Raw genomic sequence first — 72,089 nt, forward strand, 5'->3', positions numbered from 1 at the left:
ACCACCACTAATGTCACTTTGAGTTGGAGTAGGAATAGGAGTTGACCTTTGAGAAGTGCGTCGAGCTTGATATCTATGGGTGCCACCACCATCATTTCCATCGTTGCCAATGTTGCCGCCACCACTATCGCCGCCGCCGTCACCGTGAGAAGCGTCTCCACCATCACCATCATCACCTCCTCCATCAGATGGTGTTAAGCCACAGCTATTGTCACTTTGAGTTGCAGTAAGAGTTGAGTTTGAGAAGTACGTCGAGCTTGATATCTATAGGTGCCACCAGCATCATTTCCATCACTGCCATCGCCATCACTGTCGCCGCCGCCACCATCATCATCATCTGAGACCAAATCTAGCCATTCAAAATTATCCACACCATCTAGTAAAGGATTTTCCCTTTTCTTCTATCCATGGACTTATTGGATCAACTCCTTCAAATATGTAATCCAAGTTAATAGGATTAAAGCTCCTATCAAATCTTCTCTTGGCTTCTTCTTTAAACATGTCTCAATTTTAATCTCATGTAGGTGATGAAGACTAATTTTTGGATTTTCTTATATTCCATCTATTCCTGGTCTTCGTATGTATGAGACTAAAAATACTCCAATTATGTTCACAGTGAGATGATGTGGTGGTCTGACTTCATACTTTCACAGCTATTTTTTGAAGTTCAAGAGCACAACTACCATAAAGAATCCACCACTCAGTTGTGCAAAATTACATTGCATTATACATAAGTCAGAATAAGATAGAAAATTATTGAAGTATTCATGTATTGTAAATTTGTAATTTTGAAAATAAAACCTGGATGTAATTGTTTCCATGCTTTTTGTGTTAAAAGGAGTTCCAAAAGTTTTCTGTTTATCTCGAAACAGCAACAACTACAATTTGTGACAATCATAACATTTGCAAAAGTAAATTATTACTATTAAAATTTAAATAATTGGTACGTACTTTATTTGTTGCTTTTACTTGAGCATCCACATTAAGCTCCAATCTAGTAATTACTTTTTTAAGTCCATCCGTCACTTCTTCTATTATTTCATTGGATGAGATAGCACCACATTGGAATTAAGGATTTAGAAAATATCCTTCAAAAATAAAATTGTAATTAGTAATTGAAAGTAAATATACATGTTATAATTGAAATCATAACACTTACTAGGCACATGCAAATCTTGGTGTAATTGAAAAGATAATCGATTATCAATAATTTTCCAATACTCAATGTAGTAGCGACAATCTCTTTTAATTGTTGACTTTGTTCTATCCCCATCAACCAACCTCAATACTCTCATTAGTGGCTCATGAACTTTACAAAGCTCTGTTGCTTTCTGCCAAAACTCATTTCCCAAAATAATTTTTCAAACCTTCTAAGGTTGCCCAGTCTTTGCCTTCCCCCATATAGAAATTCTTCCACTCATCATTATTAAACATAACTCTCAATCGTTGTTTATATCTAACAATACTCTCAATGGTAATAAAATTTGTAGCAAATCGAGTGATGGCAAGTTGAATCAATTCTCTTATTTCCGATGAATTTTCTCATTAAATCCAACACCCATCCACTATTATAAATGAAATTGGTGATGATTTTACCATCTTCAATCACCTTTGCTACACTTTTCTTATGGGCTATGTCTTTTAGCATAAGATCGATACAATGTGCCGAACAATCCAATATAAATGTTTCCTTTTTCTCATTAACATTTTACTGGTAGCTTTCAATGTGCAAGTTCATTATTAGTCACCACTGAAAAATATTGATGAGAAAAAGGAACATTTATATTGTACAGCTTGTTCGGCACATTGCATTGATCTTATGCTAAAAGACATAGTCCATAAGAAAAGTGTAGCAAAGGTGATTGAAGATAGTAAAACCATCACCAATTTCATTTATATTAATGGATGGGTGTTGGATTTAATGAGAAAATTCCTAGGAGATAAGAAAAATGATTCAACCTGTCATCACTCGATTTGCTACAAATTTTATTGCCATTGAGAGTATTGTTATAAACAACAATTGAGAGCTATGTTTAATAGTGATGAGTGGAAGAATTCTAAATGGGGGAAAGCAAGGACTAGGCTTAAAAAATTATTTTGGGAAAAGAGTTTTGGCAGAATGCAACAGAGCTTTGTAAAGTTCATGAGCCACTAATGAGAGTATTAAGGTTGGTTAATGGGAATGAGAAGCCAACAATGGGTGTCATATATGAAGCTATAGATATAGCAAAGTTGGCAATTAAAGAGATTGTCGCTACTACACTGAGTATTGAAAAATTATTGATACTCGATGATTTTTTCAATTATACCAAGATTTGCATGCAGCTGGTAAGTGTTACGATTTCAATTATAACATGTATATTTACTTTCAATTACTAATTATAATTTTATTTTTGAAGGATATTTTCTAAATCCTCAATTCCAATATGGTGTTACCCCATCCAATGAAATAATAAGAGAAATGACGGATGGACTTAAAAAAATAATTACCGGATTGGAGCTTAATATAGATGCTCAAGTAAAAGCAACAAATAAAGTACATACCAATTATTTAAATTTTAATAATAATAATTTACTTTTGCAAATGTTACTTCTAGTAGTTGTTACAAATTGTAGTTGTTGCTGTTTCGAGATAAACAATAAACTTTTGAAACTACTTTAGCACAAAAAGCATAGAAACAATCAAATCCAGGTTTTATTTTCAAAATTACAAATTTACAATACATGAATACTTAAATAATTTTCTATCTTATTTGACTTATGTCTAATGTAATGTAATTTTATGCAGCTGAGTGGTGGATTCTTCATGGTAGTTGTACTCCTGAACTTCAAAAAATAGCTTTGAAAGTGTTAAGCCAGACCACCACATCATCTCACTGTAAACCTCTGTTGTTAGAATCGTACGATTCGGTTTGATACACATAGAAATCGATTTGAACAGGTACATGGAATCGCAAATGGTGCAGAATCGCATCTGAATCGATCGATTCACGATACGAATTGAAGAATCACTGAATCGCATGATTCCTTACAATCGCGGGTCGACCCAATTTCCTTGGACCTGAATGAAAAAAATTCAATTTTTGGCCCATTTTTTTAGCTTTTTCTTGGCACAAGATGGATCGCCTAGTCTTCTAAGACCAAACGACAACCAAGGTAACCCATGGTCTCTTTTTACTCCCAACAGACAAAACCCTAGAAAGACTCACCTCTCTGTTCGACGCAGAGCTTCGCGGTCCCTCTTCTCACTGTTTGGTGGTCCCTTGCTGCTAGAATCTGCTTCGTGGCCCTTCGTATAGTCTTCAAAGCTTTATGAAAGTTAGTCATCTCTTGGGTCTTCGATTTTGTTTGAGGTATTACCAGACAAACTTCATATAGGTAATATAAAATACTATATTCACTTTATACTCCTCCTTTTCCATTACTTTATTGTCTATTGTGTTGTGGACTGTAGAAGTATCCATTACTTTATTGTCTATTGTGGACAGTAGAAGCACTGAAGCTGCTGCTGTGTGGGTGGGATATTAAAAAAATATTTTGCTTTTTTTATGAAAAGCAAAAAAAAAAATGGGAAACAAGATCCGACATGGGACCATTGCACCCGTGTCAAAGATGATAATAGAATGCATTTGAGATCTAATTATTGTGGAAAAGATTATTGGGGTGGTGTGATTCGAATGAAAAATCATTTAGCCGAAACTCATAATAATGTTGGTGCTTGTAGTCAAGTTTCTGAAGATGTTATGAATATGTTTTTACAACTCTTATGTGGAAAAAAACAAGACAATATTATAGATGTTGATTGTTTTGAAGAAAAAAATATTAAGGGGAAAAGTAAAGGGGGAACTATGGATGCGTATGTCACAAAGGGGAGGGCAAAGCAACAAAGTTTAAATCAAATGATGAAGCAAAGGGAGCCCGTGATTAGAGATATTTGTAGAGTCATTTATGGGCATGCATTGGCTTTTAATTTAGTAAAAAGCTCCTTGTTTAAAAAGATGTTGAAGTCGGTTGGTGAGTATGGTGTAGGATTGAAACCACCAAGTTATCATGAAGTGAGAGTATCTTTTTTGAAAAAAGAGGTTGATAATGTGAATGCAAGTTTAGAAGTGTATAGAAAAGAATGGAAGAAGACGGGTTGCACTATAATGTCCGACGGATGGACCGATGGAAAGTCTCACTCTCTTACTAATTTCCTTGTTAATAGTCCAAGTGGAACGGTGTTTAGTAAATCAATAGACACCTCCGATGTAATTAAAAATTCTATGAAATTATTTGAGATGCTTGATGACATTGTGAATGAAATTGGTGAAGAAAATGTGGTTCAAGTGGTAACCGATAGTGCATCGGCGTATGTGGGTGCCAGTAGATTATTGGAAGAGAAGAGGACTAAATTGTTTTGGTCCCCATGTGCGGCACATTGCCTTACTTAATGTTGAGTGACATGGGTGAGTTGACGGTTTTCAAAGATATAATAATTAAAGCCAAGGAAATCGCTGTGTAATTTATAGGCATGCTTGAGTGCTTGATTTGTTCAGAAAATTTACAAAGAATAGGGAGTTGACAAGACCCGTGGTTACTAAATTTGCCACCGCCTTCCTTACTTTAAAAAATTTCCAAGATAGAAAGCTCCAATTTAGAGCTATGTTTGCATCGGAAAAGTGGGCTAGAAGTAGCTATTCTACATTTGTTAATGCAAAAAAGGCACAAGGAACAATCTTGGGAGATGCTAGATTTTGGAAAGCAATCAAGTATTGCTTGAAGTGTGTGCTCCCTTTGGTGAAAATTTTGAGGCTTGTGGATGGTGATGCAAAGCCGGCAATGGGGTTTATTTATGAAGCTATGGATAGAGCGAAGGAAGAAATTGCTTCAAACTTGAATCATGTGAGGGGTAGATATAAGCACATTTGGGAAATTATTGATACTAGATGGGATTTACAACTCCATAGGCCTTTGCATGCGGCGGCATATTACCTTAATCCGATGTAAGTTTTTTACTATTTTTGTCTAATTATTTGTGTTGTGTTGTGTTGTGTGACTTATATACAAAATGTGTAATGGAATTTATTTATGAATTTATCTTTCGTTCTAGGTTTCATTATCAAGAAAACTTCACTGCGGATACGGAGGTGAAAATTGATTTATTTAAAACCATTGAGAGGATGTATCCGGATATAGAGGATAGAGTGAAGGTTGATGAGCAATTAGAAAAGTTCAAGAAGGCCGAGGGTATGTTTGATATGAGCATGGCCATCTTGACAAGGGAAAAGAAACAACCCGGTAAAATTTTTGATTATGAAATTGTATATTCACAATTTCACAACAATTATGTTGGCAATGGCATGCATTATTCTCTAACATCTCTTTATCATTTAATTACAGCTCTATGGTGGGAAAGTTACGGAGAAGAGTGCAAAGAGCTTCAAAAGCTAGCTATTAGAGTGCTAAGTCTTACTTGTAGTGCCACCGGGTGTGAGAGAAATTGGAGCACTTTTGATCATGTGCACTCGAAGAAAAGAAACCGGTTGGAGCAACAACGGTTGAATGCTTTGGTTTTTGTGAAGTATAACATTCAACTTGAGTTGAGGCAAATTAAGAGACAAGAAAGGGGTGAGACTTATGATCCTATTTATTTATCGGATATGGAATCCGATGATGAATGGATTACCGAGAAAGAGGATCCATGTCTACCCGAAGATCATTCATGGATGGACATCCAAGAATGCTTCGAAGATGATGAAGGAACAACAACTAGCAAAAAGAGAAAAAGAGGTATAATTCTATATTTTAATTTTTAAATAAGTTAATTTCAAAGATTTAGTTTTTATATTTTCACATTTACTTGCTCATTCATAACCTTATTTAATTTTATTAATGTAGGACCAAGAAATTTAAATGCCACCGATAGAGGAAAAGAAAAGTATTTGAAGATGATGATGAAGTTGAATTGATTGAAGGTGGGGAAGGGGAAGAGGAAGAGGAAGAGGAAGAGAAAGAAGAGTTTGATGAAGTGACTATGGTAGATGATGATGAAGATGATATTGACCTTGGAGATGGTGAAGATTGAAATGAAGAAATGAAGACTTTTTGGAACTTTTAACTTTGTCTAATTTAACTTTTGTTTTGTATGGTCTCTTTTTTACACAAGTTACTTTACAAGTATAGATTAGAGTTTTGAAAAGTTTAGAACTTGTTAAGTTGTGAACGTTATTCATGATCATACATTCATAGAATCATATATTATAATGAATGTGGATTGCCATACATATATGTTGTGATGTGAATTTACATAAATTATATCATAAATACATAAATATAATATAGAATGATAGATCACGGTGGGGCTCGGACCCACATCTCTTGCCATATAAGCGTCTTACCTATTTAGGCCACGTGATCATCATGTAAAGTAACATTTTTATTACTTTAAATCTAAATATTTCATATTTATAATATTTAAGTGTATAAATATTTTTTTTTATGTAATTTAGAAAACGTAAGTGAATCTTTACGATTCACGATTCGATTCGATTCGCGATTCGGTACATGGCATTTCGATTCACGATTCGAATCCCGATTTGACAACTATGCTGTAAACATAATTAGAGTATTTTTAGTCACATCCATACGAAGACGCGGAATAGTTTGAAATATAAGAAAATCCAAAAATTAATCTTCATCACCTACAACATGAGATTAAAATTGAGACACATTAAAAGAAGAAGCCAAGAGGAGATATGATAGGAGCTTTAATCCTATTAACTTGGATTACATATTTGAAGAAGATGATCCAATAAGTCCGTGGATAGAAGAAAGGGAAAATCCTTTACTTGATGGTGTGGATAATTCTAAATGGCTAAATTTGGTCTCAGATGATGATGATGGTGATGGTGGCAGCAACAGCGACGGCGATGACGGAGATGGCGGAGATGGAAACAATGCTGGTGGCACCTATAGATATCAAGCTCGACGCACAAGTGACAATAGTGGTGGTTTAACACTATCTGATGAAGCAGGTGATGATGGTGACGGAGGAGGTGCTTCTCACAGTGAATGTGGCAACGACAATGGTAGTGACGGTGATAGTGACGGTGACGGTGATGGTGCTGGTGCTGGTGATGGTGATGGTGATGGTGATGGTCCTAGTTTTGGTGTAGGAAGTGAAGATTTCATTGGAATATTTGGATTATGCGATGTTAGAGGACATTATAATCTTGGAGAACCTATTGCACCTTTACCCCAACTACCTTGGAGGTTTCGTGGTAGCGATACACGTAGGGATGAAAGAAGAATAAGAAACAAAAAACAACAGTTTGATTCATCTGATATTAGTCAGAGTTACCCTTATCACCCTTACCCATCCTATGGTTTCGTAGTAGTGATACACGTAGGGATGAAAGAAGAATAAGAAGCAGAGAACAACAGTTTAATTCATCTGATATTAGTCTGAGTTACCCTTATCACTCTTACCCATCCTATAGCAGTGATAGCCAGAGCTATCAGAGCTATCCTTACCTACCTCAACAAAATTATCCTTTGCCCCCTCAACAACATGGTCCTCCAAGATACGCTTTGCCAAATTATCTACAAACCCAAGAAAAGTAGGTTGATCTTTTTCAGTCGAGGTATCCATTCTCTCTCCCAGTGCACCAAACATAAACAAATGACATGATGGCAACATTCACTTATATATTTCCTAGTGAATGGGGTGAAGGTAGCCGCAACAATTAAGCTCAACAATATGAATCCTAAAATGCACGACGTCACTAATTTTGGTGGCGACATTATGTAATTTTAGTAGTAACATTATGTAAAATGTAATCTCTATCATTTGTGAATTGTGATATGATATTATATACTTTGTTGGGTTCTTCCATTAAGAATGTATACCTTTTTAAAACTATTTAAGTTAAAATCTACATATGCTTCCACAAGTATAAGAATTAAAAAAAAATTATAAATCTAAGTCCAATAAAAGAAATTTTTGCCACAAGTGTAATATGGATTTATGACATATAAAGTCATTAATTATTGAAATAAAATGTACAAAAAATCATTTTATAGTGATTTAAAAATATGAAATATATTGGATCATACTTAAAAATTAACAAAAATTTATCAAAATTTATTTTAAAATCTAATAAATATGATTCTTAAAAATAAATAAAATAAAATAAATTATGTGTATGTGCGAAAAATAAAAAAATTCACGGTTCCGGTTACTGCAACCATTACGCTATGGCATTTACACCCCGCAACCGCATCACCGCCACCAATACGGTGACCATGACCGTGACCATGACCACTTTTAAGAACCTTGATAGCCAGCAATCAACAGGGGAAAAAAAAAAAAAAGAAATCCAACTACTCCCCCACATGCCTTTATAGTTTAATTTTTTTTAAATGTTTTATCCTATACACAGTCGTATGTGCCTTTGTATCACAGTTACTTGCATATTTAACATGTAGCTTCTTCAAATTGCCATACTGGTTCTTTAATCATTTTCCTTCATTTGCAAATGTTTTAATTTACAAGAAGCAGATAATTTCGAACAAATGCAATAACCGCACGCAACGAAGGGTCAAGGTCCCTCACTTCAATTCAAAACAACCTACTGATGTGATGCATCACCTCCAAGAGAGAGGTTCAATTTTTTTTTTTCTCATACCAATAATGAATGCACAATGACATCTATATTGCATTGTATGAAATAGTTGTATAAATTTAGTTATCTCAGTTCATTAAGAAAAAGAAATAGAGATCAATTGAATCATTTACACATACACAACTGCAATTAGTGTATAATAAGCAAATATAACTTAAGCACGAATATATATCATTGGGCTACACTACACTATCTTGACTGAAATGCATTGACCCATCACCCATTACCTAGTTGTCCTCACCAATCCCAAATTTGTCTAAACTTTTTTTATTTTATTTTTCATTGGCACCGGGGTTTCCGGATCAAAGGCCGACTAATCCCAAGGGTGCACAAGCTCTTGGCTAGGAGTTTCCCAAAGTGCACCATGGTTAATTCAAGAGTTTTCCTCTAGTCCGATGGCTCCAAGGAATTGTTAGCACCTAAGAGGTTTCAACCCCTGAACCTTGAAGGGAGCACAACCCCAAGACCAAAGGCCTTGCCACCAGGCCAAAACCCCTTGGGGTTCCATATTTGTCTAAACTTTAAACTGACAGAGACCCAATCCCAATACCAGTAGACACAGATTCCATGCCCCAAACCCCCACATTTACCCCAAAACTCAAAGGAATTACCAATAGTAATTAATTATGATATAAATCTTATTAATTAAACAAGGAACAAGTTGTTGCCTTGTATGCTTTTCTCATTGCTAGAGAGACTAACTTGACTGACCACATAAATTTAAGAAGAAACCAAAGAAAACTTCAATCAAAGCACTTTATTACCTAAAATATACCCATTGATTGAAATAAAAAGGATTTACCTTCGTTGATTTCGAACTCTTCGAACTCGTCATCGTCTTCGAATAGGTCGATTTTGGACTCTTCAGTTGCTGCCTTCGGTTCAGTTGCCATTCTCAATCAATCTCTTACAAAGCCTTGCCTGCAAGTGATAAACAAATTGATATAGAACCAGAGATAGATTTAGAACTCAAATTTGAAGACTTTTGAACCCTAAATTTTGCAGAATCAAGGATATATGTAACATACATACATATATATATATATATATATGAGAGAATCCACTTACCCTTCGTATATAAGAAAACTCAGGAAAGCTAAGTTCTAGAAAACCCTACTCGGAAGCGATGCCGAAAAGGCACGGGAAAATCAGCATTCAGCAGTTGACGACGTCGTTTCTAGTATAAGCACTTTATTTTCCTTTCATTCTTGTCACTAATTGAATCGGTTCGGCCAGTTTTTTCATAAATTTTGAGCCGAATCTGAGTATGTTTGGGAAGGTTTACGTTTTCAATTTATATTTATAAAAATTTTATAAATTAATTTTTGTTTATTTTTAAAAAAACATAAATTACAAACGCGTTTGGTAATTGACAAAATGTTTAAAAAAATTTAAAAATATAAAAAAAAAGTGAGAAATGGCAAGTGGCGGCGGAAAACGGTGGTGGAAAGTGATGACGGTGGGTGGTGGGTAGCTTGTGGTGGTGGGTGGTGGCGGGTCGGTGGTGGTGGTTGTGGTGAGTGGGTGGGTGACGGTAGCGAGTGGTGGATGGTACCGTGTGGGTGGGTGGTAGTGGTGGTGGTGGTGGCGGTGGCGACGAGTGGTGGGTGGTGGTGGCAGGTGGGTGGCGGGTGGTGGATGGTGGTGGTGGGTGGGCGATGGTGGCAGGTGGTGGTGGTGGTGGCGGGTGGCGGGTGGTGGTGGTAGGTGGTGATGGTGGGTGGGTGGGTGACGGTGGTGGGTGGTGGGTGGTAGTGAGTGGATGGTGGTAGTAGTGGCGGCAGGTGATGGTGACAGGTGGGTGGCGGATGGCAGGTGGTGGTGGTTGCAGGTGGGTGGCAGATGGTAGGTGGTAGTGAGTGGGTGGTGGTAGTAGTGGCGGCGGGTGGTGGTGACAGGTGGGTGGCGGATGGCAGGTGGTGGTGGTTGCAGGTGGGTGGCAGATGGCAGGTGGTGGTGGGGGTAGTGGTGGTGGGTGGGTGGGTGACGGTGGCGGATGGTCGGTGGTAGCGAGTGGGTGGTGGTGGTGGTGGTGGTGGCGGGTGGTGGGTGGTGAATGGCGGGTGGTAGTGGGTGATGGCGACTGGGTAGTGATGATGGATGGGTGGGTGACGGTGGCGGGTGGTAGCGAGTGGGTGGTGGTGGTGGTGGTGGTGGGTGGTAGTGGCGGCAGGTGGGTGGTGGTGGTGGTGGTAGTGGTGGCGGGTGGTAGTGGCGGCAGGTGGGTGGTGGCGGGTGGTGGCGGGTGGTGGTGGTGGTGGGTGGATGAGTGACGGTGGCGGGTGGTAGGTGATAGCGAGTGGGTGGTGTTGGTGGTGGGTGGTGGGTGATGGTTGTGGTGGTAGTGGTGTTGGTGGGTGGTGGTAGTGGGTGGATACCAGGTGGCTGGTGGTAGTGGATGGCTAGTGGTGGTAGGTGGTGGATGGTGGTGGCAGGTGGGTGGTGAGTGATGGTGGCAAGTAGGTGGCGAGTGATGGTGACGGGCAGTGGATAGTGGTGGCGAGTGGATGGCAGGTGTGTGGTGGATGGTGGTGGTGGTGAGAGGTGGGTGGTGGTGGCGAGTGGGTAGCAGGTGGGTGATGGTGGCGGGTGGTGGATGGTGGTGACAGGTGGGTGGTGAGTGGTGGTGGCAGGTGGTGGTGGGTGGTGGTGGTGGTGGTGGTAGAAGACGGTGGTGGAAAATGGTGGCGGGTGGTGGCTAGTGTTGGGTGATAAAAAAAAAAAAACTCAAAACTCAAAACGGAAACACATTTTTTGTGTTTTCATTTTTTGGCCAAATTTATAAACTGAGATCACTAATTTGTAAATCAAAAATTTTACCAAACAAGTTTTTATTTGAGTTTTTTAAATTTTTGTAAATATAAACAGAAAACTGAAAACGTAAGTGTTACCAAACGGCAACTAAGTAATCCATTCTCTTTTTTTTGAAACCGAGTAGACCGCAATACACTTGTAAACCAAATCAAATCATTTTATGTAGTTTTGGTGTAGTATTATAGTTTTGGGCCTAACATTTTAGACCTACTTTTATCTATTATAATAATGAATTTGGGCCTTAGAAACTAAAGTCCAACAACACTAAGCATAATTTTTGCATATGCTTGCTTTATTAAATTAAATTGGGCTTTATTTACAAAAAAAAAAAATAAATAAAATGAATTGGGCTTTGAAATCCTTAAGAGCTAAAAAAATTAAAAAATAAAAATGCATCTAGCAAGTGTCAAACATGTCCAACAAACCAAACATACCAAAATATATCTAGCAATTATTTTTCTATTCAAAACAAATAAAAATCATATATCAAGCAAGTATTTTTTTGTCTGTTCAATACTAAATAAAAATTATATATCCATAACCAAATATTGCAAAATATTAATATTAAAAAAACTGAAAACAAAATATAGATAGAGTATACATTTCCCAACCAACCAAGAAAAAATAAATAAATAAATTTATTATCATCATAATTGAATTTAATATAAAAAAATCTAAATGAATTATGCAATTCCTTATATTTCTAACTATTAATACTCAATCTCAAAGCTCGAAAACCAAAATAATAGAAATTTGACATACTTTCCAACCAACAAAACAAAAGAATTCTTGCCAAAATAATAAAAATATTCTTATAAGAATTGAATTTAACATAAATAAATAAATAGTCAAATATTTAACTTGTTACCATTGCTTTCTAACATCAATCAATGATGGTGACATCCTTGCTGCTTGATCCTTCCATAAACGCTAAAAAAAAAATGAAAAAAAGCAAAACATAAGAAATTCAAGTGTTAAACATATAACTCTCATAAAATATAAAAGAAAGAAAATAAGAAATATTTATTAATCAAGGAATGTACATGATTCAATCTCTTTCAATTCATCCAATTGATCTCTAACGCTGATTTGAAATGGGAAATGTAACCAATTTTGTTTACAAATGAGGGCCTCTACTGTAATGGGTGATAGAGAGCAACAGAATGGATCAAGCACACAGCTTCCCGTACTAAAAGCAAATTCTAAGGCAATCGTAGACACCGGGATAGCTAAAACATCCCGAGCTATGAGAAAGAGGATGCGATACTTAGTGGAATTAGCCTTCCACCAATCCAAGATATTAAAATCATCATTATCTTCTTCACAATCATCCACCAAAAACTTCTCCAACTCAGATTTGTTAACCATGTTACTTTGTTTCTCCAAACGCATCTTACACTTGGATTTCATTTTTACTTGAGCATCCATGTCATATTCTTCATCCAAATCCATTGCCCTTGATGATTCCCCCACAGTTTGTGTTTGCACACTACCACTTTGAACATTCAAAGCATACCAATCATACAATCGTATCAGCTCATTCTTTGGTTTCATCATCAAATCATCAACATGCTTAGCTTCATAAATTTCTTCCAACGGGGATCAATAACAATCGCAACAAACAATAGCAAATTTACCTTGTCAAATTTACCTCAATACTTATCACACTTGAAACTCATGCCACGTGCCATTAAATGCAAGCTTACATATTCATTCTCACACAATTCAATGATTGCATTTTTTATCAACACAATCTCAATAAAAAAAATGCGTTGCAAGTGACACATAAAGAACCTGAAAAACGTAATGTGGCATTGTAAAACAATTTTAGGAACTTGACATACAATCTCGCCTTCTTCCAATCATGTTTTGTAGGTGACCAAGTTGTCTTTCTTCTCTCTTTTCCTTTCCTATTATTACTTAAAGCAACTTCATCCTCTTCACCAATGTCACCAATTTCTCCCTCCTTACCAACCTCATCAATCTCACTAACCTCACCAACCTCATCCTCTCTAAGATTCGAGCGGAAATAGGTGTCGTCATCATCTAACCGCTCGAAAGCCTTTTGAAATTTTTGTAGCCCTTTCTAACATGAAGTATGTAGAGTTCCACCAAGTTGCCACATCCAAACAAGGTTTACCATTAAACTCAATGCCCTCTTTTTCAACACATAATTTGAACTTTCCCATTCTAGATGGAGAGGATCTCACAAATTTTATAGCACACTGAATTCTTGTTATGGAATCATCAATTTCTTTTAATCCCTCACAAACAATTAGATTCAATATGTGAGCACAACACCTCACATGTAAAAAGTATGCTCTAATATGGTATTTTTTTTCTTCTTTTTGTCTTTCGCTTCGAAAAGTTAATGAGACCATTATTTGAGCTTGCATTATTAGCCGTGATTGTGAGAAACTTATCAATTTCCCATGCTGCCAAGCAATCCTCAATCACTTACCAAATGTGTCACCTTTGTGATTTGGAACTATATAAAAGATCAGAATTTTTTTATGAAGTTTCCAATCACAATTAATAAAATGTGTAGTGAGATACATATAATTCAAGTTTTGCACAGATGTCCAACTGTCTGTGGTAAGACATAGCCGTTGACCACTAAGTGCATTCTTCAAAGCCTTCTTCTCACTCACAAATATTGACATACATTTTTTGGCAATAGTAATCCTAGATGGGATTTTTAACTACTTGGGTTGCACGACACGGATAAATTGCCTAAATCCTTCACCCTCCACAAATTTCAATGGTCATTCATCTATTATTATCATTTTTGCTAGGGTCTTTCTACATGCATCAACCCTAAAGCTTACAGCCACAAGATTACCAATTGTTTCCCCATCACCAGTTTCATTTTTTGGTTTAAAACCTATTGTAGTTTGCTTTTCATCTTGCCTTAGGGGATACTTCTTACACTTTGATTCTATATGAGCTCGCGTTGATGTTGTCCCATTAATTTTTGGATCACATGCATAAGTTGTACCACAATAGTTACAAGAGGCTCTAGGTCTTTTGCTAGATCCACACTTCAATTCCGTGGAATGATCCCAAACCAAGGATCTTTCTCTTCCTTGACATTGGTAGACTAATTTTTTGTGCTTTCATTCTTATGTTCTTGTGTTGTAGGTTGTTAACTAGTGATTTCACTGGGCCCTTGTGTAGGGGAAATTAAATCATCCATCTAAACATAATAATAACAAGAAATATTTGATTTATCAAAAAAAAGAAAAAGAAATAGTAACTAATAAAATAAAAAAAATAATAATAACAAATTTTAACTAATAGAACAATGCATTGTCAAAGGATTTTTTTTTTTTATAATAATAATAACAAGAATAAATTTTAACTAACAAAAATTAAATCATCCATCTAAACATAATAATTAGCAGAAAGAATCCTAATCCTCCTATTAACAGAAAAAATATATTACCACCACTAAAAGGAAAAAAAATCATAATGAAATAATAATAATAACAAGAGCAAATTTTAACTAGAAGAAAAAAATATATTTTAACAAACAAAAATTAAATCATCATTTTTTATTTTATTTTTATTTTTTTTGTCATTTGCATGTTAAAGGCAGTGTGTCAAAAATAATGTCAAACATTATTATCTTTTTATAAATCCAAAACACCATCAAAATCAAGTGATTCACAAATATTAAAACCCTTTTGAAAACATCATAAATATTATACATATTTATATTATATATACATATAAAATACAAAAACAAGATCAAAAACAGGGTTTACTTTGACACAAAAGTCAATCTACACTTGGGCCTTTTGAAAAGTGTTAAAAAAAAAAATTAGGCATTTGTGTCAAAAATAGGATGGTTTTAACAACAAAAAATAGGGTTTGTTCAAAAAGTAAAACAATAAAAAATAAAGTTTTCAAAATAAAAATTTAGGAGTGAAATTTACGTGGTACCAAGACTTTTTACTTCAAGATTTCAACTAAGTAATGGATGATAGTGGGGGTGAATCTGAGAATGCCTCAGTAAAAAAAACCCAATTTGATTTCTCACCCTTAGTTAAAAAAAATAAAAAAATAAAAATAAAATAAAAATAAAAATAAAAACCTAATTTGTTTGAACTTGGAAGACAAAGAGTAAGAGAGAGAGAGAGAGAGAGAATTAATGAAAGAGGCAAAAAGGTGTTTCAACTTTTTTCACTGTGGGAACTTAGAAAGCCAAAAGGTTGCATCATTATTTGGGAATGCCAAAAGAGTGGACTGCTAGGATTTAAAACACGTAGATAACTAAGCTGAGAGTCTAATTCGGTGCAGTTTGGTGTAAAATTCACCTAAACCTGACTGAAACCGAAAATCAAAAATTTTGAAAAATCATGTCGGCTGACCGAATTACAAAGAAACAAATATACTGTAAATTGGCGGTTTAATTTGGCTCGATCAGTCGATTCGGTTTCAATGATTATTTTTTCATACTAATCATTTTTTACTTATGGGGCTCCCATTTTTTAATGAGTAAATTGGTGATAAATCTAATTTAAGGAGGATATAAGGTATTAGATTTTGTGGATATTTTTTCATTAATGAGAGACCTATTCTTTGTGAAATAATTTTGTGAGAAGTCCTTTTGTTTGTTTTGAAGAATATTTTGTTTCTAATTTTACCATTTATTTATTTGTTGACTCTTTTTTATCTGTTAACTTTTGTTGATTATCTGTTCAAATTTTTTTCTTATCTATTCAATTTTTTTCCTCTATTTGTTCAAAAAATTTCCTACATGTTCAAATTTATATCTATTTATTCAAAAAAATTTCTATCTGTTTAAATTTTTTGACTATCTATTGAATTTTTTTTGTTCAAATTTTATCTATTCAAATTTTTTTATTTGTTTAAGTTTTTTTTATATATTATTTTAAACCTATCTGTTTAAATTTGTATCTAACTTCATTGGGGTTGTTAACAACTCTGCCAGTCCCAAGCCCGGGTTAAGGAGGAGGGTTGTATGTTAGGTAGCCGACAACCAACATATAAAAAAGTCACTCAGATACCTTATGACAATGAATCATACTTTTAATCGTTTAAATGCTAGTTTGTTCCCCTCAAGTGACGCGCTGCGCCTACCTCCGGGCATTTCAAAAAGTGAGCAAGAGGTGTCACATCGACGTTTCGATGCAGTGAAAAATAAGCAAAGGTTCTTGTATTTTTCTAGGCGAGCGCGGATAAAGAAATTGGTCCAAGACAATAGGTTTAAGGTAGCCACTTGAAACATAGGAACCTTAACTGGTAAGATGATGGAATTGGTAAATGTTATGATTAGAAGGAGAGTTAGTAGAGCTCACGTACAAGAAACTAAATTGACAAGTGAGAAAGCTACGGAAATTGAGAATACCGGTTTTAAACTATATTAAGTGGTAAGGATAGACGCAGGAATGTGGTAGGAATCATAATTGCCAAAGGCCTTGTGGAGAGTGTGGTGGCAGTCACTCGGAAAGGGGATAGGATTATGCTAGTTAAACTAGTTATTGAAGGGAATATAGTGAACGTTATTAGCACATACGCCCCTCAATTAGGATTAGATGATCAGACTAAGAAGAATTTTGGGAGCAAATGGATAAGATCTTACAAGAGATACCCGTAGGAGAGAACCTGGTTATAGGTGGAGATTTTAATGGCCACATAGGCATAGATAAACTAGGCTATAAAATGGTGCATGATGGATACGATTTTGGTGACAGAAATGAAGCTGGAGAGAGTATCTTAGATTTTGCGTTGGCTTCTGACTTGGTGGTGCCCAATACTATGTATAAGAAGAGGGAGGAATATTTGATAACCTTTAAGAGTGGATTAGTTATGAGTCAAATAGATTACTTCTTAGTAAGAAAAGTAGACCGCCTAAAATGTAATGATTATAGGGTGATTCCTAGAGAGAGCTTGGCCTCTCAACATAGGATTTTGGTACTAGATTTATGTTTTAGAGGGCAATACCAAGTTAGAAAGGATGGTGAGCATCGTAGGACGAGATGGTGGGACTTAAAAGGGGATAAACTAGAAATATTTAAGAATCGAATGGATAAGGAAGGTACTTGAGACTTGGCCAATTGTATGAGGAGCATCTCAAGGGAAGTGCTTAGAGAGTCGAAAGGAACGGCACCCAGCTCTAGGAAAACTTGGTGGTGGAAGGAAGAGGTTCAAGCGGTAGTTAAGGCAAAAAAAGAGTGCTTTAAAAAGTGGCAAAAAGATAGAACTAAGAAAAACCTTAAGAGCTATAGATTGACTAATAAAGAGGCTAATAAAGTAGTGAGAGAGGCTAATTTCAAAGGTTATGATGACCTATACACTAGACTAGATAGTAAAGAGGGAGAGAAAAAGGTATACAAACTTGCTAAGATACGGGAGAGGAAAACAAGAGATTTTAATCAAGTTAAGTGCATCAAGAGTGAGGATTCTAAGGTATTGGTGAAAGATGAAAAGATTAAGGAAAGATAGAAGAATTATTTTGAGAAACTATTAAATAAGGAACATGGAGGTACGGCAATAGGGGAAGAAATAACCAGTAATACGATAAACCAAGACTACAGGTTCTATCGTAGGATTAGGAACTTTGAAGTGGAGATTGCATTTAAGAAGATGAAACAAATAAGGCTTTAGGACCCGATGATATTCCTATTGAAGCTTGGAAGTGTTTGGGTAAAAAGGGAGTTGCTTGGTTGACTAGGTTGTTTAGCAAAATTTTGTTGACTAGGAGCATACCAGATGAGTGGAGGAAGAGTATTTTAGTGCCAATCTATAAGAATAAAGGTGATGTCCAGAATTACAACAACTATAGAGGAATCAAGCTAATGTGTCATATAATGAAAGTGTGAGAGAGGGTGATGAAACGCCGATTGCGAGATATATCAATGGTATCAGAGAATCAATTTGGATTTATGCTTGGCAGGTCAACAATAGAAGCGATCTATCTTTTGAGGAGAGTAATAAAAAAGTATAAAGCAAAGAAAAGAGACATTCATAGGGTGTTTATCGACCTTGAGAAAGCATATGATAGAGTGTCTCGGGATATAATATGGTTAGAGAAAAAAGGGGTGACAAAATGTTACATTGATGTGATTATGGACATGTATGAAGGAGTGGTAACCACTATTAGATCGCTAGCTAGAGAGACAAATGAATTTCCCATCACTGTAGGGTTACACCAATGATCTACCTTAAGTCCTTATCTTTTTGCTTTAGTTATGGATGAGTTAACGAGAAATATCCAGGATGACGTGCCATGGTGTATGTTTTTTGCAGATGATATTGTGTTAGTGGATGAGACTAGAGAAGGAGTTAACACAAAGTTAGAGATTTGGAGAAAAGCTCTTGAATCTGAAGGATTCTAGATAAGCAAAACTAAGACAGAGTACATGGAGTGTAAATTTAGTAACAGTAACAATGAAAGCAAATGAGAAGTGAATATTGAGAACCAAGATGTCACAACCCAAACCCGCCCCCATGGGTTTAGTATCGTAACCGGCCAGTAATCCTTGGATTACCAAAGGCCTCTTGACAGACTAACATAAAGTTAGAGGCTGCGGAAGTAAACATACAAAATATATATAGTCCATTGAGCCGTGAAGACATACATGATACGCATCATTTAAAACTTTTATAAACTTATGAGTGATGTTGAGAGATATAACCTTTACATATCATTCACAGTAGTGTATTAACATAAATCTTGTCCAAAAACTTAACAACAAACAAAGTCTAATATAATTACACAAAAACAACCACAAATCTTGACTTCATTCGGAACCACCTCGGAGGCACAAAGGTTGGCTGACAAAAACTGAATCATAGGCCGTCAACTCTGGGCCTGGTCACGTACCTGCTTACCAACATACATAATATAAATAGTGAGCTACAGCCTAGTGAATAATAACAGATTAAATACTTTAATGAATGATGCTCATAACATATTTCAAGTCTCATAGTAAATTAGAATCATAATCAGATAACAGAACAGAATCATAATCTTGTCCATATTCAAATCATGTATGGTACATCTATTAGCACAAACATGTCTCTTTGGTCAAGCCTATCAACTTCCATGAAGGAACCTCCGGTACCAGGTAACATATCCCATACATTGGCCACGGTATTGTTTCCCCCGAGCTAGGACTTGTGCCATGGTATTGTTTCCCCCGGGCGAGGACCTAGGCCACGATATTATCCCTCGAGCGAGGGCCTGGGCCATAGTATTATCTCCTGGGCTAGGGCTTCATGACCATAAGCCACAGTATTATATCCCCTGGGCGAGGGCCTCTGCTAAAGATACCACAATTACGTCTCAAAGAAAGTGGGACAATCATTCATTCATACAAAACGTAGCATTTCAGAAAACTGATCATTTCATATCATCAGAAAATAATTAAAGTTAAACATAACTTTACAGAGTTATTACTCATAGATAATTGGTAGCTCCAATTAGATGAAAAAGTGGGCAATTCACTTATCTTGAGGTGCGTGACCTACATAACATGGCAGATTCATACATTGAAACACACGCTCGATTGTACATAACTTATTTTGTTGTTCTTAGTGTGTTCCTAGCCTTTAACCTCATTATGGAGTCTTAATCACGGCCTAGGAATGCCTAGGATAGAATAAGGATGCAAAAATGTACTTGAAACACTTAGCCAAAATTTTGCTGAAATAGGGGTCTCGCTCGAGCATGGCTTCCTTTGCTCGAGCGGACATGCCAAATGTGAGTGGTCACTCTTGCGTGGACTCCTTCGCTCAAACAGTTTGCAAAATGTGAAAAAATTCTGGTTACATGAAATCTCCGCTCGACGCTCGCTTGAGCGTAAGACACAGTTCCTCGCTTGAGCGCAAGCCTTGTTACTCAAGCGTGCTTCTAAACACGCAACTTTCTGAGAGCATGCAATTTATGCTCGAGCCAGCCTTTTGTCGCTCAAATGGAAGTATGAAAATAAGGATGGTCGCTCGAGCGTAGAATCCATCGCACGAGCGTGGAAGCAAAATTCTGGGTTTTCCATATTTGCTCCCAAGCTTCAAAATATGAATTCAACACCCCAAAACTCATCCTCTTGGGCCAAAATTCTAGAAAATGTTTAGAAACTCACAAAACATCATGGTTTAAAGATCATTTCATGAAATCAAGGTCCAAAAGTATGCCAATTGTGCAAAATTCCAACATAAACTTTATAAATGTTTCAAGAACACAACATGCATGAATTCTCTTGAACTCAACCTCTTCAAAACATGATCAAACTTGGCAACTTGATAGAAAATGTGATGAATTCCCAAAATATAAGTGAGATGAACACATGCATGAAAGAATTCTTGGAAATCATGCTCAATTTGTGAAGAAATGCACATGCATGCATGGTATGGCCCAATTCTTCTCAATTCTAATGCAATTCTCTCATGAATTCACCTAATTCTCTTGAAGTCTTGTAAAGTCTAACTCAATTACACAATTAAGGGTTTGATTCCTTACCTAGAGACTTGAATTCCCAAGAGATGAAGTTAAAACTCTCAAATCTTCTTCAAATGGTAATAATTCCTAGCAATCCCTTGATTTGAGCCTAAATTTTCTTCTTCTTCTTCTCTCTCTCTCGTTTAGGTGCTAGAAGATGGAAGTTAATAATGTCAAAAACATGTATTAAGGTGTAGAAGTGGTCTTGCATAAGCCCACTTAATGGCAATCAAGTAAATAACTTAAGCTAAATTAAGTAGCATTATGTATTCTAATTTAATCGTTCCAAATTGAATTTTGATTAAACTTACCATAAAATTCTATAATTCCTAATTAACATATAAATCAAGTCAATTTCTGAATCGGATGCCGGTAAGGCCTTCAATTCGTAAGTCAAAACTAAAACATGAACAGATCTTTCTATATCAAACAAAGATAAACATAAAATGATGCAATGCATATATAATTGACTCAAGATTCCTTCTTAACTACTTATTTGGCATACTTAAACATGAATTAGCGTTAATCATAGGTCGGGGTTGTTGCACAAGAACTGCCTAAGAGTGAACATTTCGTTATTTAGGGTCGATTATCATAACAGCGAGGAAGATTGATGCAGATGTGGCCCATAGGATTAAGACAGGATGGTGTAAATGGAGAAGTGCATCTGGGGTGTTATGCGATAAAAGAATACCCACTAAACTAAAAGGTAAGTTCTATAGAACGGCTATTAGACCAGTAATGTTGTATGGGACAGAGTGTTAGACAACCAAGAAACAACATGTAGACAAGATAAGTGTAGTTGAGATGAGAATGCTAAGGTGGATGTGTTGTAAGACTAGACAAGACAGAATTAGAAATGAGTGTATTCGGGAATAGGTAAGAGTAGCACCGATAGAAGATAAGTTGAGAGAGAATCGATTAAAATGGTTTGATCATATTCAACGGAGACCAACAGAGGCAGTAGTGAAGAAATGCAATGTTGTAAAGTGTTAGGGGACGGGGTAGGCCTAGATTAACATTGGCTAGCGTTGTAAATAGAGACATGAATCTACTTAATTTGACTAATGAAATAGCCTTTGATAGAGCCGCGTGGAGAAGAAGGATTCATGTAACCGACCCCATTTGATGGAACTTAAGGCTTGGTTTGTTTAAATTTGTATCTATTTGTGAAAATTTCAAGCTTATTTTTTTTGTTTTATCTGTTAGTTAGATTGATTTGTTCAAATTTTTCTATCTGTTCAAAATTTTTGTGCACTTGATGTACTGATCTATTCAATTTTTTTATGGAATCCATAAGGCTACACATTTAAAAACAGAGTAAAAGAGAAGATAGCTTCCTCCATTGTAGCACCAAACACAAGCACTGTCGAAAATAGAGAGAGAGCTGAAGAATATTACCAGCTCCGATTCTCTTTCATCACACACAATGTACAGAGAGAAACCAAAGAGAGTAAGAACCATGGAAGAAATGAATGGTGACCACATGCACAGCATAGCGAAGTGCTAGTTTCACTTCATTAAAGAGAATTAAAACCAACACCAAGAGGTGTAGAATCAAAAATGCCAAATTTAAAACAAACCTGTTCAAATTCTTTGTGCAACAAAGAACCATAAAAAAGCCCTAATTTTACTTCCATAGTGAAATCTTAATAGAAAGTATAAATTTTAAACGAAACCATGTGTATGATACATTAATTCAATTAAAATCCACACCAAACAAGTCATTAATTTCTTAATTCAACAATGAACAATCAAATTCAGAGAGAGAAAGAGAATGAGAGAGTTTTACTAAGTAGATGGTAGCGCTTGAAGGCGGATTGAACATTCTAGACGAAGCCTGAGGTAGAAGATGAAGGGAGAGACGAAAAAGACGACGATGTTGAGGTAAAAGAGTAAGAGAGATTGCAGTCAAGGTTGATTGGATGAACGAGATCAGAGAACACGAAGAGGAGAGATGAGAGAGATAGAAGAGAGAAGCAAAGAGAGAGCCAGATCGGAGACGGGGTGAAGTGGAGGATGGGCGGTGGTGATGGTGCTGAACTCGCCAGGGGTTAAGGTTCCAGTGGCAAAGTTCCAGGCTCCCCACTCCATGGAGGCGATGGCAACAGATCTGTGTAGATCTCGGTCTACGGTGGTCTAGAGAATGATGAAGAGACCGATGACCCTGGCTCTGTTGTGGTGGCAGTGTAGTGGCGGCAACGGTGTACCCATCAGACATCAGAGATGAGGAGGAGTAAGAGAGAGGTAGGTTCAAAACCGTATTTACGGGTATATATATAAAAGGGTAGTTTGGTCATTTCGTGTAAATATGTCCTTATGAACAAAGAAAATGAGGGGAAATTCTATTCCTACACACTAATTTTCCTTATTCTATACATTTAATGAATTTTTTCAGAATCATAATTTTATCCTTTAAAAAAATTACCATCTCACCCACACATCTCATAATTTCTCCATATACATCTCACCCACCACCATCTCACCAGCCACTTCACCATTGGCCACCGCCTCCCATGCTTAAACCTCATCCTCAGAGTTGTGACCATGCATCTAAATATTTAAACTCATCCTCTATACATGTGTTTCTAAATATTTAAATTCTCAATGTTTATGAATTTGTAAATGCACATTTCCATATTTTTCTAGAATGATCATGATCTGTATACCACTGCAATTTATCTAATTCTGCATTCCAGATGGACTATATAAACACTTCACATCCAAAATTTATTGGTGAAAGTAAAGCTATTGAAAAAGCATTGCATCAGATCAACTCCAGTAGGGTAGCTGCACCCATTCCTAGGCCGAAGGTATTTTGTGAATGTTGCACCTGCACTTACACCTGCTGTTTGAATTGCTTCATCTTCTTCCTACTACAAATCTAAATTGGCTGCATTTTGTCTGTTAGGATGTGGATTTGGAAAAGGCACCAACATCTGAATGTACATATGTTCCATTGGCTGAGAGGCTGAGAAGAGGCGGTGGTTGATGTTGTCATTGCTGCCATCACCAGTAGCTAGTGTAGTTAGGGTCAAGGTTTTTGGAGTGAGAAATGATGGAAGGAGAAGATGTACATAGAGAAGGTGAGGGCATATTTGGAATGTGAAGTGTATGGACTGAGATAAAGAAGTAAAAATCAAATTACTAAATGTGTGGATTGAGAAAAGATGTATACAGAGATAATTTGGTGTGTGGAAATAGAATTTCCCAAAGCGTTTGAACCATTGAACAAAAAAAATCCGATTTGGGACTTTTGACTCGTGTCCCTTATATTTATTATCTTTTTGGAAAAATTATGAAGAAAAAAAATTTAAGTTTCACGTTGAAAAAAAATAAAATTTTAATTTTTTAAATTTAAATCTTAATTTTTTTATATGTTTTTAATGTAAATTATTCTATTATTTTCATTAAATAAATTGACAGAAAAAAAAAATATTTTATTTACTAAACTCAATGTAGATATAAATAAAATGTCTAAAATATTATTATTATTTTTTTTAGTTTAATAATTAAAATACTCATTTTTTTCATCAATTTAAGTTAATGAAAATGGACAAATAGTTTAGATTGCTAACAAATCAAAAGTTTAGGATTTAAATTAATAAAATTTAAAAATCAAGTTTATTTTGTTACAAAGGTCAAACATTTAGTTATATATATATATATATATATAATTTCCCCTATCTTTTTATAATATATGATTATTTACCTATTTCTTTATAAACTTCATTTTTTATTTTTTGAGAACCTATTCTATATAAAGTAGTTATTATTATTTGATACTAGCAACAAACCCATGTTATAAACGGAATGAAAATTTTGGATTTTTTTAAATATAAAATATTATAAACTAAAAAATAATTTATCGTATTTATTTGAATTTTATAAAAAAAAATTATTGAAACAAAAATGGTTCAATAAGCTTATTATTTCAAAATGTTAATAGACAGAATGTTAAAAATAAATTATTTCAAAAAATATTATTTGGTTCAAAAGCACAAAATTTTAAAAATTTGATTAAAGAAAACTAAAATAAACCGAAATAATAATTTTATAACATTTACACTTAAAAATATTAATATTAAGATAATCAATAATCTCATGACACATGTATTTGTTAAATTCATGTATGTGATCTATTTCATTGTTTTTATAAGATGTGATTTATAATATTTGAAACTATAACTAAGTTCATTAATAATGTATAATTTAATCCCTATACCGGAAAAAAGTGGTAAGATCATAATCACCCTGTTTAGTTTTCAAACTCAAATATAATTTTTAAGTTTTTTATTTTTCATAAATTTTTTTTAATCTTTGGTAATCTTATTTTTAGATTTCAATAAAAAAAAAAATATATATATATATATATATTCTTAGATACACCTAATCTCCATACAATTAAAAAATAAAATTTGTAAAGAAATATGAAAAAATATCACTAAAATGAAAAAATAAAAAGTAAAAACAAAAAAATTACACATTTTTTATATCTTTTGTCTTTAGCCATTTTTTTTTTTAATTTTAAAATTATAAATATCATGGCATTGTTTGGTTTGTATCTAGAGATACAATTTTTGAGAAAAAATTTCAAAATTTTGTTTGGTTAAAATTTTTTGAATTTTTTTTTCAAAATCACTTTTTTCTCTACTACACATCAATCAATTATTTTTTCTCTCTCCCCTTTCTTTCCGTCACGCCCCACTTTTTATTACTCGAAAAACATTACCAAATTCATTAAATTAAATCAATTTCAGAGATAACATGCGGAGCATCCTCACATCACGAGGAGGAATAAATCAAATTCTCTCATTCAAATATAAAATGAATGCAACAGGAGTATATCTAAATAAATTACCCGAAGGCTTACATCTTAAAAGCATAAATAGGGTTTAACCCTTTTACATCAATGGCATTCCGCCCACAAATAAAAGGTCTCATGGTCAACAGGTAAAGAAGATCCATGACCTTGAAACACTTCTCGATGTTCACCTGAAAAAAAATTAACAACGTGGGATGAACATAATGTCCAGTAGGGATCTTAACATGATCCTAAACAATAACAACTTACAGATAGCTATGATCATGAATGTTTAGTCTCATACTGTATAAATAAGGGTGAATTACACCAACGAACCCTATAGTTTGGGGTTTATGTTACTTTGGTCCCTGAGTTTTCAATTGTAACACATTTGATCTTGAATTTTGAATCTTATTCTAAATAAGGACAATTGAAGATACTATTGGATTTTTCAAGGGCAAATTCGTCAATTTGATAAAATATAAATTAATTTGACAAAAATAAATGTCAAAAAGTTATTTTTGAATTTTTTAAAATTATTTCTACCTACTAAAGATAAAATTATATAAAATTGATAAATCTTTTAGACATTTATTTTTTTTCCAAATTAATTTTTATTATGTATTTGGATGATGATCATGTAAAATTAATTTTTAAAAATTAATCATGTAATTTTTATTATTTTTTTTATCAATTTTACATAATTTTATCTTTGGTGGGTATAAATAATTTTTAAAATTTTTTAAATATTTTTTTGAAATTTATTTTTGTCAAATTAGTTTATATTTTATCAAATTGACGATTTTGCCCTTGAAATTAAGCGATGGTATATTTAATTGTCCTTATTTGAAACAAAATTTAAAATTCAGGGTCAAATGTGTTACAATTGAAAAGTCAAGGACTAAAGTGACACGAACCCCAAACTATAGGGACTATTAGTATAATTTACCCATATAAATAATGTGATGGTTTATACAGAAGTATACACATATAAGTACTTTTCTCAAAATCATTCATTTCATTCCATAACATAAGCAATTCACATTTCTTTCTTCTTATTACCTTTTCACCAAAATTTATATGACAAAAACAAATTTTTGAAAGAAAGAATTTCACCAAAACCTTTTTACGCCTTCTCCCACTTTCTAGACTTACACTTGATTTGACTTTTCAAAACATGTTCACAAGTATTCGATATCCTTCAAATTTCATACAATCTCAATATAGTATTACGTCCGTTTTCATCACATTCGTATCTATATATGTATACCTTTAGTACAAAAGGAAACAACAAGCAACCAACGACTATTTACTCAACACATGAGGCAACTCGGCCTTCTAGAAACATAACCATCACAACCTGCAATGAAATGCCAATGTACCAGACACCAGCTAGAAGGTAATGATACATCTGCAAATTCTCCAAGCGCTAGCTGGAAGGTAATGGTACCTCTCATTCTCAGCGCAGCCAATTCTCCAGGCGCTAGCTAGAAGGTAATGATATCTCTTATTCTCAACGCAGCCAATTCTCCAGGCGCTAGCTGAAAGGTAATGGTACCTCTCATTCTTAGTGCAATTCACATTTTCCAACCATCACTTTATACAGCAAGTATAATTAACTCGAGTGCACTACATTCACATAATCATTTCAAAATCATAATGTCATCCTCCACCGATGGCCATGGACAAAACCTCCAAACAAAATGTATTCACTACACGTAATACAATCATCCAAGTTTCATGAGGCATTAAGTCCAACGACGCAATAATATTGCAAGGTTTTCAACTTTCACCAAGGTTCTTACTTAATTTGCAAAAGAGTTATAATTAGCCCTACCTTTCCAAGGTTAATTTCCACAATTCCCAATTTACCATACACCAATTATACCTTCAACAAAACTCAATTTCCTCCATTAAAAAAAAAAAAAGAATCCAATCCTAGATAACAAAGTCATAATTCACTCAATTTCTACCTAACGAAAGTGTAACCCTATAATTCTAATCTCATAGTTAAATCCGCTTTTTAATAATTAACAAACTAGCAATTCGTTATATTTAACTATAATCAACCCAACACAAAGTTAATGCTAAAATCAAAAGACCAAATTTAATCTCAAATCAATTACCAAATCATTAATCAAATTCCTTAATTCATAACATGATTATTTCATAATTTCAACCCTTTTTATCTATTAGGCATTATATACAAAGAAAATTTAGGGCTTCACTTCTTTCTCAACATAAACATTTTAGCCACTCCCCAATTTAACCCAAACAACTACCAATTTCACAAAATTTCAATCTCAACTACCAAATCTTAGATCCTCTATCATGATTTTTGAAAAATCCATAACATGGTTTTTATGCAATAAAAACTTACCATATGTCTATCTATGAAAAAGATCAAAGAAATCCCTACCTCAAAGAGAGAAGAGGAGAAAAGCCCAAAAATCAACTTTGCCGGAATTCGATCTTCACTGGTCAAAACGAAGCTCTCGGTATGCTCGTCATTTTTTTTTATAAGGAACCAGTACCAAAATCCCAATGGATTCTTGAGATCAAAAGAAAATGCAAGGTTTTGAGGGTTTGGGTAGAGAGAGATGAGAGAAAAAGAGAGAGAGATTGTAGAGAGAGAGAGAGAGATATAATCAGGAATGAGTGAAAAGGAGGCAACATGTGCAATACATAGCTGAAATGCACAAAAAATGAGACTGAACACGCGTCAGGCCGCACGTGCGGAGCGGCCTCTTGCATGTGCGGCTTTCACCCCCGTACGTGCAGTCTCTCCTGCACCTCCTCTCCCGCACCTGCATATATTGTAGTGTTGCACACAGCCTTTGCTAGTTTCCGCACGTGCGGCCCCTCTCCCGTACGTGTGGCCCAAGACCACGCATGTGTGGCCCTGGCCCGCCAGCCCGGAAGATCTTCAACTCAACTTCCGATACTCGGGACCCGACTTCGCACCCTCCGAAACAAGAGAAAACTCGGAATTGAAACAAACAAGAAAGAAAATTTTGAGGAGATGTTTTCGAAAGTAACGAGCCCAACCGTTGACAGAACCACACTTTAAAATCTAACATTTTAACGAAAGTAAATCCAACATAACTCAAGAGAACAAGACAACTTATGTACCGGTCATCATACTTTCTCTCACATCCTACATATCAATCAATCATTTTTTTTCTCATACTCATCTATTCAACTACAAATAATAATAATAATAATAACAATAATAATAATAATAATAATAATAATAAAAAAAATTAAATCATCCCAAATTTCAAAACTCCAAAACAATTCTTAAAACATACAACCAAACAAATTTTATAAACTCTTTCTAAAAAATTATTTTTCAAAATTATTTTACAAATACAAACCAAATATGGTCCTTACTTTTTAGGTGCATTCAACTAAAAGGTGAACAAAAACTTGAAAAACAATTTTCAAAAATTAAACTAAACAATTCCGATAAGTGTTTTTTAATAAAATAAATAATTAATTATTAATAATTTTTGTTACATGTGTACTTTCTATGTAAAAATTTAATACTATCCATAATACCTACCAAGCCTTATTTATTACAAGGATCAAACTTTAATTTTTTTTGGTAATGTTCAGTTATCCGTTGCCAAAGTGTAATGTCTTTAATTCGGCTTTGTGTTGCCATTTTTTTGTCATATGTTCGAGAGTTCAATATTGAGGAGAAAAAAAAATCGAGTTGTTTTCACCATTTTTTGTCCCTTTTTTTATTATAAAGAAACTTATTACAAGGTTGACCTCTTCCGAGCTGCGAGCACCATCTAAACTATGAATTTCCTCTAAGCTAACTGTCACGACCCAAACCTGCCCCTATAGGTTTAGCGTCGTAACCGGCCAGTAATCCTAAGATTACCTACGGCCTCTAAAATAGATTAACAAAATAAAGGGCTAGCGGAAGCAAGTAAATAAATATAATCGTTCAATGAGCTGTGCTGACTTTTATGAAACATAAAATTTTAAACATTTACGTACATACATCATAACATCATCAATACGCCAACCAAATGTAGATGTGACAAAAAGGGACTTGGCCCTGTATACAAAATAAACAAAAGACATTAAGAGCTTAAAACTTGGTCACAAAACATCTTGATCGCATTGACTTTCAGGAACCTCCATATGAGGCACGGTGGTTGGCTTGACAAAACAAAAGTCAGATAGAAGCCCTCAAGCTTGGTCCTGTACACGCTCACCTACATATATATATATATATATATATACAAACAGTGACCTAAAGCCTAGTGAATAACATTAATGAAAGAGATTAGTGAACGAATTCCGAACATTTCATAATCATAAAACCGATCATAACATTATCATTCTCATATCCGAACATAATAATAGTACATTCAATAGAACATATCACATCGTCATCCAACTAGAGTAATCGATTCTAGATACCGATTAAACACATATCACCACAATGAAGTGATTAACGAGATCTTGTAATTACATATATGTGTCATGGACCCGCATTAATATGCCGTCCCCCATGACTTGGGACTATTTATGGATGCCAAAATAGATTTCAAACATAGAACATTTGTTCAAGTAAACAATATCATTTCAGAAATCATAACGTATCAAATCACATTTGAAACATAATTCATATGAACATGTCTTTACAATAATGTTACTCACAATGGGCTTCCAGAAATGGTTGGTCAGTCTTTGAATCTTGACCTACAAACACAAATGTACATAGTACAAAACATGTCTCATTATCACTCATTCATATGGCCATACATGGCTTAGCTTTCTTACTTTAACTTCTTACTCATTCCATGTCACATAGCTTGTTCGTATTGGACCACATACTCGGATTCGACACATATTTTCTAATTCACTTACATATGATGTTTCTTAGCTTATTAATCCTTAATGGCTCATAAATCATGCTTAAGAATGCCCGAAAAGAGATAGAAGCGAAGATATGTACTTAAAACATTTTTTGAAATCATGCTAAAAATAAGCTGTTGGCTAGAGCCAGCTTTTCGCCGCTAAAGCTAGCTGAAGGCAAAAATTGAGCTTGCTTGAGCCACCATTTGATCGCTCTAGCCAACTTTTGTAGAGTTCAAAATGCTGGGAGCTCGCAATGTTGGCTCGAGCCACCACTTGGTCGATCGAGCCAACTGTGAATTTCTAGGCACCAAGCTCAACAAAAAAGGCTTACAAACAACTTTCAAAACTTGGGGTCTTGCATGATTTGATCAAACACATAAAATAGCTTTAGAAAACTCCAATGCTGTGACAACCGTCACCTCTGATTAACGTTAAATTGTGATTAAGCATGATAAGTAATTGATTAAGATGAAATCCTGAATTGATTGCATGAGTGTATTGTTTTAAATGCATTTTTATCTGTTTGATTACTGAATGATTTGTTCGTGTTTTAATCTCGAATTGCGAATTGAAAGCCTTATCGACGACCGAATCAGAAATTGATTAGTGTTATATGCTAATTAGGATTTATAGGATTTTATGGTAGGTTTAATTAAAATTCAATTTGGAATTATTAAATTAGAATAAATAAAGTTAAGTTATATTAGCTTGAGTTTATTACCTTGTTGCCATTAGTGGGCACTTTCTAAGCCATTAGTTGATTTCATGTTTAGCACTATCATTTACCATCTCCTCTAGACCAAAACCGTAAGAGAGAGGGAGACTAGGGGAGATTGAGTTCATCTAGAGTTTAGCTTGGATATTTAGAGGAATTGAAGAGGATTTGCAAAATTGGGCTAACACATTTGGAATTCAAGACTTAAGGTAGGAAATTCATTCTCTTGATTATGAATTGAAGTTGTTACATGCATTGTTCATGAAGGTTTCATTGAAATTATGTTCAATTGGTTAATAGAGTCAAGAATTAGCTCAAAGTGTTGATTTGAGAGTGAATTCATGCATGCATGTCCATTTTGAGGTTGTTTTCATGAAAATCCTACATGCATGTTCATATTTTAGTTGTGGTTCAAGAATTCACCATGTTTTAGAGTTCAATCTTGCATTTGATCATGTTTTGGAGCATTAGAGTTCATGAGAACTCATGCATGTTATGTTTTTGCATTGTTCTTCAAGTTCCATTAAAAATTATGTTCTATTGTCACACCTTTGGGCTTGATTTTATAAAATGATCTTTGAAACATGTTGTATTATGGGTTTCTAAGTGTTTTCCAGAAAATTGGCCCAAAAGGTTGAGTTTTGATATGTTTGATTCTTGGTTTGAGCTTTGGAAACAAATCTGGAAAACCCAGATTTTGGCTTCCACGCTCGAGCAACCACCTTTGTGTTCAAAGCTCCGCTCGAGCGACGGAATGCTGGCTCGAGCGTAGATTGTAAGCTCTCAGATTTTTGCGTGTGCAGACGCACGCTCAAGCGACGAGATCCACGCTCGAGTGAGGAACTGTGTCTCACGCTCAAGTGAGCATCGAGTAGAGATTTTCAGCAACCAATACTTTTTGCATTTTTACAAACAGCACGAGCAAGGAAGTCTACGCTTGAGCGACCCTTCTGTTTTGGTAAGCTCGCTCAAGCAGAGAAAGCCACGCTCAAGCGAGACCCTTGTTTTCAGCAAATTTTGAAATGTGTTTTAAAGTGCAATTTTTGCATCCTCATCCCATCCTAGGCATTCCTAAGCCATGTTTAAGGCATCTTAATGAGGATAATGTTATAGAACCGCACCAAGCCATATAGGGGCTAAGTTATTAATTCTAAGTGTGTAACTTAGTGTGTGTTCATTCTGTAATTGTGTAGGGTTGGCACCCGAGGACGCTGATTAGCCTGTCTATAGCCCAGTAATTTGTGAGTAACAATGTTGTAAAGATACTTTCAATTATAATTATTTCTGAACAATTGATTGTACTGCTTTCTGAAATGACATTGTTTACTGAATGAATGTTTGTCCTATTTGTAAACTGCACTTGTGGCATCCATAGCAACTTACTGTTACTGTACTGTTACTGCTACTGTTACAGAGATCTCTGTCAGTTCCAATGTTCGGAACTACTACGGTTTACTATTATGATGGCCATCAACTGACTGTTTGGTCTGTTAAGACCTACTGTACTGTCTTGCTATTCGACGTACCACGTATGACTGTTATGATTTCTAAATGACTGATATGGCATGAATTATGAGCCACTAATTGAATAACTGATTTACTGATGTAATTGACTGTTTTAATTAATGAAAGGACATTCATTCTTAACCCCTTTACACAGTTGTTATTCACTGGGCTTTAGCTCACTGTTTATATATGTATGTACGTAGCCAGGCACCGGACCGAAGCTAGGAGCGTCAAGTTGAGCTCTCGTTTTGTCAAGCTAAGCATTGGGCCTCACTTCGAGATTCCAAGTCTGTTCAAGCCAAGGCTGTTTTGGGGTGTCTCAGATTTATCCTTTTGTCTCTGTTTGTAATGAATGTTTAAGACTTTTGACTGTACAGTTTTGGTGAAGGGATTGGATCCCAAACTTGTATGTTACGCGTATCCGATATGTATATATGTTTTGGTTATGAATGTGACTTTGTCCATAAAGTCTTTTTGCATTCAGATTTTCACAGCTCATTGGACATTTTTTATTTACTGATTGGCTTCCGCCAGCCCCTTACTCTGTACTGTTGTTGTTACTGTTAAGTAGGCCTTTGGTAATCACAGATTACTGGCCGGTTACGATACTAAATCCTGAGGGGCGGGTTTGGGTCGTGACAAATACAAGACCCTTAAAACATCTTTTATTTAAAAACTCATCAATTCTTGAAACATTTGAACCAAAACTCCCTCATGCAAGATTTTTCAACTCTTCTCATGGTTTTTCATAACATGCAAATGGTAATCAACAAACTCATGAATTTCTGAAACAGTGGATATGATTTAAACTCACATGCATGAAAGGACTTTAAAACTCATACTCAAAATGATAAAATCAAAGATAATCCACCATGAATGCACATACAAGCCACCTAAATGTTCAAAGACCCATTTCCTTACAAATATCATGAAATTAGCTCAATAATTTGATGAACTCATAATGCATGGAAGATTTACAATAGAAATTAGTCATAGAATTCTTACCCAAAGCTTTAATTTCATAAATGTTAGATGAATCTTTCAAGTTTCTTCAATCTCTAGCACAAAAATGGGCTTCTCTCTCTAAAATGAGCTATCTCACTCTCTCTCTCTCTCTCTCTCTCTAAGATGAACTCTCTGCTCAAAGAAGTAGAAAGAACAAAAGAAATGTTGCCTACATTCCCTTACATTTCAGCAGATATACACATACACACATACTTTTACAATTTGAACAAACAGCATGTGCACACACATGCACCACTCCAACACACCCATAAGAATTTATCCTCTACACTCAACACCACCAAATGCCCAACTTAGATTTCTCAGTACACCCACACAGATTTCTTAGCACACACTCACTCAAGGATTTAATCCTCTGCACTCAACGTTACAAAATGCCTCAGCATATCATACACTTAATCATATATTGGATCATGAATAGGAGTAGATTAGGCATAAATCATGCATCATCTTAATTAAACACAAGTAACCTTAATTAATCATGGCTAGCACATGACTTAATTAATCCAAAATTGTTCTAATTAAGGCTCAATTTAATCACATGCGATTTTACTAATTTGAATCAATTTTTAACAAAACTTCTCATATGGTTCCAAATATTCCAATTAGTCTCTCCATGTACTCAAATTCGGTTTCGGAAAGCATTTAGGCTATCAATTTCGGATTCAAAACAGAAATCATGACAGATAATTCTACGAATAACAGATAGAAAGCCAAATGGCACATAAAATACACAATTAGCACATAATTCCCTTCTAAACACTTAGTTAGCATTCTTAATTATGGATTAGTAGTTAATTACAGATCGGGGTTGTTACACTAACATTATTGTACTCCATTCATCTTATGAAATTGTGATTCTCAGAAAAATTTCTACTTATAGCCATTGCTGGAGAAGCGTGTATAATCGGATGGTTGTCGCCATTGCCACCAAAATATTGCCATTGGAGGGTTCTCAAGATTTTGAGGGTGGGTAAGTTTTGAAGGCTTTAAAGTATGTGGGTGGTGATGGATAGAGGCCATCAATGGAACGAGTTAAACTTACTCAACCCGCAACTATTGTGTTCAAATCCTAACTTTTAACGGGCTTTGACTAGTTAATGGGCTGGTACGAGCCGAACATATCTAAAAAACTAAATGCACATCCTATCCATAAGCCCAAATCTTCTAGGCCAAAATTAAACCGAACAGAGATACACATTTTTCTTTATACTTATATTATTAAGTTCTACACATTTTTCATTCACAAATTTTTAATATTTTCATTAGTTATTTTTCTTATTTCCTTTCCAACATAATTAAAGTATTTTGATTTTTTTTTTATACCTTTTCTACGTCTCATATAATCAAAAAACAATCCAGTAACATATAATACCTACAAGCGGAGGGGGGAAAAAATAGAAAAAATAAAAATAAAAAGCTTTAAACATGAGAACCAAAAAAAAAAAAAAAATTCAAACTAAGCATTAGACCAAAAAAATCAAACTAAACATTTAACTTACCTGTGTGCGCTATTACGAACCAAGTTTATGACCGGGCTCAGGTTACAAACTTTTGTCCAAAGTCTTAACTCATCTTTTATGGATTTGAGCACTCAAGCAGGCTGGAACGGGCTATGGAATGAGTTGGTCGAGTTGGGTAATATCAGGTTTTTTATCCGCGGGCCATTTGGGACCCCTAGTAATGGAGGTAAGTGTTCTCATAAACCCTATCTTATGATTAAGTAGGCGTATGAACTTAATTGTGAGATAGAATATCTCAAATTGAAATCCTCTTTAGTAATTTCATTTGAGATTATTATTGTCATAAAAATAGGGTCCAAAATAATAAATGGAGTGCTAACAGCAACACTCCAAAAATAATAATAATAAAATAATGAAAAAACATCACTGAAAATTTAAAATCAACCGTCAAGATTCATTCAAGGTTTGGTTCCACAATAACAAACTTGCATACACACCATAGATAAAAAAAATAATAAAAATAAAAATAGATAAAAATTTCAAAATCATGGTAATTTTTTGAGTGTTTTCTGGTATCCTAAAATTTTCCATTCCCAAATAAAAAGATAGATAGCCCTATTGTATATGCCAATCATATCAAGCAGAACACGGCAGCAAAATTGTATTTTAAAAATTGCTCATACTGAATTGGTGAAACTGAAAACCTGCAGGGATGTTTTCAAGCCAAAATTTAGTAAGAAAATGTACATGAAATAATATGAAAAAATGATCTTCTGCCAAAATGTTGTAGTTCTAGCTGCTCTATTTCAGAATTTTCTCAGCAAAAATCCATCTAAGTTCTTCCAAGACTATGAATTCTTCACCTGTTAGCAACATCTTCATCAAATAAGAAAAGAAAACAAAAGAAAAGAAAACAGGCCAAGAACTAAGAAATCATTTGTAGCTCACTCACTTCACACTTGGACAAACACAAATTTAATTCACTGCATTACAGAACCAAACATGTATTCATTTCTTCAAACTCTCTTATTTATTACTACAGAAATCATAGTATATTACAAAGATGTGATACAGAATGTAGCTCTTGAAAAAAAAATCCGAGCTAACATCAAGAAAATCTAGCAGTACACGAACAAAAATCAAACCGTGCACACAATAGTATACGTATGTATGTATATACAAGAACTAAAAAAAATAATTATAAAAAAAAAATGATGGTTTAGCCTACATGGATATACCTCTCTTGTGGAACTGCACTAGTTGTCAAGCCAGAAGAGCTTGTTTCTTGGAATTTATGGAGGATTTTGATAAGCGAACACGCTTTCTTGCTCGCGTGAAAAGTACCATCGGTGAGAAGCGAATAGAGCAAAGTTATGAGCGAAGGGTCTTTCGCCAAAACAGCCACCACATCGATGCCACATTTGATGCACAGAGACAGCAAAATTGATACACAGTACTCTTTCCCTGCTCGAGGGATCGAAGATCGCAAAAGGCCTATCACTCGTGGCAAAGCTGGTGTTTGTAGAATTGCGATTGATCCTTCGACGCTCTCTGATAAGGTTGAAAGCACTGCCAGTGAATCTGATATAAGCTCATCCTTGTTTGAAGATGCTAAAATGTCGGCTAACAATGGAATTGTCTCGGCTTCAAGCACTCTATGACGGTTGGCATGGTATAAAAGGAGCCCGAAAATTGCCACCACGGCGTTCTTTTTCCCACATGCCGTGCCTTCTTTGATTAGCTCCACCAAAGCTGGAATAGCATTGGGCGTTCCACCGATCAATTTTCGATACTCGTGAACTGATGATAGATAAAAGATTGTTGCAGCTGCAATTTGTCGCGATTCCAACTTTAGTCCCTTTTTAAGAACCGATAGAATTGAATTCAAACCTCCATTTTCGATGATCGCTTTCTTGCCAATTGAATGCTTAGAGAGCTTTAACAATGCCGCAATTGCATGCTCTTGGATTGATGGATTAGTTGAATCAAGCAATTCAAGTAGAGGCGGCACGGTGCCAGATTCAACCAAGCGAGACCGGTTGAAAATGTTTGATTTCGCGAGCAAACGAATCTCGAAAGCCGCCTTGTTTTTCTGCTCATCTGTTCCATGGTAAAGTCTGTTGGCGAGAAAATCAGCAAGAAATTTCACAGTTTCTGCGGCTACTGGACTACCCGCGACAATCGTCCTCGTTATGTCACGATTCTTCTTTCTCGATTTCGCAAGCGAAATCCCATTATCGGCGCAGAACTGGTGAATGAGCTTTCGGAGAGTGGAATTGGGGACCAGCTCTGTGTTTGTCAATTTTTCCCCTGTTTTGGGACAGAGGAGGTTTCCGGATTTGAGCCATTTTTGAATCGAAGGTCGATCGTAAGTCTGACCCGTTGAAACGGTTACCGGATCAATCATCAGCTCGAGCGAAATCGGACACCGAAAATCTTCAAGACTTAAGCAGCTAAGCGTTTCCAGATTACATTTACCATCTGTTTGATCAGTGTCTCTGTGATATTCACTTGTTTCAAACAGAGCTCCCCTGTTGTAGCTCATGAACCCAATTAAACTGCTCAACAAGAGCAGCTCTCTCTCATTACTATCCAAGCACTCCAAACTAACAACTTCATCTAAAAATTTGATTTCAGTGTGACACTCACTCCAACTTCGAATCTCAAGATAATCGATAACTCGCTTGATGAAACTCCGGTCCGGTTCAAACCTGTTTTCGAATTGATTCAATATCAAAATCACTCTGTTCATCGCACTTTCATCATCTGGGTCGACTTCCAATTTCGCTTTTCGAGCTTGCTTCGCCACCAATTCAACTAGTTCTTTGATTTCGCATGACAAATCTATTGAACCCAATGGTAGAACATCAAGAGCAGTCGCGACAGAGCGAATCAAAACGCGAAATTGCGTCGCTACGAAGTGGGATTTCATTAGAATCCACAACCGAGAGCCTTCGCGAGTGCAATCTTCGAACAAGAAGAGAATTTTTTGGAAAGAAATGTGGAGCTCGGAGAAGCAGAGGACAACTGAGTGGGTTAAATTGGGCAGTCTGTCTCGGATTTCTTCAAAGAAAATCAGCAGAATTCCGATTTGGCGAATCGTTTCGCGAGCGTTTCGTTTCTGGGTTGCGAAGAATTTGGATTGAAAACTGCATATGTCCCGACACAGAGTGATCAGTGATTCAAGAAGGGTCGCCGGAGATATGGCCTCACAGGGATGAACCGCCGGAAAAGTCAGAAACCGGCGATCCGACCTGTCAAATTTTTGAATCATCGATCGAAATTGAAACTGAATTAACTGTTGTACGATGAAGTATATAAATTCAGAGTCTAACTATGCTCTGTTTGTGAAAATAAAAATAGAATCATGGGTTTTGGTGTTTTTAAATAGAGGATCTTGGGGGACACGTGGCGAAAACCCATCTGCTTGTATGGCTGTGCAGACTTGAGTATTTGGCATGGTAATAAGTGTGACACGTGTGTGGCGACACGTGGGAGGATGGGGTTGGGTAGTGAAGTTTCTTGGATCATGCTCGGGTGACATTGGGGGGAGTACAGAGATGGGAATAAGTGGGACCCACAGTGACCGACGTGACACGTGGGTAGATATGGATGGTGACGTGTTGCCCGACAAATGGGGGAAGAGTTCGCGCGTTTTGAGAGATAGAGATCAGAGAAGCAACTTAAGCCGAAAACGACAAGGCCCGTCTGTCTCTGATTGTTATGTGGCTTTCAAGAGATAATAATTACGTGTCTTTTGTGCAAAGGAAGAGGTGAGGAAAACGATTTAGAGATAGTCAAATTTAAATTAATTTTATATAATTATTTATTTATTGATCTAACACCTATTAATTTAATTTTTAAAATTTTATTATTGTGTGGCATGTTTATTAATAAGACAAATTTGTAAGAATTATGTATAATATATTTTTCTTAGAGTATCAGCATCAGAGTCGCTACAACGACTTTGATGCTATTGTAGAGAGCCAAATTATAAATATATTGATGTATCAGAGTCGTTATGGGTTTCATTCATTTTGACAAAGGTACAGTTCTTCCTCTGATGAAGCGAGGAATTGTTCACATTATAATCAATTTTTTATTATATTTTCTTTTCCGTGCTTTTTTCTCTCACCAACAAGAACACTATCTCTCATACCACTATTACTGTCAACACTTACCAGAGCCAACACAAAAATTTCATTCTGACCATCTTGGAAGTTCATCAGGTTCTCTCTCTCTGAACTGGAGCAAAGCTGGGGTCATCCCCCAGGATGTCCCATGAGAAGAAGAAAAATGCTAAAATTTTGCTTAATCGGTCCACCACTCGATCATCTGGCCGGTCGACCACCCTGGCTCCTACTGTTCTGTTATTGCTCTAGTGTTGCTTTGGGTCTTATTTTGTACCTTTTTAATATATTTAAATTGAAAAATATAAAAGAATAAAAAATAATATTTAATGAAATAAAATTTTAAAATAGAGAGTTTGATGGAGTATGTATATAAAAAAGAAGCTAGCTAAAATAAAAAAGTGAATTTTGAGTTATAATTTGACTCAAAATTTACTGAGGCTGATTCGGATGCTCTTAAGCTTAAGAAAAAGATTAGGAAAAATGGAATTCATGTTTATGTTAATGTTTTGCTAATAGTGAAATATAGTTGTCTGACGCCCCAAATATTTTTTTTTTTTTTGAAACGATTTAAATAACAATAACTTACTAGATAAAATTTTAACTACTAGTTAGGAACTTTTAAGTTCTTACAAAGCCAAAGTCCAACGACAAAATAAAACTACAAGTTCACACACAACGTCACAACATAGTTTAATCCTAATACAAGGGATAACAGGATTTTATTCTGATAAAATCTTGACTCTAAGTCAGCTAAGGTTCGATATTGGCAGCAGCTCCAGTTTCAGCCCCAGTCCCTTCTTCGACATAATCTGGCATGAAACGCCAGGGCAACAAAATATATGCCATGAGTTTTGCAACACAGTAAGAAAACGTAACCAACCTACCATTCTTTTTAAGAGAAAGATAATAAGATTCTAAACATGAGATAACAATATAATTGTACACATAAATTGCAACCCTTAGAATAATTTCAATAATTTTAATAAATTAGGTGACACTCGAAATCTCACCAAAGAGATTTAACTTACCAACCACTAAGCATGGCAACGGTTAATTTGAAACCCTCCCTTGGTCAAATATTTAAGTGTTACCAACCGTAACTACTAGGGATGCCCACGTCCGGAGTTATATACCCAAGTAGTGGCATCCGTGGTCTGCCCCAAGGAAACGGTCTGCCAGGGGTAAGTAACCTCCCTGTGTGCCACCTGCACATCCACCCTTATTCCAAAACTGAATACCGAAAAGGGTTCAAATAAGTCCCGTGCCATCTTAGAGTTTCGCAACATAATTTACGTGAGAATTCTCAAAACCAGGGCTCACCCTGAATACCCGGTATTAACCCTTCATCAGTAACTCATTATATACCGTTAATCCTTTTGGTTAATTTATATACTAAACACAAATTATTCAAATCTCAATCACCAATAACGTTATACCAACTAAAGAAAAACTCCCAACATAAAATCTTATGCATGTCACCCAATAATAGTTCAATGTACAAAATTTAGTAAACAATTACTTAAAACCATGGTATGAACATAATAACTTAAATACAAGAAATAAACCATAAATGCACACCTGCACAAATTTTTGATTTACTAAATTAGACTAGTATAATATGAAAGTGGTGATTTTATCCTGTCCAGAAATTTTTTTCAGAATATATGTCTTGCAAGTAAAATTTTAAATACATTACTTATACAACTCTAAAATTCATATCAATCTACAAAATAATCCATAAACATGTTATGTTATTTTTCAGAAAGCATTTTCCAAAAATAAATTACAAAATAATTCTTAAAAATTCCAAGGGTGTTTATGACACAGATTTGTCACATTTCCTTATATTAATTCCATGCTTAAATTTATAGATCAAACCCATAATCTAAAAATTTATCATGAAACTAGACTTCTCAAATTTCATCTTTTAGTTAGAAATTACCAGATTTGGCTTAGTATAGAATTTTAAATAAATTTTCAAATACAAGGTAAAATCTGTCACATAGTTTCAGATTTAGTTAAAATTTTGTATAAATTCTTAGAAAGCTCAAAAATTGTTTCCAAATTTTTTTGGATAAACTAGACATCATTATCAACAACTTTGTAGAAGGAATCATCTCTAAATTTTGAGTATAAAATTATCTAAAAATTCGGATAAACATGCTGGCAGATTCAAACAGATTATTCTCAACACAGTTTCAGATTAAAAATTTGTATAAATTCGTAGAAAGCTCAAAAATGGTTTCCAAAATTTCTGGACAAACTAGATATCATTATCAATAACTTTATAGAAGAAGTCATCTCGAAATTTTGAGTTTAAAATTATCGAAAAATTCGGGTAACAGGTTGGCAGATTCAAACAGATTATTCTGAACACAGCTTCAGTTTTAATTAAAAATTTGAATAAATTCGTAGAGAGCTCAAAAATTGTTGCAAAAATTCCTGGATGAATTAGACGTAATTATCAACAACTTTGTAGAAGAATTAATATCGAAATTTTTAGTATAAAATTGTCTAAAAATTCGGGCAAACATGCTGGCAGATTCAACACAGATTTAGACAATGTATCAAATGTACATAAACTGAAAAATTTCAATGATATAAAAAAAAATGAGAGGGTTGAGAGGGTTTTCTTACTTAGTGGTAGGGTTGAAATGGAATAATGAAATGGTAGGAAAATATGCAACCTCAATCTCCTCCTCTTCTTCCACCAGAATTCCCTCTATTTGGATGTAATGGTTTATGCTTAGTCTAGAAATATGAACTCTCTGTGCAGAAATATGAACTCTACTAGATGCAATTTAAAGACTCCCTCCGAGGTTAGCTCTCTCTCTCCCACTCTCTCACACATTTTTTTTTTCAAAAAAAATTCCATTCCCTTTCTCCAATTTCTAAGAGCAAGCTTTCCCTAAATTTTATAAGCTTTTCCCTAAATTTTACAAGCTTTCCCTAAATTTTATGGCTATCCTAAATTCTAAAAGATGGTGGGTTTGGTAGGAGCTGTGGGTTGTTTGCCCACGGTTTGTTTGTTTGTATTTTTGTTTATTTATTTATTTATTTTTATTTATTTATTTATTTTTTTGTGTGTATTTGTAGGGGTTATGAAGATTGGTACCCTAAGATTTTTATCTAAGGTATTTAGTAAGAATAATTATTATATTGAATCCTAATTAAACTAATTTATAAACAACAAATATTGAACACCCACAAAATTATCATTCTTAATAGGGTCTTTGTTAGTGATAGGATTTGGTTAATTTAAAACTAATTAATTAATTTATTTATTTATTTTCTTTCAAGAATAATTTAAATATGGGTTTTCACAATCTACCCTCCTAAAAAGAATTTCGTCCTCGAAATTGATTCGTACCTTTTGACTCGAAAAGTTGAGGATAATTGACACATATCATATCTTCTCGCTCCCACGTTGACTCTTCCGTCCCACAATGTCTCCAGAGAACTCGAACCAATGGTATAGTTTTACCTCGTAATTTCTTCTCGCGACGATCTAAAATCTTGACAGGCTTTTCTTCAATTGTCACGTCTTCATCAAGATTAATCTCCTCCCAATTGATGATGTGAGAAGGGTGTGGCTCGTATTTCCATAGCATAGAAACGTGAAAAACATTATGTACTCCAGCTAGTTGAGGCGGTAGAGCCAAACGGTACGCCACTTCTCCTATTTTGTCCAAAATTTCGAAAGGTCCAATGAAGCGAGGTGACAACTTTCCCTTCTTTCCGAAACGAACAACTCCTCGACGATGCTGTATTTTCAAAAACACATGATCTCCAACTTTAAATGCTAAAGGTCTTCTCCTTTTATCTGCATAGCTTTTCTACCTACTCTGAGCGGTCTCGAGCCTCTGCCTAATTAGTTTCACCTTCTCGGTAGTTTCTTGAACTAATTCTGGCCCTAAAAGAGGTGCCTCTCCGACTTCTGTGCAACATATTGGTGATCGGCAAGGCCATCCGTACAAAGCTTCATACGGTGCCATACCAATACTTGCTTGAAAACTGTTATTGTAAGAGAATTCGACTAGTGGTAAGTGTTTCTCCCAATTACCTTTAAAGTCCATCACACAAGCTCGAAGCATGTCTTCTAAAGTCTGAATTGTTCTTTCTGATTGACCGTCAGTTTGAGGGTGAAAAGCTGTACTAAAACACAACTCTGTACCCAAGCCCTTTGTAGACTTTGCCAGAACTGTGACGTAAAACGAGAATCACGATCTGACACTATTGAGACTGGTACTCCATGCAATCTAATGATTTCTCGAATAAATAATCGGCTTAAAGATTCGAGTGTGCCTGCTGGTCCTATTGGTAGGAAATGTGCCGTCTTAGTTAATCGATCAACCACCACCCAAATGGCATCATGGCCTTGCGGCGACCGGGGTAATCCTGTTACAAAATCCATTGTTATGTGTTCCCATTTCCACTTAGGTATTGGTAAAGGTTGGAGTTTCCCTGCCGACTTTTGATGTTCTGCCTTCACTTGCTGACACGTCAAGCACTTAGATATGAATTGAGCAACGTCCTTCTTCATTCCACTCCGCCAATACTGTCGCTTAAGATCCTAGTACATCTTGTTTCCTCCCGGAAGAATCGCAAAAACTGAATGGTGAAATTCTTTAAGTACTTCGTCTCTTAATTGTTCGATGTTTGGCACAAAAATTCTACCTAAATACCTTAAACTACCATCTTGATGGAGTGTCCAATCCGGTGAAGATTCCTCGGTCACTAATCGGGCCTTGATGAAGTCGGTCTCCTGATCAAATCTTTGGGCTTCCAACACTTTGGTAAGAAGTTGGGGTGTTGTAACTATTGTAAACAACCTACCCTTCCCATTCTGAGTCTCTGGTTGTAACTTAAACTCATTCATAGTGCTTAGCATTTTCCATTCTTTAATTGATATGCTGGCTACAATCTCTTTTGTCTTTCGACTAATGCATCTGCTACAACATTAGCCTTCCTGGGATGATAAGATATGGTGAATTGGTAATCTTCAAGGTACTCCATCCAGCGTCTCTGTCTCATGTTCAAATCTCTTTGGGTGAACAAGTACATCAAGCTTTTATGATCGGTAAATATCTCAAATTTTTCGCCATAAAGGTAATGTCGCCAAGTCTTAAGTGTATAGACCACAGCCGCTAACTCCAGATCGTGAGTAGGATAATTTTTCTCATGATTCTTCAATTGTCTTGATCCGTAAGCTACTACTTTCCCGTTTTGCATTAACACACTACCTAACCCTTCCTTAGAGGCATCACAATAAACAGTGTACCCAATGCCACGTTCGGGTATGACTAATATAGGAGCGCTTGTCAATCTCTTCTTGAGTTCTTGAAATGACTGTTCACACGTTTCGTTCCATTCAAACTTTACTCCTTTTTGCGTTAGGTCTGTCATCGGCTTGGCTAATTTGGAGAAATCCTGAATGAATCTCCTATAATAACCTGCTAATCCCAAGAAACTACGAATCTCAAACGTATTCTTAGGTTGTTTCCACCCCATTACTGCTTCTACTTTAGCAGGATCCACTGATATCCCTGATTCAGACACAACATGACCTAAGAACTTTACTTCCTTCAACCAAAATCCACATTTGCTGCTTTAGCATACAATTGGTTTTCTCTTAGAATTTGCAAAACGGTTCTCAGATGTTGCTCGTGGTCTTCCTTCAATCGTGAGTATATCAAAATATCATCAATGAATACTACCACAAATTGGTCTAAATATGGGGTAAAAATTTTGTTCATTAAACTCATGAATACCCTAGGAGCATTTGTCAAACCAAATGGCATTACCACAAACTCATAGTGGCCATAACGGGTTCGAAATGCAGTTTTGGGTATATCTTCTCCTCTGACATGAAGTTGGTGGTATCCCGACCTAAGGTCAATTTTGGAAAAACATTTTGAACCTCTTAATTGATCGAACAAGTCATCAATTCTGGGTAAGGGATATCGATTTTTAATGGTGGCTCGATTTAGTTTTCGATAATCGATGCACAATCTTAAGGTTCCATCATTCTTCTTCGCGAATAATGCTGGCGCTCCCCAAGGGGACGTGCTTGGTCTGATGAACTTCTTACTCAACAGTTCTTGCAACTGCTCCTTCAATTCTCGAAGTTCAGCTGGCGCCATACGATGTGGTGCTATTGAAATCGGTGAAGTCCCGGGTTGAAGCTCAATCGTGAAATCTACATCTCGTTTTGGGGGTAATCTTGGTAATTCGTCAGGGAAAACGTCAGCGTACTCACACACCACATGGGGTAATCCTGGATCCTTTCGATTTTCGTCTTCCAAAATTAGGCTTGCCAACCATTCGTTTAGTTGATCATGCCATCACGACTTGCGACACGTTAGAGTTAGAGAATCTTGTCTATCTCCTTTAAATTGAACTTTCGTGCCGTTAAGGGGGGATACTGTCACTGTCTTACAGTAACAATCAATAATGGCTCGATGAACTGACAACCAATCCATTCCTAGGATGACGTCAAAATCAGACATATCCATAACTCTTAGATCACAGATTAGAAATGAACCGGAGATTTCTAGCTCACAAGATTTACATACTAGATTTACTCGGGTTTGACCTCCTAAGGGTGAAGCGACACTCATAGCTATCTCTAGCGCCTCTGGCTTTAAACCCAAACTTGTCATACATGCAGTGGATATAAAAGAATGCGAAGCCCCAGAATCAAACAATACTTTAACCCAAGAATTCATAAGGATTAACATACTTTGAATTACTGATGGGTTATCAACATCTTCTTCTTCTTGGAGAGCATACATTCTTCCTACTGCCTGTTGGTTAGTCTCTCCCGGTCTCTTTCCATTTCCAGCTCCTTGTGGTTGTGTTCTTGGTCGGCCTGCATTCTTAGAGGCTTGAGGCTGCCCCTTGTTGGTCTGGGCATGTTAAGTAGGCTTAGAACCTTGCCCTGGTTGGCATTTGTTGTATGGTTGTGCCCCTCGCTGATCCATAAAATACTTCCCACCTTGAGGACACTCACTTCGACGATGCCCCTGTTGACCACATCCGAAACATCTTCCTTTCCACTCACTTACAAAGTTTCCTCCTTGCTGGTTTCCTCGATTCTGCCTTTGTTGCTGCTGCATCCCTCCGGCATAAGGCGCTGGCGCAGGATGGTTTTTGGTGTTGCGGACTGGGCCTCCTCCACGTGGTTGGTTGTTATTCCTTGATCGCTGATTTCGAATGCGTTCGGAATCTGTTAACTCTCGTTCCACAATTAAAGCTCGATCCACCATCTGGGCATAGGTGGAGAGTTGCACTGCGATCAATCTTCCTCTAATGTCTGTGTCCAAGCCCCATTTGAATCGCCTAACCTTATCCTCTTCATTTGTTACTATGGCTGAAGCGTACCGTGAAAGAGCTTCAAAACGGTTCGCATATTGAGCGACTGACATTTTTCCTTGTTTCAGTTGGAGGAACTCTTGAATCATTTCTTGTTTTAGCGAGTTAAAAAAATACTTTTCCATGAACAGGTCTTCGAACTGTCTCCAAGTTAATGTCTCTACTTGTCGAGTACTTTTGATCATTTCCCACCAATGATCTACTTCCCCTTCTATTCGAAATGCCGCCATGGTCACTCCATCTTGTTCATTTCGGATGTCGGAAGTATCTAGCAACTTCTTAATTTGTCTTAACCAAGCTTCAGCTTCATGGGGGTTTGGTCCACCAAGGAATTTGTGGGGACGTAGCTTTTCAAATTTTGTTATCATCTCCGATTTGTTTTGATCTTGGTTTCGGGGTGGTATATTGCCTACCCTATCAGCAATCGCGCGTATAATTCGAGCGACATCGCCATCAGGCACTCCATCACCATTACCATTGTTATTATTTCTTGTTCGTCTAGCCATTCTGCATGATGGGATTTTCTTGTGATTTATTCATTTATTTATTACCATTATTATTATTATTATATTTACGTGCAAGGATAGTTAAAAAAAAACTTCATTAATTAGGCTAGATAGGCTACAATTAGCAAAATACAAGTAAAACATAGAAAAGATTAAATAACATACTACGGGCAAAAGATAGCCCCTACAATCCGAGTTAACTCCTACACTCACAATTCTGAACTAGGCAATTTTACATGTGAGCATACAAAACAATCGGTTAGCCTAGTTTATAATTCCCTTAAGACCCCTTAAAATAGCCAAGGAAAGTCTCTCCACACCAGGGCTTCCGGCTCCCATGTGGCTTGGAAAAGTCCCATGAATCACCACAGCACCCTTACGAAGATAGCAGTTTTGCACACACAATGCCCTAGCAGCAGCACTAGCTTCTCCCGATAAGTCCTCCAGTCCCTGAAGTTCACTGACCCATCTCTCCTCACAATTCTGCTTGGGTCGGGCATGATACACTGAAGGCTCCAAAAGTCAAAAAGGTCACCCACCCTATCAGTGAAACCATCCGGGAAAGGGCCTAATTGATATACCCAGGGAGTCTTTTGTCCTAGAATCTGGACAGGTCCGATATAGGTACCCACCCAACTCTCAGCTTTCCAAGCACAACCTCCTAAGGAATAAAGTCTGACATATACAAAAGAGCCAATCTGCAACCCGTTTCGCACATCCCAACCCTCAAACGTGGCTCCTATATCTCCAGTGTTCTCCTCGGTATTGCCTTCCATAGACTCATCTTTAGTGTCTGACTCAATCACAATAACCTCCGGGGGGTTGTATATTGGTACAACTTCTTCAACTTCATCAGACTCAGACTCAAGCTCAAGTTCAGGATCAGGTTCAGGGTCAAGCTCAAGCTCAAATTCATAGTCTTCTATAGGCATCTCCACTTCTTCACTTGGGTCAGATTCTATGGATTCATAGTCTTCTATAGGCATCTCCACTTCTTCACTTGGGTCAGATTCTATGTCATAGTTTTCCACCGAATTTTCCTCATTAGAGTTAATGTCTGATGACCCTGACATCCTACAAATAAAAAGGTTCTAACTTAGTCAAGTCACCGCAAAATACAAATTAAGGTAAGGTTTTTTTTTTTTTTAAAAAACAAACTTCTACCCATGGCCCGAAGGTTCAAACCTAGGCTTTGATACCAAACTGTGACGCCCCAAATATATATATATATATTTTTGAAACGTCATAAGATTTAAATAACAATAACTTACTAGATAAAATTTTAACTACTAGTTAGGAACTTTTAAGTTCTTACAAAGCCAAAGTCCAACGACAAAATAAAACTACAAGTTCACACACAACGTCACAACATAGTTTAATCCTAATACAAGGGATAACAGGATTTTATTCTGATAAAATCTTGACTCTAAGTCAGCCAAGGTTCGATATTGGCAGCAGCTCCAGTTTCAGCTCCAGTCCCTTCTTCGACATAATCTGGCATGAAACGCCAGGGCAACAAAATATATGCCATGAGTTTTGCAACAAAGTAAGAAAACGTAACCAACCTACTATTCTTTTTAAGAGAAAGATAATAAGATTCTAAACATGAGATAACAATATAATTGTACACACAAATTACAACCCTTAGAATAATTTCAGTAATTTTAATAAATTAGGTGACACTCGAAATCTCACTAAAGAGATTTAACTTACCAACCACTACGCATGGCAACGGTTAATTTGAAACCCTCTCTTGGTCAAATATTTAAGTGTTACCAACCGTAATTACCAGGGATGCCCACGTCCGGAGTTATATACCCAAGTAGTGGCATCCGTGGTTGCCCCAAGGAAACGATCTGCCAGGGGTAAGTAACCTCCCTGTGTGCCACCTGCACATCCACCCTTATTCCAAAACTGAATACCGAAAAGGGTTCAAATAAGTCCCGTGCCATCTTAGAGTTTCGCAACATAATTTACGTGAGAATTCTCAAAACCAGGGCTCACCCTGAATACCCGGTATTAACCCTTCATCAGTAACTCATTATATACCGTTAATCCTTTTGATTAATTTATATACTAAACACAAATTATTCAAATCTCAATCACCAATAACGTTATACCAACTAAAGAAAAACTCCCAACATAAAATATTATGCATGTCACCCAATAATAGTTCAATGTACAAAATTTAGTAAACAATTACTTAAAACCATGGTATGAACATAATAACTTAAATACAAGAAATAAACCATAAATGCACACCTGCACAAATTTTTGATTTACTAAATTAAACTAGTATAATATGAAAGCGGTGATTTTATCCTGTCCAGAAATTTTTTTCAGAATATATGTCTTGCAAGTAAAATTTTAAATACATTACTTATACAACTCTAAAATTCATATCAATCTACAGAATAATCCATAAACATGTTATGGTCATTTTTCAGAAAGCTTTTTCCAAAAATAAATTATAAATAATTCTTAAAATTCCAAGGGTGTTTATGACACAGATTTGTCACATTTCCTTATATTAATTCCATGCTTAAATTTATAGATCAAACCCATAATCTAAAAATTTATCATGAAACTAGACTTCTCAAATTTCATCTTTTAGTTAGAAATTACCAGATTTGGCTTAGTATAAAATTTAAATAAATTTTCAAATACAAGGTAAAATCTGTCACACAGTTTCAGATTTAGTTAAAATTTTGTATAAATTCTTAGAAAACTCAAAAATTGTTTCCAATTTTTTTTGGATAAACTAGACATCATTATCAACAACTTTGTAGAAGAAATCATCTCTAAATTTTGAGTATAAAATTATCTAAAAATTCGGATAAACATGCTGGCAGATTCAAACAGATTATTCACAACACAGTTTCAGATTAAAAATTTGTATAAATTCGTAGAGAGCTCAAAAATGGTTTCCAAAAATTTCTGGACAAACTAGATATCATTATCAATAACTTTGTAGAAGAAATCATCTCGAAATTTTGAGTTTAAAATTATCGAAAAATTCGGGTAACAGGTTGGCAGATTCAAACAGATTATTCTGAACACAGCTTTAGTTTTAATTAAAAATTTGAATAAATTCGTAGAGAGCTCAAAAATTGTTGCAAAAATTCCTGGATGAATTAGACATAATTATCAACAACTTTGTAGAAGAATTAATATCGAAATTGTTAGTATAAAATTGTCTAAAAATTCGGACAAACATGCTGGCAGATTCAACACAGTTTTAGACAATGTATCAAATGTACATAAACTGAAAAATTTCAATGATATAAAAAAAAATGAGAGGGTTGAGAGGGTTTTCTTACTTAGTGGTAGGGTTGAAATGGAATAATGAAATGGTAGGAAAATATGCAACCTCAATCTCCTCCTCTTCTTCCACCAGAATTCCCTCTATTTGGATGTAATGGTTTATGCTTAGTCTAGAAATATGAACTCTCTGTGCAGAAATATGAACTCTACTAGATGCAATTTAAAGACTCCCTCCGCGGTTAGCTCTCTCTCTCCCACTCTCTCACACATTTTTTTTTTCAAAAAAAATTCCATTCCCTTTCTCCAATTTCTAAGAGCAAGCTTTCCCTAAATTTTATAAGCTTTTCCCTAAATTTTACAAGCTTTCCCTAAATTTTATGGCTATCCTAAATTCTAAAAGATGGTGGGTTTGGTAGGAGCTGTGGGTTGTTTGCCCACGATTTGTTTGTTTGTATTTTATTTATTTATTTATTTATTTTTTTGTGTGTATTTGTAGGGGTTCTGAAGATTGATACCCTAAGATTTTTATCTAAGGTATTTAGTAAGAATAATTATTATATTGAATCCTAATTAAACTAATTTATAAACAACAAATATTGAACACCCACAAAATTTTCATTCTTAATAGGGTCTTTGTTGGTGATAGGATTTGGTTAATTTAAAACTAATTAATTAATTAATTTATTTATTTTCTTTCAAGAATAATTTAAATATGGGTGTTCACAAGTTGTGAAAAAATAATGGGACATTTTTTCATAAATTCCTTTTGACCTACTTATATTTTATTTAGTTTACATTATTTTCGTATATTCTAATAAGTCCTACGAGTGACATAATTACCAAAATACCCCTAATAATATTCACATTTGCAGTGCAAATGTTCCGTGATGTGAATGTTCACACGTGAATATTTACATTGTAAAATATGAATATTCATATCACAAAATTACTAACCATTCAAAAAATATTTGTAAAGGCAAAAATGCTCATAAAATACTTTAAATACGAGAATTAGGATTTGGTAGAGCAAATGTTCAAATAATAGGATTTATTGGAATACAAGAATGTCTTATAGACTACTTGGGATATAAACACTTGAAAAGGGATTTTCTAATAAATCTTCCAAAAATAATTTAAATAAATTTTAAAAAATAATTATCTAAAAATTAGAAGATGAATGCTTTTGGCTTCTACATTTTAATTATTAACTTTCAGCTTATAATAAGTCACACTTCAAATGTATCACCAAGTGTTAAAATTGTATTAATTCATTTGCGTTATGTATTAGTCTTATTCAAATATTCCAATTATAAAGTATCATTGTGTTATAACATTTTTCTTATAGGACATGCACAAAAAGAAAAGGAGTTAAATTACTTTTTCATATTTATATTTAAGCTAATTAATATCATGTGTTGAAAATCTACAGTCTGAGGACTTTAAATTCACCATGTGTAAAGGAAATAAACAGATAAAGAAGAAAAAAAGAGAAATAATTAAGTGAATGAACAATAGAATTATCAACAAGAAATTACATTACGTTACTCCTACTTCTAATCGTCGAAGAAGCTAAAAAAGTAATACATCTATAAGTTAGGTTACATTTATTGCTATAATAGAATAAATAAAAAATATATAATCAATTCATGTTGTTAGGTTTTATTCTTGACAATTCCGTTTGACAAAATTCCTTTCAGTTGTATTTGTTTTCGCACATTTTATTTCAGTGAGACTATGAGTTTATTAGATGTGAATCCAATCCAAATCGTACCTTTGTTAATTTCCATGGATCAAAACCGAGGGTGTAACAAGATCTAGTTTTCCAGATTTTCTAATTTTGGTCGTCCCGCTCGAGCGGGGAAAGTGACGCTTGAGCGGGGTTTGCAAGCTCACAGCATCTCTGTTTCGCCTGAAAAAGTACTGAATGGTGTGATTCGACGCTCGAGCGTGGAAACTTCCGCTCGAGCGTGAAGCCTATATAAATCACACAATTTTGAAGCCTCCGCTTGAGCGGGAATTCTCACGCTCGAGCGGACCGCGCGAACACAGATTCTTGGATTTCTATAAGGAATTGGTTTTCTTCAAAAACTAGGATTACTTTGGTTTTCTATAAGTAGTTGGGTTTCTCCCAAAACTTGGATAACTTCTCCAGATCTTCTTTTTGGATTCTGAGGTTTATATCTGGGGATATTTTGCTAGTTTACTTTGATGTTTTGATTGAGTATTCAACTCATGGTGTTAGAAGTTTACATCAAAGGATTGTTTGTTTAATTCCATACAAAAGAGAGAGTTGTTCTTCGGTGGATTTTGAAGAATTCGAGCCTGAAACTTTGGTGGATTCCGGAGTGGCTCATCGTCAAGACAATTCCGAGGTGAAGACGGGGTTGGAAGAGACATATAGAGGTTGGTTCAATTCGGGCGTGGATTCGCTAGGTAATTGAGAGTATACCTGTGTAATTCCTTTATATCTTCTTAGTGGATTGTTTTGTGGCTGTTACCTGTGGTTTTTTTTTTTTTTTATATCACAATTGGAGGTGTCCAATTGTGATTTTTCCACGTAAAATCGTTGTGTCGATTTGTCTTGATTGTTTGATTGGGATTATTATATACTACTTAAAATTAATATATAATCACAAACCAACATCTAGCGGGTTTCTAAATTTTTCAATTGGTATCAGAGCAGGTCGCTCTATTTTTTTTTTTGTTTTACAAATCTATTAGAGCGAGATCTTGTTTGATTTGTGATAATAGATTCAATTCGTGAGGGAAATTCTATGGTTCGACCACCCCTACTTGACGGATCCAATTATTCTTTTTTGAAGGCTCGGATGAGGTCGTTTTTGAAATCTATAGATGAAAAATTTTGGCAATCTGTCATGAATGGGTGGACCGAACTAACAATTACCGTTGATGGAGTAACTTTCCCCAAACCAATTGAAAAGTGGGATACAATTGATTACCAAAATAGTAGTTGGAATAGTAAAGCTATCAATTCTCTCTTTTACGCTGTCACACCTGAAGAGTTTAGTCGTATTTGTAATTGTGAAGTCGCAAAAGAGGCTTGGGATATCTTACAAACTGTTCATGAGGGCACTCATTCTGTGAAACACTCAAAACTTCAAAGGCTCACATCTAGTTTCGAAAACCTTTCAATGAAAGATAGTGTGACCTTTGATGAATTTAATGCAAAGTTGAGTGACATTGTAAATTCCAGCTTCAATTTAGGTGAAAAAATACTAGAATCCAAAGTTGTGGAAAAAATTTTGAGATCCTTGCCCGATCAGTTCCAACCAAAAGTTACGGCTGTTGAGGAGGCTCAAGATGTTGACAACCTCAAGCTAGATCAGTTGGTTGGAAATCTACAAACTTATGAGGCACATAGGAATTTCAAAAAGAAACAAAAAGATATTACTTTTAGTAGTGCTTATAGAGTTGGAGAGGATTCTGATGAGGACTGTGAGATAGATTCCAAGATTACGGCTGCTTTTGTTAAACAATTTAAAAAATCTTTTCTGAAAAAGAATCATAATCTTTTGGAATCTACTCATATTCATAAATCTAAAGGCAAAGATAAACTCAAAATTAATTTTATAGCCAAGAAGGAGAAAGGAATGATATAAGGGAACTTTGAAAGAGTCCAATGCTATGAATGCCAAGGATATGGCTACTTTGCTTCAGAATGCTCCACTCGTTTGAAGAAGAAGAAAGCCCTCACCATCACTTAGGATGATGAATTAGAATCTGGTGAAGATGAAAGTGACAATGAAGATCAAGGTGAAGGAGGACATAAACTATTCCTTGCTTTCATGGTGGCTTCTGAAACTGAAGGACGAACAGAGTATCTGAAGGGGCCGATCGAGAATACCACTGATGATGAATCCTCGGGAAGTGATGATGAAGAGCTTGAGCAAACTTATGAAAAGTTGTATAAGGAATCTCTTAAGTTATCCAAATTGAATGACAAACTCACTATGAAACTCACAGCATGTGAAAGTGAGAATGTCAAACTAAAGGAGGAGATTTCCGAGGCAAGGAATGATGCCCTTAAGATTTTTAATGATCGACAAGCTCTTTGTGCAAAACTCTTGACTTGTGAGACAGAGAGGAACGAGCTACAACAAATCTATGCAACATATGAAGAAAAATTAAAACTCTCGAAATGTCTCAAGTTGCTTTGGAAGAACTAATGATCAAGAAAGAGGAAGAACTCAAGTGTGCCATGGTTACCATTGGTCTTTGGAACAAAGGATCAAAGACTTTGGACAATATCATTGGGTCACAACAAATCTGTTCTGACAAGAGTGGCATTGGCTTTGGTGGTAAGAAAGAGCAAAAACAGAGTGCTTCAACATCTCATGATACAAGAACTCAAGGAAAGGGAGAACAAAAAATTTAACATAAGGATAGACTTCTCAAACTTCCGAGAGTTGGTAAGGTAAAAGAAAAAAAGGTACACCCTGTTTTTATTTGTCATCATTGTGGTATGCACGGTCATATTCGCCTTTATTGTTATAAGTTGCATGGGAGAGTGTATTTGCCTAGACCTAAAAATAGGATGTTGGAAACCAAGTCGAGACGGGTTCCCATTGAAAGCAAAAGGAACGACAACGTCAAGATACCACTCAAGAACCGTAATTCTCACAATTTTGTTCGTACTAAAGCAGTTTGGGTGAGAAAACTTGCCTTGTGTTAATTTGTTTTTTCATTTTAGTTTTTGGGTTTCTGTGTGTTTTTTTTTTTCATTCATGTGTGCTCGTTCATTTTTTTTTTGTCTTGCTTTGTTTAAAAAAAACAAAAATAAAAATAAAAAAAAACCCAAAAAGATTTTCTTAGTATGGTTTTGGAAGCTTGAAATTTTTGAGTGGTCCTTGGTGCATATTGGAATTGATGAGAATATCCATTACATGTTAATATATGTGTGCTTTCTGTGGTCATTACTCATTTTAGAGTGCGTGTTTTTTGAATAGTATGTCTTATTCTGTACACACTCTTGGATTAGCAAAATTTGGAGTTTTCCGCCTTAGTGATTTTTTTCTCTATGAACTTCTGTCATTGATCTTTTGCGTTTCTAGAGGAATTGACCTATACTAGCATATCATGGGTGATGTTGAGTCTCTTAACCACCTACCATATTTTTGCATCTCCATGGCTTTCCCCTCGATTCTTTGTAGTCCAGCCATGAGGAGAATGCTACCTCAGAGCCACCAATTAGGCCATCCTTAGTATATCCATGCTTCTCTAGTTCGGTTTCCATACACTTGAGCGTGTTAGTCGCCAATGAGTGTGAAAAAGAAAAAGAAAAAGAAAGAAAAGAAGAAAAAATATGCAAAAAAAAAAAAGGAAAAAAAAAACTGTGCACAAGAAAGAAAAGAAAAAAATGTGCAAAAGAAAGAAAAGAAAAAGTGTGTGAAAAAAAAAAAGATTCATTGATTGAGGGGGAGCCTCCGCTTTTACTCACCAAATACCCCTTGTTTCCTAGTGGTTTGACTTTCCTTTGTTGTGCTTAGATTCTCTTGTCGGAGGTCCAACTTTCAGATCACTGCTAGGATTGAATCTAGTGTTTGTCGAACTTTAAGAGTCACACACACACTTTTCTCATAGGATCTATGCTTTTCACATAATGCATTACCTTCTTTCATGAGGAATCTTTTACAAGCTGTGCACATTGTGTTTTCTTGTAATGGTGCTTCTTGGATAATCTTATGTGTTTCAAGGTACAAATCTGAAATTTCTTGCTTGCTCCACCATATTATTTTTGTTGTTTTCTTCTTGTTCACTGTTTTCAGTGTTTGTGGGTTGCTTTTAGTGAGGGGGAGTTTGGTTCATCTTGACTTGAGTTGGTTTATGATCTTACTTTTGTTGTTTGAGAGTTGTTTTTCATGAGTTTTAGTTTTCATCTATTCATGTTTTTCCATCTCATGTTTCAAGATAACCGTGTCATATGTCTATTGCTTTTTCATATACTCTTGTGGGACTAATAAGTTGTTTTGGAGATTGTGACACTAATAACTGTTTTGCAGATCATGATCTTCAGAAAGAAGTTGGCTTTTGTTGGCTGTAATGGGTTGGGGTGATTAGGATTTTATTTGTTAGGTGCGTTTTGTCACGGTATTGCTAAATGGAGAGATTGTTAGATTTTATTCTTGGCAATCCCGTTTGACAAAACTCCTTTCAGTTGTATTTGTTTTCGCACCTTTATTTCAGTGAGGTTATGAGTTTATTAGATGCGAATCTAACCCGAATCGTGCATTTGTCAGTTTCCATGGATCAAAACCGAGGGTGTAACAAGATCTAGTTTTTCAGATTCTCCAATTTTGGTCGTCCCGCTCGAGCTGGGAAAGTGACGCTCGAGCGGGGTTTGCAAGCTCACAGCATCTCTGCTTCGCCTGGAAAAGTACTAGATGGTGTGATTCGACGCTCGAGTGTGGAAACTTTCGCTCGAGCGTGAAGCCTATATAAATCACACAATTTTGAAGCCTCCGCTCGAGCGGGAATTCTCACGCTCGAGCGGACCCCGCGAATACAGATTCTTGGATTTCTATAAGGAATTGGTTTTCTTCAAAAACTAGGATTACTTTGGTTTTCTATAAGTAGTTGGGTTTCTCCCAAAACTTGGATAACTTCTCCAGATCTTCTTTTTGGATTCTAAGGTTTATATCTGGGGATATTTTGCTAGTTTACTTTGATGTTTTGATTGAGTATTCAACTCATGGTTTTAGAAGTTTACATCAAAGGATTGTTTGTTTAATTCCATACAAAAGAGAGAGTTGTTCTTCGGTGGATTCTGAAGAATTCGAGCCTGAAGCTTTGGTAGATTCCGGAGTGGCTCATCGTCAAGACAATTCCGAAGTGAAGACGGGGTTGGAAGAGACACATAGAGGATGGTTTAATTCGGGCGTGGATACGCTAGGTAATTGAGAGTATACCTGTGTAATTCCTTTATATCTTTTTAGTGGATTGTTTTGTCATTGTTGCTCGTGGTTTTTTTTTATCACAGTTGGAGGTGTCCAATTGTGGTTTTTCCACGTAAAATCGTTGTGTCGATTTGTCTTGATTGTTTGATTGAGATTGTTATATACTACTTAAAATTGATACATAATCACAAATCAACATCTAGCGGGTTTCTAGATTTTTCACATGTTTTTGGTTTGTCCTTCCATATATTCCATTTCTTATATGAAAATTGTTTGAGAACGTTGATTTTTTATTATTATTTATAATTATACTTATAATGATATGGCATATTATATGTCAATTTTTAATTTGTTACACATTCAATGATATAAGATTCAACTCTCTTACCACATACCACGTTATTATAAATAAATTTATACGTTTAAAAATATAAATCTTTAGCATCGCTCTTCTTATATTTTCTACTTTATGTTTTTTCATAACTTTCTTTTTACTTTCAATTTAACATGATGACATGTATTCTATACTATGATAATAATAATAATAATAATAATAATAATAATTTTTTACAATGTTAACACAATAATAACTGCAACTTTTCATTACCAATGAATTGTACAAATCAGTCTAAAAGTATTTTATTGTCATTTTAATGTCATGAATAGAGTAAGTTTACACAGAAATTAAATATAGAATGTGATACAATCCTTTCATAAAGGGTGGGACTTATATTTGATTATAATATCATCTAAAAATATTCATGATTAGTAATATTAGAAATACAGAAACCAAACACAAAAATAAATAAATAAGAAGTCCTTGCAAAAGTGAAGTAGGAAATACGATTTTTATTTTTTTTGGATCATTACTAGGAGATAAATTATAAGTATCATAAGATTTACAATTAAATTGAACATTCAGTTATGTTCTTAACAAAATATATATCTAACACTAACTAGCATATTTATATATCTATCTATACACTACTATATATGTGAAGCTTTGAGATAGTCTTGGCACAAATTGTCTCCTATTTTATGTAAAAATTATGTAGGTATTTGGGAAGTGAGTTTTTATATAGGTTTTTTTAGTTGTAGGATATTATTGGAGAAATTTTTTTTTGTGTTTGAGAAGATAGTTGAGTTTTTTTGTGGTTAGATGTGATGTTTGTTAGAGAGAAAAAGTAAAATAATTATGGAGTTGGATGTGATATTTTGTTTGGATGTGTTTTTTTTGATTTTGCAAAAAGTTTGTCTTTTTGTAAAAAAAAAAAAAAAAAAAAACCCAAGTCCCAAACTTCACACAAAATGTCTTATATTTTATATAACCCAAGTCCCAAACTTCACACAAAATGTCTTATATTTTATATAAGCCTCTGTTTGGCAAGTTGATTTTCAGGTTTTTTTGGCTATTTTAGCCACAAAAAACAAAATAGGCTATTTTAGCCATAACAAACAAAACATCACATCCAACCTATAATCATTACATTCTTCTCTCACAAAAAAAGTCAAAAAAGCCAAAAAATCAAAAAGCCCTTCCCAAACCAAGCTTTTTAGCCCAGGCTAAAATAGCCAAAAAAGCCAAAAAGTCAAAAAACCAACCTACTTCCCAAACCAAGCCTTAGAGGAAAATAGGATTTGAAATCAAGATCATGCCTTAGATTAAGAAGGCAATTACCACTTCAACAACACATGTTATATGTTCATTTTTTTTATTTGTTATTATTCTTATATTATTAGTTTTTTTTTTTCAGATGCGTATGCTGATCACTAGTATATATATAACAAGAAAGATGCAAAAAATAACTCATTAAACAAAGGAAAATGAGCTACGGCAATTGAACACTTAAGTGTCAAGATGAGTGAAATTTCAGATTTCTGTCTATTGAGAGAAGGAAGGGGTGGGAATTTGACATGTAACCCGTTAACACGATTCGAACCGTACACGTAATCAGAAGATTAAGGTTAATCATTTTTTAACTCGAACCTGAATATGACACAACTCAAAACCACAAATATTAAATGGATCATATTTGGGTTGAACACGCGAAATTTGAAATGGACACGTTTGATCCACGTAAAAATTCGTGTCAACACTTTGACATGAACCCACTATTGACTTGCATGTAACCCGATACAACATGAATTTAGTAACTATAAGATCTTAAATAATTCATTCTTATCTAGTAGATTAAAACTTAAATCTCTATATAATATATATACCTAATGAAGTGCAATCCTAAATTAATGATAAATCGACTGTCGACTGTGATTTGATAAATTGTCTGTCTCTCCCAAAATCTTGAAGAACTCTTTAATCAAACGATAGCCATAAAACTTTTTTTTTTATTCTTCGTGGCATACAAGTTACAACTTGCAAATGAGTCAAATGATCCATTTTTTTAATATATTATCAAGTAAATTAATAATTTTTAATATTGTTAGAAATATATTTCAATTAATAATTCAGGTAATTTTATTATTATATAGAAGAGTATTTAGGAATTTCATTTTTTAGTTAATTCTGTTAAATAAAACTTATGACAAGGGGATATTTATAATTTTTCAAATTATAAGGAGCAATCTGTATTTTAAGTAAACTTTAGGGAGTGTATTTGCAATTTATCATTAAATATCAATGAGTGACAATTGTTTATAGTTTAGATTGGATGTGCAATAGATTAGTAATGAATATTTTTAATTATTTTTATAGACATTGGCATATATATATATATATATTATCATTGTGTGTCAATTTTTAAACAAGTTATGTAATATAAAACAATTTTTGTTTTGTTTTTATTTTTAAATAGGTGATACAATATGTCTATAATTTGAAATATAAACTTTTGCTAATCATATTAAACGTGTCGCATTAGAGTCAACATGATTATAAGTAAGTCCTGTTAGTGTTAAAGTAATTGACACGTTTAATTAAATTGGCTTTGTTAGTGTTGAATTGTTGTGAACACAACAGGAATCTCACCCCTAGGGAGAAGGTAGCTAACTAAGAACCGTTATCTTGTGAAAAAATAAAATAAAATTGCCAATTAAAAAGATTAAAACTCTCATTTTCAACGGTGTAATATCATCTTAAATTTTCAAAACAGACTGAATTAAATCAAATTGTGTCCTATCTAAAAAAATTTTTAAAAAAAATAAAAAAAATCAAACTGTGTCTACTATATCATATAAGATTGTTTTGGGAAGATGGTAAAAAGTGATTTTTTAACTTTTAACCAAACTTTTGGCTTTTTTAGACAAATGATTTGGAAAGTTGATAAAAAGTGACTTTTGACTTTTTTGATTAATGTTTGTTTATGATGTCAAATCATAATAAAATAACCAAACTACCCCTATTTATTTAAAATATTTACAACTTCACCTATGTAACACATTTTGACCCATGAGGGGTAAAATTGTAATTTCACCGTTGGCTAAAAACCAACTTCCCAAATGAAAAAAGAGACAAAAAATCAACTTTTAACTTTTGCTACTAACAAAAAAATAATGAATACAAATTATGTTGCCAAAATAGCCCATAGGGCCCACGCTAACAATGAGGTCAGAGATATTATAAGCATACCGGCAGGTATCTATTCTTCACCACATATATTTATTTTTCTTGTAGCTTCCTCAAAAAATTCCAATTGTGATTTTATTTTAATTTTTTTAAATCATAAAAATAAAGGGATAAATTACAATTTTCACCCTTCAACTATTCTTAAATTTTGTTGTGTTTCCTCACTCTCAAATGGTAGCAATTTAGTCCTTAAATTTCAATCGAAGTTTTTTTTTTTCTTTTTGGGTAAATCGATAAGAGATTATTATAAGTATAAAAAATATTTATATCAAATAGACTATTAGTCCACCATAACTAGAAAGTCTGCAATAACTAACACAATGGGAGATTCTATTTGTACTAAAAAAATCATTAAGCACACCAAAATTTTTAGTACACTTTATTAAATTATTTAGAGTTTTAATTTACTCTCAATGCGTCTTACGTTTTTTTTTCTCTCCCACAAATTACTCTTCAAAATACACCCAAATCTATATATATATAGGGCATTCGGTCCATAAATCTAAAATTAGATTTTGTTTGGTCAAAAATCCATGCATTAAAATAGTTTGTCCAGAAAGACAAGTTTAAATAAAATGACCAAACTAACCACGTATATATATTTAGGAAAAAGATTGAGGCCTCAAATTTTTGGCTCAAATTTGGCTCGAATTTCTATTTTTTTTTTTTTTGCTGGGTTGATGTTTTGCTTGTTATTATTATTATTATTTTTATTTATTTTTTTTTAATGTATAAGCCCAAAAAAAAAAAAAAAAAAAAATAGCATTTGAGGCAATTTCGAGCCTCAAATTCGAGGCCCCAATCACAGCCGATATATTTATTATACGAGGGACAAACCTCTCATTTTATACTCTAATGCGTGTAGTACAATTGAATTTTTATTTTCATCAATTGAGTTTCCAAATAAGTTTGTACACGCATCGCGTGTGCCCGGTTGCCGGTACTCTAAGGTCATGCTTGATTCACAAGATTAATAGTGAAGTATTAATAATCCTATTAAATTAGTGTGATATTCACTATCCAATTGGATTAATATAGATTGGACTAATAATCTCACCCCTACCTCATTACTAATAATCTTACGAATTTATTGGATTAATTATTCATTAGATTAATAATCCTAAACCAAAGTGTTAAAACAAACATAAAATAATTGAGCCACATAATAATTCCTATCTCATGTTCTAATCCACCCCATCAAACATGCCCTAAAAGCCAAACCACTCTGTCTTCCTCTCTCTCTCTCTCTCTCTCTCTCTCTCTCTCATCTCTCCGGTTTGCCTCCTCTACAGATCGCCTAGTTAACTTGAAGGCCACCCATGGCGGCGGTGTAGATTGAAGTCCAAATCTGAGCCCTACAACTCGTCGGAGGGGCAACAATGGATATATATCCTTTCGTGCGCTTGATCATAGACAATCTCGCCCTTAAGATTCCAATGGCCTCCAAGCCCGCTCGCTCCGTTGTGCATCCCTCATCGTCGTCATGCTTCTGCAATAGAGAGAGTTCTCTTGGCGATCTATCGATCGATTGATTCTTTTTCCGACTTCGCCCATGCTATTGCTTCTCTCTCATCCTCTTTCCTTTTACAGTTATCCATGTCCAGATATTCACAGTACAGATCTATGAATCATTTTTTTTTTAATTTTTTATTAATCTATTTTGCTTATTTTCTTTGCAGATCGGTGTCGAACAACGGCATTGATCGGAGACCCTAGGGTTTAATAGATCTATGATCTTTGATAATGATCTGTATAGAAAGAACTTGGATGATCTGAACTTCCCACTTCAAATTGTCATCGTTCTATGCATTCTGCTGGAGAACCAGTCCCTCAACAGCTAGGTTCAACCACCGACGGTGACTTTCTACTTGAACTAGTTAGATCTCGATAAACTCAATCCAGATCTATGCGATTCGTAGATCTGGGTCGCCTAATTTGGCGTCCTAATTTTGTCTAGCTTACCGTAATCTTCTTCACTAGAGTTAGATTTGTACTTATATCTGCTCCATCAATGGCGAGGTCTCTGGTTTGAAACCCACCTTTGTTGTTGTTGTTGTTGCTGCTGTTATTGCATTTATCATATCTGAGATATGTTCATTTTTTTTTTTTTTTTTCTTTTTGTTTTGTTTTGTTTTATTTTTTTTTTGTAGTTCTTGATTGTTCTTTGTTGTTATTGTGGTTGTTGTTGATGATGATTGCAATAGGAAGGGAGGGAGGGAGAGAGAGATTTGAACATGTAGAAAAAATATTTGAACATATATGGTTTGGTTTGATTTGGCTTGGTATTATAACAGATAAGGTTGGTTTGGCTCAATAGATAGGATTTGGTGTGCTTGTATTTCAACAGATAGAAAAATATAAAAATTTGAACAGATAGAATTTTGATAGATAGAATTCATGGAAAAAAATTAAACAAATAATAAAATTTCGATAGATATTTGAACAGATACGGAGAAAAATTGAATAGATATTCAAAATATTTGAACAAATAGTCAATTTTTTTTGAACAAATAGATATAAATTTGAACAGATAGTCAAAAAAAAGTCAACAAATAAATTAAAAGGTAAAAGTGAAAACAAAATGTCCTCCAAAATAAAAAATGTGACAATTCGTTTCAAGTGACCGCTCGAGCGGTGATGAGGTGCTCCCAACAGTTTATTTTGCAGGTCAAGGGATCGCTTGAGCGAACAAGTGGTCCCTCGAGCGAAAATGAGGGGGTTCTCAGTATCTCGTTTTGTAGGCGAAGATATTGAGGGATTTCATTCACCGCTCGAGTGGTGAAATGACTGCTTGAGCAATTTGCGCGATATCAGTCACTTAAAAAGTGACTTTTAGATCATTTTTTTTCTTTTTTTTTCTTCTCTCTTCTTTTCTCTCTCTCTAACTTCGAAATTCCTAGATATTTCTCTCTAAAAATCTTGTATTTCTATTTAGGAGTTGTTTGGGATGCCCTAAATAAGTGTACTTTTTGACTTTTTGGACTAAAAAGTTGAGGAAGAAAATATGGTTGTTTAGGTTAACTTTTTGACTTTTTATGAAAAAATATGTATTAAAAAATTGTGTAAATTAGTGTGTAGAGGAAAATTAGGATTGAGAGTTATGCAGCCGTACTTTTTGACTTTTGATGAATAATGTCAACTTTTTAACTTTTTGACTAACTTTTTGACTTTTTAGCTTTTTTGCCACATGCCAAACTTGGCTTTAGATTCACAAACCCATTGCTTGCAAAGGTTGCTTTTGAGTAAGAACTAAGCTTTCTACCGATTGGATTGTGATTTTATAAAGAGTCCGTCGACAATCTAGTTTTGTAGTCTGAAATTTGAGGTAGGGCTACTTTTAAACTTGTATCTCTTTAATTTGGAAATGATTATAGGGTGTTGCCACAACATTGTTAAATTGATAGATGTATAAAATGAAGTTTTTTAACAAAAATGTATTTTTCCCAAAATTTTCTTAAGATTTCTATTTTTAGCCATAAATTATAGAAGTTTTTGATTAAACAAATATTTGTATATGTTGGAAGGGCAAAAGCCCCAAATCTTACAAAAGTAACCCTAATTTTGAAATTTTATAAATGATGTGATAAAATGAAATTGACTTTTGACTCTTAACTCTTTAAATTGATGATTGGTTCATGATATTGAAGTGGTATTTGAATGAAGAATTGTGAATTCAAAATGTTCTTGAGAGATTGGATATTGCCACTTCATTTTTTTTTTTTTTTGTTACAATTGCTTGGATGGTGAAAGATTAATTTTACTTTAATGAATATACGAATGCTTGAAAACTTCGGAAAGATTGTTAAAAGGGTGGTAAATAGCATGTGAGTTTGGGTAAAGAGTCAGGTTTTGGAAAAATGGTGTGTGATGTGTTGGTACCCGCGCGAGAAAGTTTATATAGCGACCCTAGTTTGAATCCGACCCGTTGATGTTTTGGATCCGGGTTTCATTGCTTTTTGGTTGTTCATGTTTTGTTTCTACTCATTGTTTATTGGGTATGGTTATTGAAATGTCTTGGTTGTGTTGCGAACAGGCTGGTAACTTGTTTCTCAAATTGTTGTTGCCCAGAATTTTGCTTCTATGCTCAAGCGGCACTTCCTGAGCTCAAGCGGTCATTGTGAACTTCTAGCACTTTTGCACGTCTACAAAGATACTGGGAATTGTCATTCTTCGCTCGAGCAGCCATTCATGGGCTCGAGCAGTGTTTGAACGGTACTTCTTGTGCTCGAACGGTGGTCACTTGTCTGTAAAACTTCTGAGAGTTTGTATTCTACGCTCAAGTGATACTTCTTGCGCTCAAGCGGTCACACTTTTTGTGTCTGGACGCTCGAGTATCATTTCTTGCTCTCGAGCGGTCTATGCGTCTATATAAGGCTGTAGTGCACATAAAAAGTCACATTTTGCTTTTCTCTCTCTCTATTTTTCGCCATTTTAGGGTTTCTTGGACCTAAAAGCCTGGGTTTCATCTAGTTACACCCATTTTCTATCCCTAATCCTATAGATCAAAACGTAGAGTGCCGCGAGGGCTTCCTTTTGATCTAAGCGGATCGTGTTTTTGTTGTCAGTGGATTTTTGGCTTGTCTCCCCTTCACTTCAAGAGGTAGGAATTCTTGAGCTTCTTTTCAATACTTCACTATAGATAGACTTGTGGTAATTTTTATGACATTTAAAAACATAGTTTATTGTTAGTTTTTGTAAAAAAAGCATGTGGGTGAATTTGGGTTTATATTGGTGAGTTTTTAGGCTGTGTGTATAATTGGTGGTGGGTTATAAATCATGTTCAGGATATAAATTGGAAAAGTTTGGTGTTTTGTTTATTGATTTGGGATATTAAAGAAAAGGTTAATGTTAAAAAGAAATAGGGTTATGATGTGGAATTACCTAAGGGAGTATCTATTATTTCGGATTATGTAATTGGCGTCTAGAGTTTGTCATTGACCATCGGTGGAGGATGGTATTGATTGTTGTGAGATATATGCCATGTGTATTAGTGTAGGATGGACTGTGTGATATGAGATGATATGTTGTTGGTTGGAAGTGGACATTGTGAATAGACAATTCCATTGTTGAGTTATGAATTATGTTGTTAAATAGATAATTGGAACGTCTGTATGTGTTGTTTTCGTTGAGAGACTATTGTTGAATAGTTATGGTCTTGATATTTAGTACCCCATGATGTGTTTTGGAAATGTTTGAAATAAAGTAAAACCCGTGTGGAATAGTGGTTCACGGAGTATATTTTAAAAGAAATGAGTTAAGAAATTAACTGATTACGATTGTTATGGTGGTAATCGGACTATGTATATGTATTACACCGTGTATTATTGATGTCAGTTAACGTGATTATGCTTTTATTGTGATGATATTTGGGGGTCCGTTTCTCGCCTTGTTTAGCCGGCAAAGCGTGGTGCCTTGACAGAAGTTTCCTTGTCCTTTCCGGTTTATGCCCGGTAAAGTGTGAAAAGGGGGTCCATTCCCCACTGTATCTTAGCCGGCAAAGCGTGGCGCCTTGTGATAGGTTCTTCACTCCCTTTTGATTTGCACCCGGTAAAGTATGACTTGAGGAGCACCTCCTTCCGGGTGAGGCCGGTAAAGTTTTATGTGGTATTGGTATTGTTGGATCTGCCATCCATGCTGTAGGCTGGTGGAGATGAGATTGGTAATATGTATTACTTTAGTTATCTCATTTTGGATATGTATATATACATGTTGTCGGTTTTCATATTATGGAGATGGGATTGGTAGTATGTATTACTTCGGTTATCTTGTTTGAATGTACATATGTGTTAATAGTTTCATACCAGTCACCTTTTTAAATCCTTGGGCCTATGGTCAGGGAAGGTTGTAGATATACATATATATATATATATATAGTGTAAATGCTTATAGTGTATTGAGAGGTAGAAAGGGGATTATGATTTGCATGTGGGGTTATTGTAACAACGCCCGTGAGGGACCCTGCTACAGTTCGGACTCGATTTTGTGTCACGGTTCTTAATCTGAACCAAAGAGTCCAAATCTGGCAAATCGTTTTGAGAAACAGATTTTTGAAAAGAAGTGCCAAACATGGACTGCTTTGCCAGATACAGAGTCGCCACCTAAATATTTTATTTTGGGAAATTTAGGAAACCCTGACTCGGTGCCAAAGGCCACGTGTTCGTCATCACCAAAGTTGCCTCGGCTCGGGAACTTGAGTACGATTGGGGAAGGTCAGCTATGAGCACTTCCTCTCGCCCGATCCGAAGATCGGCCTCCACTAACCATGATATCCGTTTTTGAAAACGTTATGTGTTCTTATTCCGGTTATTAGCCTAGAATTACTATGCTATGTGCACAACAAACAAGTATAGACTAGACTGCCTAATTTGGGAATAAGCATTGCATATCCGATTTGTTTTGGAAAAATATTTTGGAATTTGCTACTCGCAAGTAGGCTAAAACACGGATTTCAATGAGCTATTCCAACTCAGACAATCCAACCTTCACCCACAGGCATTTAAGCAGTTATATCACATAAGCAGTTAGCCTCATGGTAATCAGGCTATCATGGCAACACTCACACGCATGCAAGGATGCTAAAGCATAAATACTTATATCGTACTCCGTGCTAAAACAAAGAACTCGTTAGCAATCATTGTATGATCCAAGTCCATGTTCAAATGCCTAATGCAACGCATACGGAATGTCACTAGAGTAGGCTCGGCTAGTCTATGAATGACATGTGAAAATGCACAAGTAGCATGTATTCAAGTTAGATTTGAAATACTAGTGCAGTTAACATGATGCGCCAAGCCCGGTGCATGCAATACTGATGAATGATGCACGCATGCATGTCATAAGATATGCTAAATTAAACATGACCTATTACTAACCATCAAAGCAGGTAAGTAAAAGGGAGAAAGAAGTGGGGGTTGGAAGACATGCACACACGCACCCACACTTAATACAAGTTCGCCCTCGCTCGGAGGGACCGAAAGAAGAATACAAATTAACTAACTCGCAAGCTAATTAATTATTACAAATTACCTAATTAATTAACAAATTAACTAAGCTTAGAAAAGCAAGGAAAAGGGCCTCGGGAAGAGGGCTCAATGCACGCGTGCTTGGGTCTTGCTCGGAAGTCCATTGCCATGCGCAAGCTGCCTCTGTTTTCCCTGCTCTGCCACTCTGAAAACTTCCAAAGTCTCAGAATTGCTTCCCTAGACATTGGGAGACACCACCAGCTGGAGGGGATTATCACCGGCTGTGATTTGGTGGTCATCGGCCACAAATGAAGTTATCGGCCACTGATAGATTGCCGGTCGGCACTCTGTGCAGTCGATCGGCAAAAAGTTCCTGCAGAATTTGTTTGATAGCAGCAGAGGACAGGGCTTTGCATGGCAATGTAATTCAAGCAATGTATGCACCAATCCTATCCCTTATCATGTGTATGACTCAAAGGGACATGGTCCTTAGTTCTCGGACCATCAATCGCGCATTTCAATGCGTGATGGCCTAAGAGACCAAGTTGTGCATTTTCATGTCAAATGAAATGCAAACCAAATAAGCACATAAAGGCCCAACCTCTATCACTTGACTTCAAGAGGCAAAGCATGCATGTTCAATGCGATGCAACCTAAGCATGCTAGCTAATATGCAACATGGCATAAAAGAGAGCATACAAACATGCAATGCACATTAGGTACACAAACTAAGCAACAAAACAAACAAGCATGCCACAATTATGCAAACCATTAGAGCATGCAAGATGTAATCCAATCACGCAACATGCTAGCAACTTGACCAATGGAATGCAAGGCGAATGCAAGTGATTTCAAGCATGTAACATGTGCAACCAAAGCATGCAAGCATGGGATGATGTAACAATACTTGAATGGCATGCAAGGGATGGATTTACACTAATTGGACAGCTCTAAGTTAGGTCCAAAACAGTGGCCCAAAGCTTAAGAAAATGGGACCAAACACACATACACACATGCACATGTTAAGGCCTAACGCTTAAGCATCAAAGGACAACTTTTAAGCACACTTAAAAGGGAATAATCATGGACGTATGGCATGCATTATAAGTCATGAAAATCATGCTATAAGAGGTGCCAAACCAACTTAAACAAGACAAACATTAGCAAGCAAATGGCCCAAGCATTTAAAGCATGTCAAAGGAGACTTAAACCATGGCTAAGCCAACCAAGCCTCACAAGGCCAAGAAGGCTTAAAACAGGTCCAAGGCAGACCTAGACCATGCAAAGGGACCCTCTAGATGGCATCTAAGTGACTCAAATTCGAAAGCATGCATAAAGGCCAAAACATGGAGCATACAACATAAGCTTTCAAAGCATTAAAGAGGTGTCCAAGGCAAGCATACAAGCATATCAAATGGACTGAAATAACATGGAAAATGATCCCAACCACTAAATCGAAGCAAGTGATGCATGCAACACACTCATACACTTAAGGCCAACAAACCAAAAATGCAAAGGGGCTATATAATGCATGCCATGGTCGACCAAAATGGCTAACGACAGATCTTAAACATAACAAAATAAGCATGAAAGCTTCACAAAGCTAAGCCTAAAGCATGCTAGAACAACGGTTTACAACCTAAGGCATGTTAAGGCAACAAAATGGCATTACAAGGCATGTATGCTAAGCAAGCATGGTGTAACAAAACCAACTAAAAATAGAGGCATATTATGACATAATAAGCACAAAAATCAGCTAAGGCATGGTCAACATGAACCTAAACATGGTGCTCCCTCAAGAGGCCAAAAATGGTCCTTTTCAAGGACAACAAGGAGAGGGGGTGGCCCTCTCCTTCTTGGGACCTCAAGGCACCATCCCCACCTCTGAAATCCCTCAAGATTTCAGTGGTGAGGAGGCCCAAACACCAAGGTCTCGGAGCTCACCCAAAATGGCACAAAATGGAGCCTTACAAGGCTTAAGAGGGGTCAAACAACCTCAAGTCACAAAACACTCTAAACAAACTATTTAGAGGGCCTAAAAATAGAACTTTTTTATGTTATATACTAAACACAAAAATAGTTGTAAGGTAAGCAAAAAGGCTATGCAAGAAAGGGGTAAAAAGGGGCAAAGTTGTTACCCTTGAAGACTTTCTTCACAAATGAAGCTCCAGCAGCTTCTTTAGCTCCAAACCAGCTCCAAGAACTCCAAGAACACTCCTTTGGCCCTCAATAACCAAGAAAAGGTGTAGTAGTGTGTGTTTGTGTACAATACTATGAACAAACACACCTAGAACACTCAAGAAAGAGAGGTATAGAGATAGAATATATATAAATTCCTAACCCTAATATCAGAGCTCCCTAACTATGTTTTCTAACCCTAAATCCAAGAGAGGAGACTCTCTCTTATAGAACTCTCTCTTGTAAAGCTTGTCAATAGAGAAATCCCTCCATACACGTGTATGGAGGAGAACAGAGTGGGTGCCAGCTATCACAGCTAGCACAAAATATCTACCAAAAGTAGATGAATAGTGATCGGCCATTCAAAATTTCCATTTTGGCAAAATAAATGGCCGACCGGCAACAAAGAGTGCCGACCGGCAATATACATTGCCGATGGCACAAAATCACTGGTCGGTGGCCTCAAGCCATGGCCGGTGATGTGTGGGGACGCCTCACAAGGCATTCCCTGCTCCTCCAAGGCAAAACACAAGTGTTTGGGGCAAAACACAAGTGTTTGGTGCAAAACCAGACACAACACGGTCGAGTCGAGAAATCCTAAGGCAAGGCGCGCAACCGAGACCTCCGGGAACTTAAGACGAACACAAACAAAGGTAATCACCAAGTGTTCCAATGGTGACATCCAAGTCTTGAGGACGGTCAAAAATGGGGTGTCTACAGTTGCCCCTCTTTGACAGAACTCGAAAGTCATAACAATGACGGGAGTGAATGTCAAAGCCCAAAGACGACCCATTTTTGACAAGGCCGAAGACTAAGACAAACATACAAGACAAACAAGATATGCGCCCGAAGGCAGGGGCAAAATGCAAGACAATGCACAGAGCCGGACATAACTTATGATCATGCAAAGAAAGCTGTAATGAAGCATACATGCGACCATTTTAAGCTAGCATACACCAAACTGCACTATAATGCAGAAAGGATGTAAGAGAATTATGCAATTCTCGATACGTCTCACTCGGAGGATACAATACCTGTGCGGTTCGTCTGGTTGCACCAGTCTCAAATGAACCGTACATACAATATCGTGCCTGCAAAGAAAATAACTCAACAGGTACGATGTTGTTAGCAACATGCATGACAATGCAAAAATGGATGCAAAATGATATGCAATATATACAAAACAATGTATAAATAATGCAAATAAAGATGCAATGGAATTGAAACAATGCAAACTATAAGTGAAGCAATTGAATCATGATCCAATCATGAGCGGTTCGAAACCACACCTATGTCAAATAGATTGATGGAGGTAACAAGTCCGTCTACCATAGAACGATCAACAGAACTATGAGTAATGTAGACGGACATAAGAACAAGTATTGGGGGGAATGACAAAGGTGGGGAAATGACCCGCTGGGGAAAGGACAATGATCCTAATGCTGGATGCAATAATTACACTACAATGTAATATATAATGAAAATGCTGGAGAAATGGCAATGGATATGGCACGCGGGCCAAACCAAATCTTGCCTAGGCAAAGCATGTACGCATACAAGCCACGTCTAACATAGAACGGTCTACTGAACTATGTTTCGACACGAGAAGTATGGGCACATACCAGACCAAGCTCAATCATGGAAAGGCGCGAGCCATAGATGGAAGGTGATGCAGTGAATGCATGCAAATTACAATGCAATATCTGCAATGGAATGGAAATGCAATATAATGGATATGGCCTGCGGGCCAAACCAAATCTTGCCTAGGAAAGACATGTACACATACAAGCCGTATCTGACATAGAACGGTCTACTGAACTATGTTTCGACGTGAAAA

The 72,089-nt window shown here is 35.5% G+C and overlaps 4 protein-coding genes and 2 long non-coding RNA genes across 6 annotated transcripts in view; 2 read left to right on the forward strand and 4 right to left on the reverse strand.

The window, feature by feature from the left end:
• Positions 1-9,587, reverse strand: part of LOC145813533 (uncharacterized) — a 13,347-nt gene extending 3,760 nt beyond the window's left edge. Inside the window, exon 1 of the long non-coding RNA XR_014356666.1 lies at positions 9,469-9,587. This is a non-coding gene — a long non-coding RNA (uncharacterized LOC145813533). The remainder of the gene's footprint in view (positions 1-9,468) is intronic.
• On the forward strand, positions 3,098-6,015 carry LOC114299361 (uncharacterized). The gene is made up of 4 exons (XM_028244080.2): positions 3,098-4,985; positions 5,093-5,280; positions 5,383-5,772; positions 5,881-6,015. The coding sequence occupies exons 1-4, from the start codon at positions 4,645-4,647 to the stop codon at positions 5,949-5,951; spliced, it is 990 nt and encodes a 329-aa protein (XP_028099881.2). The 5' UTR covers positions 3,098-4,644; the 3' UTR covers positions 5,952-6,015.
• A 26,762-nt stretch (positions 9,588-36,349) lies between the features above and the next one.
• LOC114273226 (U-box domain-containing protein 19) lies at positions 36,350-38,732 on the reverse strand. The gene has a single exon (XM_028214994.2). It carries the CDS (start codon positions 38,610-38,612, stop codon positions 36,558-36,560), a length of 2,055 nt encoding a protein of 684 aa, XP_028070795.2. The 5' UTR covers positions 38,613-38,732; the 3' UTR covers positions 36,350-36,557.
• Positions 38,733-42,806: 4,074 nt separating this feature from the next.
• On the reverse strand, positions 42,807-46,265 carry LOC145813140 (uncharacterized). The gene is made up of 5 exons (XM_082908413.1): positions 45,911-46,265; positions 45,481-45,769; positions 45,243-45,360; positions 44,986-45,054; positions 42,807-43,235 (listed from the first exon to the last, which is right to left on the reverse strand). The coding sequence occupies exons 1-5, from the start codon at positions 46,263-46,265 to the stop codon at positions 42,807-42,809; spliced, it is 1,260 nt and encodes a 419-aa protein (XP_082764539.1).
• A 123-nt stretch (positions 46,266-46,388) lies between these two features.
• LOC145813141 (uncharacterized) lies at positions 46,389-47,351 on the reverse strand. Its single transcript, XM_082908414.1, has one exon. The coding sequence runs from the start codon at positions 47,349-47,351 to the stop codon at positions 46,389-46,391; it is 963 nt and encodes a 320-aa protein (XP_082764540.1).
• Positions 47,352-62,313: 14,962 nt separating this feature from the next.
• The window catches only part of LOC114273264 (uncharacterized), a 13,809-nt gene continuing 4,033 nt past the window's right edge, over positions 62,314-72,089 (forward strand). Inside the window, exon 1 of the long non-coding RNA XR_014356227.1 lies at positions 62,314-72,089. This exon is cut by the window's right edge and continues 1,994 nt beyond it. This is a non-coding gene — a long non-coding RNA (uncharacterized LOC114273264).

The sequence above is a fragment of the Camellia sinensis genome, chromosome 15 (assembly GCF_055761805.1).
Source record: "Camellia sinensis isolate YWXY chromosome 15, ASM5576180v1, whole genome shotgun sequence".
Classification (NCBI taxonomy): domain Eukaryota; kingdom Viridiplantae; phylum Streptophyta; class Magnoliopsida; order Ericales; family Theaceae; genus Camellia; species Camellia sinensis.

Excerpts from the sequence above, each read along its gene's own strand:
- LOC114299361 (XM_028244080.2), top strand. The coding sequence starts at position 4,645 with ATGTTTGCATCGGAAAAGTGGGCTAGAAGTAGCTATTCTACATTTGTT. Across the intron at positions 4,986-5,092 it reads GCATATTACCTTAATCCGAT|GTTTCATTATCAAGAAAACT; the intron begins GTAAGTTTTTTA and ends CTTTCGTTCTAG. Across the intron at positions 5,773-5,880 it reads TAGCAAAAAGAGAAAAAGAG|GACCAAGAAATTTAAATGCC; the intron begins GTATAATTCTAT and ends TTATTAATGTAG.
- LOC114273226 (XM_028214994.2), bottom strand. The coding sequence starts at position 38,612 with ATGATTCAAAAATTTGACAGGTCGGATCGCCGGTTTCTGACTTTTCCG.
- LOC145813140 (XM_082908413.1), bottom strand. The coding sequence starts at position 46,265 with ATGTATGCTCTCCAAGAAGAAGAAGATGTTGATAACCCATCAGTAATT. Across the intron at positions 45,361-45,480 it reads AATGATGGAACCTTAAGATT|GTCGGGATACCACCAACTTC; the intron begins GTGCATCGATTA and ends AATTGACCTTAG. Across the intron at positions 45,055-45,242 it reads GTTTGACAAATGCTCCTAGG|GAAGTAAAGTTCTTAGGTCA; the intron begins GTATTCATGAGT and ends TTTTGGTTGAAG.
- LOC145813141 (XM_082908414.1), bottom strand. The coding sequence starts at position 47,351 with ATGGCTAGACGAACAAGAAATAATAACAATGGTAATGGTGATGGAGTG.